Source organism: Aulonocara sp. 'chitande type north' Nkhata Bay, linkage group LG6, assembly GCF_057382095.1.
Source record: "Aulonocara sp. 'chitande type north' Nkhata Bay isolate Kocher_YH1m ecotype deep benthic linkage group LG6, A_spYH_male_GT1.1, whole genome shotgun sequence".
NCBI lineage: Eukaryota > Metazoa > Chordata > Actinopteri > Cichliformes > Cichlidae > Aulonocara > Aulonocara sp. 'chitande type north' Nkhata Bay.
This window is the reverse complement of record NC_141349.1, coordinates 13,822,601-13,884,079: the sequence shown is the minus strand read 5'-3', so window position 1 is coordinate 13,884,079 and position 61,479 is coordinate 13,822,601. Positions and strand designations below refer to the sequence as shown.

Here is a 61,479-nt window from a genome sequence, read left to right as displayed (position 1 = left end):
AAAACCTTTTAGTGCCTTAAAACGCCGCTCCTAAAAATATACACATGGTGTAATAATGTGATGAAAGCATTAAATAGTGAAAGAGTACAATCATTACAGTATGACAAGCTTTATTAGAACAAGACACGGTGGAAAACAAAAGGTTAGCTTGTCCATGTGTGGGTGTGAGTGGGCATACAGTTCTACATGGACATCAGCATTATGAGGTTCTTCATCAACTGGCATCATGACTACATTATCATCCTTGGCTTTATGGTCGTAATGCGCATCAATTGCACTAATAAGCATTTAGAGCCCTGAAGATTGTCTTCAGTGTTAACCCTGTAAGACCCAAGCAATCAAAAAACTGAGATGTTTATTAACCCTTATAACAAAATCCACTTTTTTTGCTGTATCATGTGGTGTATGATATATTTTTATTACATATTTATTATATATTTTTTGTATCACATTTGATACATTAGGCATTTTTGGCAACTTTTTGTTAACAACAATGTTAATTTTAGACAAAAAAAAGAGTTTTGTTCATAACATTTTGAAATTATGCCAAGTATTGATCATGTTGATGATATAGAGGTCTCAGAAACTCATGTATCAAAAATGATACAATGGGCATTATAGGGTTAATGTTAACAGTTTGAAATAGTTAACAGAGTTAACCCTGATTCCATGAGATTGATTCATTAAAACTGGGTGAACAGCAACAAATACATTGGACCGACATGTATTCTATGTATGGCAAAGCCTTAATATGGTAAGTTTGCTAACTGCAATGAACAAGGGCACTCTCATTCACTTTCCATTAACCACACATAAAATGTCCAAGTACAAAAAAAGTACAAAAAGCATTAAATTCGACTGAGTCCGCAAAAAAGACACTATTTAACCAAAAGATATTTTGAACAATCATTGTGGATGCTGACCAAAGATTTTCTCCTCAAAAAGAACTAGATCAGAAATTCAAGGTGAAACAATCCAGCATCACACAACAAGTAAGGCAACCTAAAGAAAAGCTATATTTGTCCCGTTAATCATTTTTCCGTCCTACAGAGTTACCTCGCGTGGTCTCATCTTCTGTGATGGAAACCACTACTCGAACTGTTTAATTCCAGTTAAACAAACTAATAACCCCTGTATAAACACATTTGACTTGTGCTATGTCACATTAATGAAAATGTCAGTGCTTTACTGTGACAAGTCAAATATTCTGCTGTGAAGCAACCCCAGAGTAAGAATAAAATCCGGGTATTCTGCTAGCATTACATAAAATACATACTGAATATTTATCTTGTTGTTTTTTGTTGTTCTTTGCATAATTTTCAAGCACATCTATTAAAAGTGGAGGGGAATGCACTGAGCTGACTAAAACTGACTGAAAGACGCTGAGTGTGGTATTTACTTCATAACAAATTAGAGCCAAAAAAATGAAATCAGAAATGACCACAGAGTTGGACGCACTTGTGCGATGGTGACAATAAGCAATTACAAGCCTCGCCAAGCTGGTATGTTTTTGTATAGTTGAAGCTTTTCTGCTATTTTATCCATACCCTCTAGCTATGTGCCAGTTTATAGCATTTCCAGATGCCTTCTCTTTTGTCACACATAGTTAATAGATGCACACACCGATGATTTATTTATTTATTTATATCTATTGTTACAACAATGGCAATATGTTTTGGAGGACATGTATTTCTCCCACAGATTGTGTGTGTGTGAATGTGTATTATACAAGTGTGGCAGGCGCTTATGTGAATGGGGGTTCAGTAATGAGAAATGCTTATCAACCCTCTACAGCCCGTCAGCTTGCTGCCATTAGCTGTTACCCCAACAATCTTACAGGTAGGCTAAGAGTCCTCATATTGATTCCAGACATTGCTGTTTGTCCCCTGCAGAAGGGCAGCAATCAGCAAATGGATTTAGTTGATTGGGATTACGGGAAGTAATTTGTGGAGGAAATAAGTGGGCATTTTTAAGGAGTCTAATAATGTGGTGGAATTAGTTCTCCTAATACCTGGAATGAAGTTGCTGTTTGAATGGAAATGGCTGTTTATGCGATTGGTTTGGGAAGGAGAAAGAGAATGCCTGGTCTTAGAGTTGGAAAGCTGAGAAACAGTTTGTTGAGTTGAATAGAGGGAAGTACAGGATGGAAAAAGGCGAAAGCCTGAGTGAACAACAGATTTCGTAGCAGTTATTCCTCTCCAAACACTCACGTTTGTTTGGTACTTCCAATCAGTGGTGTATAATCCTTTGCTAAGGATACTTTCCATATCACTGGGTGGCTTTCGCTGCAGAGAGGTGCATTTAAGCATAACGCTAACAAGAACCTTGACAATTAGTTGGGGGGGGGGGGGGGGGGGTGTAGAGAGTGGGGGCAGAGAAGCGGCAGGGCAGAGTAAAGATGTGAATGGAAACTGGGGGAAAGTAGAAGAACAGCAGACAGGCAAGGAGGCGGTAGCTGTGTGACTCTAAAGAGCTCCAATTACTTTTCATTCTTTTTTCCACTCAATGATCAGTGCTTGAGAGAAAGCTGATCCAGGTTCTGTTACACTGATGAGTCATGTTTGATTCGGCTCTTTGTCTATTACAGAAAATACCTCGGTAACTGAATGGGACTGTGGGACTGTTCATTGCTTTGATGGTCAGTTTTCGTTTTTCCATCAGAAAAACTGCATCAGAAAGACCGCAGTGATACAGCATGTTGTTTCAGTGATATTATACAGCGTGAGCCCAGGTTACTTCAACTGCATTGGCCTGAAGTAGGCCCGTTTAGCTAGTGAACAGCAGAGACAGCAGCCAATATAAATTATTAGGTATAATAATACAGCAGTTCAGTCAAAGATAGACTGTTAATAACATTTTTGATAGGGGGACACATTTATTTTACTGAAAAGCTTTTATTATGAAATTATTTGGATTGACAAAAATGTTAGTATTAAGCTAAAACTGTCTTGCTACATAGCTTTACTGTATTCGCTTAAAACTTTGCTTGGACAGGACTTTTTGACACAAGATTCAACAGTTAAAAAATGCTATTCTGCTGAAGTGTTGACTTTATGACTGAAAAAAGTGCAAAACATTAATTTTTAGTCTTGATGTAGAAAAACTGTATAACTAGCTTGGCTAAAAGCTAGCTAAGCCATTTTAGCAGTAACTAGAGTAGTTTATGTGATTCAGTTTGGTTAAATTAGGGTAAAATAATCAGCTTTTAAGAACGCATAAAGTAATTGTACTGCAGCCTTTCTGTCTTTTCCACTTTGAAAACTTTAAACTATTAATTGTTTCTTCTTGACTTTATTATCTTTATAATTACATTACTACTGCCGGCCTTTGCAGAGCAGTTTAATTGTAAATCCATTACACTGTATTTTAAATATATGTAGTAAAACGTTGGTTTGCTTCATTCTCTTTGCAGGTACATTGATGTTGGACAAATCTAATCCATTCAGTTGCTAATTCTGTGTGTTTTTTTAAGGGATGATCTTATTGGGTTTGATACCAGCTGCCACAGAGGATTGAGAGTGTGACAGTGAAACATGTATATGTGATTTTGGGGCCGATGACAGACAGACAGAAGGTCTCCTTGAGAGGACATAGAACTTTAACAGGATTGGAAATGGTACCGACCAGCTGTAAGAGGTAAGAGAGAAAGAGCAGGGGATGAGAGTCAAAGTGTGAAGAAGGAGGGGTGGCTACGCGAAGAGTAGTGTTGTCATTTAATCACAAAGTTGACCAAGAACACATTTGTGTTTTGTTGCAGCAGCTTGCAAAAACATATAAGAAGGGTGAAATGAACGTCTTAGAAAAGGAGCGAGCTTTGGGATCGAATTAAGCTAGACGCATCATCAAACGCTGCAAGCACAGCAGGGGGCCTTGGGATACACCCGTCTGAGAAATGGGTGGTGTGGGTGTGTGCTTATAGTTTTGTATCGGCCTAATAAACCACCCATCTGCAGTGAGAGAAGAGGAGTGGATGCTAGGAGCAGGGGGGGTTACAGCACTCTTTATGCTCCATATTTACACCCCGTCCTGCCCAGAGGTTCTTTGATGCTTGTCGATACCGCTGCGTGATGATGTCATACGGCAGACAGCAAGGGAGGGAGGCATGATCAAAGGAAAGAGGGAGGGATGAAGACGCAGGAGAGCATATCCAAGACAACAACGGGACAAAGATGGCGACTGCTTCTGCAATGGGACGTCCACTGGCGTCCAGACCTCGGAATCACTGCGATGAACTCGGGCAATGCAGCAGGTGTATTCACCTCCCTTATTCTAACAGGACGACCATCAGCATGACACACTGGAACCACCAAGCCAACCTCAGCCATCACTACCGCGGGGCTAGCACGGTAAGCCTTCCGTCTACCTTAGCCTTTCCTCCGCTGCCGTTAAATCATCAAACCCTCAAGACCCCGATGTCTGGTTACCATCACTTCATCCCAAGTATTCATCATGAGTTGCCATTCTTTCTAATAACACATTTTCTACCCATTTTGCTTCTTTTTCCTCAGCCCTTTCATCATGGTCTTTTTGGCCGTTAATATAGGCCTCTCTTTGCCATCAAAGGCAGCACATCAATTGCCTTGACTCCCAAGTGTATGTGTGAGGGTGAAAGAAAGGGAGAGAGGAGAAAAAAAAGAAGAACACCATGTATCAAAGATCAAGGCACGCTTTCATGCCTGTTTTTGGCCTAGTTGGGTTTTTGCTTTTCCATCATCTTTCCATCCCTTTTTCCCCCTGCCTGTTCTAGGGCTGCGGATGCTCTCCGAACCCTCAACAATTTCCCCCGACCCTCAGTGGTCCAGATCCCACATTCGCTGAAATCAGACGCTTTTGTAGGGAAATGGAAGCAAAGACATTTTTTTTGGGTTTCTTTGAAAATATTCTGTAGCTTGCAGGCTACTGGGCCAGAGCTCAGCCCCAATGATGACAATACGTGAAACAATATTTGAATAAGCAGCAGGAGGGCAGCGAGCTAATCCACTGTGGCTAATCCAGTATTGGTGCGGGCCATATTGGTTGCTGGAGTATTCAGCCCCATCACAATACACATCAGCGGGACGCCATGGCAGATATACTGACACTCTCACTACAGGCATGGCTGGGAAAGGCCAGCAGATGGATGGATAGGTGGATTGACGGATAGGTGGATAAATGATAGAGAGATAGATATAGATGGGAGAGTGTTGATATTGTGCTTTCTGTAGTTCACATATTGTTTTGGTTGGCTTGTGTAACTTTGAGGATTGAAAGAAAAAAATGAAAACAGAGGGAAGTGTTTAAGTAGGATGGTGATGACGCTAGCCGTCCTTCATAGCTCTGTGGCAATGTTTGTGACTAATGTAATCGCCAATTCTCAGTGCAAAGTTGCCTGAAACGTTGACGTTATCCTACTCACTACTACATATCAAACATAATAAAAGGGCTCACTGTACAAGCTCAGCCTTATACTTTGCTTTGGAGCTCTTATTTCACCCGAATAAAATACTTGTCTCCAATTAATTTTCCTAAAGAGCAGGGGTGTGTTTTTCTTTTAAGGGGTATATAATGAAGATTTCACTTTCTCTGAGCATCTAAATGGGTCTTTGTGCTGGGAGGCCCCCAAGAGATAAGCCTGTTTCTGACAGGCCTCCGTACAGACGCCCAAATCTGCTGTGGCAGCTGGAACAAAGGGACCCCTGAGCTGGACCGGCTCACTGACAAAAAGCTCCGTCTCAGTAGTCTAAGAGGGTTGCCTCAATTTAGGAATTAATGATCTACTCTCGTCTTCACTTCACTTCAGCTTATGAAAAGGTGACTGTGTTTTTACTGAAATTGAGAAGAGCTAGCAAGGGTGACCAGTCGATTATTGATCATCCATGTATCAATCGCGTTATTCATCTGAATTAGTCCAGTGGCAACAGGTGCAGCAGAACACATTATTTGATTCTTGTTAGCCAAAACATACGGTAGGTTTGTTTGAATTTTGGTGGATGAGTCTTCCTTAACCCAGTCTGGCATCTGACGACAGAGAGTGTAAAGGGCTGTGATCCGGGATATTGGACTTTATGAATAAAAATGACTTCACTTCAAACATGATCTACTGAAAGCTTTTCCCAGAAGATATTTTGACACATCAGAGGAGTAAAAGCACAGCACAGGTAATACGTTTAATAATTGTTGAATACCATTTACCTTCTTTGATTCCAGAGTTCAGGCGTTGTTGGTTCTGGCGCACTGAGTTGAAAGGCGTCTTTGTCAGTTTTATTAGTAACAGCTGCTCTGCTAATAATGCAATAAAAAAGTCAGTAAAGCCAATAAAACAAGATATATAACAGGAATAAATGAGGCACAATGTGCTTAATGTTTAACAAACATATATGTTGTCTATGAGTAAAAATGTGTTACATTGTCGTATTGCATAAATGTCAAATGATGTGGAGCATATAGGTGTGCAGGAATATTCATTCTCTGAATGTCACTTCCTACCATCCAAGTCTTTAAAATTCTAAAACTGAAACTGATAAGGAAAGCAATCAAGTACTATGGATCTGTATCTATAAATGCACTATTCCTTACACTGAACACTGTCTCAATCTGCATGTCTTTTCCTCTGTTTCCTGAATTCAGTTGCTTGACCTTCTTGAACAAACAAGTAGATTGGTTCTGATTTCCCTGTACACCTCATGGAGTTTTGGTGACGGTAGCCCATTGCTAGCTAAATCTTAACATACAATCACATAAACTCTGAAAACTACACTCCAAAGCCACAAAAACTCAAGTCTAAACACAACTAATGATCATATAACTATTAAATCCGTTCATTTTCGTAGCAGGTTATCCAACTGAGTGTTGCAGGGGTGCTGGAGCCAATCCTATCTGTCAAATACCAAGACGTGGTTATTGGTATATCCACGTCTTCACCCTAGGCAACTCAGCCGTCAGTCAATACAATACGATTTTGCTCTGATGAGTTATGATGAGTTAGTCAAGAAAAATGTATTAGGATGGAAAAGTATGTTTCATGTATGTCTCAAGCAATAGATAGATAGATAGATAGATAGATAGATAGATAGATAGATAGATAGATAGATAGATAGATAGATAGATAGATAGATAGATAGATAGATAGATAGATAGATAGATAGATAGATAGATAGATAGATAGATAGATAGATAGATAGATAGATAGATAGATAGCACCAGGTGTATTAGTGGTCCCCTTGTGTGATGACCTTTCTTCAGCTTAGAGTACAGACCAGCAATACTCACACACATACATAGTTCAGATTCATTATAGATTCATAAGTACCAACATGCCCCCAACCCCTCCTCACCAAGACATCGTAAAGGTCAAGTTCATCTTCGTCAGTATTCTCTCTTTGTCTTCTTCCCTCTCCCCTCATTGTCTCCGGGGGCACCACAGCAGCCCTGACAACACCAGCCTGTTACCACACAAGAACCTGTATCTGCAGGTGCAACGAGTGTATGTGTGTTGACTGTTGATGATATAGGCCAAAATAATGTGCATACATTTCCATAATGAAGTGTGTTTGCCTTGGCTGTAAAGTCTGCCAATCAAACACACTGCCATTCGCTAAACCTTGCCGCCCGTCTTCATTACTGTCCTCTGAAAGCCTTCTCTGACACTTTCACAGCGATTATCTGTTTAGAGACGATTACATGGTTTTAAATGGCGCATGCCAAATAGAGTTTTAAAGTTAAAGTGCTGGAAATTTCACCGTGCTTTTGTTGGATTCAACGGCACTCGTCGAAAGGGCGGACAAAATTAAACAATGCTAACAAAATAATAATAATAATATCTTTGAAATGTAAATATATTACAATGGTACAGTGAACATGTACAGAAATGAAAATCAAGATGAAGAAAATAATTTTGTTCTGGATATGTTGAAATAAACGGAGGCGTTTATTGTGTTGGGTTAGTCTAGAAATATGATTTTTTTTTTATTAGCCTTTGACCGCAACATGTAGGCTGTATCCAATATTAAGAGAGTTACATTTAAGAAGTATCAGCTCTTATGACATAAGTGGAGCATTTACACAGCAGGATTTTCACATGTAGTAGTAAGTTAACATGAAATTGAGGGATCTGTTGTTTTTAGTTGCACACGGTTAATTCATGTGACTGGTAAAAGCTTTTTACCAACAATGTCATGTCATAAGGGTTGAAAACTATACTGTTATATTGTTCTGCTCAAATATACACGATCAAATAAAAGAACCAGATATACAAGAGGGTTACAATTTATTTTTGAATCTCATATGAAATAATAAAAATAATAATTCAATTCACTTTATTTATACTGCATCAATCACAGCAACAGTCCCCTCGAGATGCTTTATATTGTAAGGTAAAGCCCCTACAATAATACAGAGAAAACCCCCAACAATCAGTAAACCACTTATTACCAAGAACTTGGCAATAGTGGGAAGGGCAAACTCCCTTTTAACAGGAAGGATGATGGTGATGATGATTATTGTTATTATTTCCCAGCTTCGAGTTGTTATGAAGAAGCAGTGCATCGAGGAGTGGGCAGAGATGAGGACAGGTGTCTGGACCTCACCTGAGCCACCGGACCCTGCTCTCCTTCACATGGGACAGCTGGCCTGACGACCCCTCAGGAGGCATAGTAAGCTCCATGCATCCTTGGTTTGGTTTTATTATCTCCAAAGAGAGTAAATGCTGCTTCTTCTGATTTTACTGGCATGGGCTATTTTCATTTTCTGATTCAAATTCATACCAAAAACAATTTGTTAATGGACATTTGCATTAGTGTATTTTCTCATGTTTTTGCTGTTGTCAAAGACGAGGAGTGCTGTGAATTGAAATCATTCTTGCTGATTATAGAAATTAAAAAATTTGGCAGTGTGTGCAGTAATTTCTTTAGTCTTGTTACTTACTAAGACACGTGACAGTTTAATCCACGTGTAAGGCACATTTACATCATGCAGTAACACATGGCTCATATCAGATATTTGCAACACATCTGTGAAATAACATTTAATAAGGCCACGTTCAGGTGTTCTTTTTTTCCCAGCCTGATAACTGTAGTCCCCCCCCCCCCCCCCCCCCCCCCCACACACACACACACCCCCACACACCCTTCTTTCTCTCTCTCTGTCTCCCTCTCTCTCTCTCCGTCCCTCCAGCAGCCGGTGGGAGCTCGGTGCTCCTGCATGACTGACAGCCCGGCGGAGAGGAGTGACATGCTCAGGTGGCGGCAGCAGCGTGCTCCCTCTGTCCTGTGAGTCACTGCGCCGGCAGAGATGGGCTCTTCGGACTGAGCACCTGTTCAGACGCAAAGACGCATTAGAGGTGAGTCGCCTTGTTTTGTCATCGCGCGTTGCTCAAAAACTGTCTCACCTTTAGACTCACAGATTGCCTGGAGCAAAGTGAGCCGTAGCCTACCTGATCTATTGTGGTGCCCTGGTGCTGTTTGGGGATTCTGGCTCATTTATTTATTTGTTTGTTTTTTCTTTTTCATCCACTTTTTTTTTTAAATGTGCGTGACAGTGTACGGTGCAGTCGGCTTATCGTGAATAACTTTTTTATTGGAGTCTATTATAAGGCTACCGTTTGAATTACACTTCCATTCATTTAGAGATATTGTGAAATTGCTCGTTCTTGCCAATGGGGGCGCCGTTGTGCACTTTTTTTGGTTACCTTGACATAGAACGGAGACATATAGAACCGACACGAAGTACAAACTCTTCTTCATAACTCATTTAATGTACCCACAGTGGTGAAAATTAACAAATAAACTAATGAATACATAAATAAATACTTCAAGCTTACTTTTTTAACATGTCTTTCTCATTGTGTTGAGAAGCAGTAGTATCAACTTTTTACTCCAGAAGAGTAAAAAGATTTTCACTATTTTTATAGCTACCTACATACAATCATTCTACACAAAGTCGCCATTGCAATAATAATATAATCATATAATCTGTAATAATACTACACTTATGGTTCCAGATGTATTTTTTTTCCTGTGATACTTTTGCATGTTTCTTGATGATATGTCTGCACTGTTACCTGCAACTAAGTAGGTTCATAAAATGGTAATAATAGCAGTTAAGGGCCTGCGCTAACATACATTTCATAGTAATAATACATAATTCAAAAAACATACATACACTAATGCATCAGAGAATGGTTGAGCATTGTCAGAAAAGCTCCAGTTGTAACTGGTTGCTGGCAACATTCAAAGTAAGCCTTTGAATAGTGTAGTTACACTACACTATTCTACACTACCATATGGCCTGCCTTCTAAGTGCAAAGCCATTAAAATATCAGAAGTAAGAAGAACCTAATTTCTCTTTGCTAAATTGCAGGATTTAGGTGCGTTTCTAAAATAGGTTAAATTTACTTGGATATTTAAACCTTGTGCAGTTTGCACATTTTCCTTTTTCCATAAATGCTGTTGGAGTCTAGTTGTACTTTACTACATTGACTTGGCGGTCATACTTTGGTTTTGAAACAAACACATTTTCAGTAAATATCCCATAAAACAATTTGAATTAGCTCTACATTGCTGCAGAATCAAAATGCTGCATCAGTCAGTTTTGCCTTGCATAGTAAATAATTTTACATTTCTTGTATTCTTGTAACTATTTGGAAATTATGCACGCTGGACACTTATAATAACGTTCACGTATCGCTGCATTTATCGTGGATAAGATTAAAGAATCTCGGGTATTTTTTCGTGTGTTTGGCGTTTCTATCCGGCGCATTTCTAGAAACGTACTACGCTCCGCTTACAGTCGGCGTGCACTCACGTACTCGCTCTGTATTATTGCTCTGAAAGCAGCCACCATGGGGAGTTAAGGGCAAGACGACGGGTTATTTTCGTTAATATTTAATCTCAAAAGCTATCCATATGCTGCGTTTTGGAGTACACTGTTCGCGCCAGTATCCCCAATGCAGCGGATTACGGGGAACGGGCTTTCAGAGACGGTAGGACGTAAACTTTTGTGGAAAACACGGACGTTAACGGACCTAGCTAAGCTAGCCAGCTAATCAAAACTAGCTAACACATCAAGCTAGCTGGCGCTGCAGCCAGCAGAGTCAGAAACGTGCCCTCGCTTTCTTGTTTTGTTTGATCTTATGCGACTAGATTTGTTGGGGTTAACCAACAAGAAAGTTTGCGTTGCTTCTGTACAAATGTGCTCTTTACGAGTACGTTTATAGTTTCCTCTAGTGCTGAAGTTTTTTTCCTTTTTTTGCACGGAGGCCCGTGTTGTGTGGAGTTTGTTTCGGTGCCCATCCCCCACAGTCTTTGCAGGCCAAGATGAATGAGATTCTCACTTCAAAGCCCTGGCATTGGTGGTGGCATTGCTACAAGGCTAGCTAGCCATTTTAGCTTGTTAGCATTAGTTGGTTATTTGCAAAACAGTGTCCAGCAATACCGAGCGTGTTATTTGACAGGAGTTAGCGCTAAAGCTAGCTGCTACACAGGCGAAATAAACTTGTTGGTGAACTTAAGCTTGGATACTCAAGTAAAGCATGTTGAGTTCGTCATCGTTAAACTGGAGATTGAGTTGGAGAAATACGAGATTATTTAAACTAAGGTGTATTTGCTAGTAAGTTTAGATGCCAAGTTAACAAACTAGCTGTATTTTCAGTTTCTATGACTATATTCTCATGAGTCTCATACTGTTAGTATCATACTTCGTGTGTCTGCTCATCATCTAACGTTATTACTCAGTGATCTCTCGCACTCTAAATATATACATACTGTGTGTGTATTAGTGGGGTGACACAGTTCAGTGATGAGGTGTGACTCAAGTCATCATTCTCACCTTAGCAATAATATTTGTATTTGAGTCATCACCTTCCACTGCTACATCTAACTGCTTTTCTTGTTTCCATTGCAGGGTGAATTGTTTGCCAGCCAAGTCATTGCTAAAGGGGAATATCTGACCTCTGCCTTGTGCAATCAGAGACATGAGCGTTGTCAGAGAATTGCATGGGATCGGGTACAGGGGCGGGGGTGGGGTTGTGGCCTCCATGAGTGCCCCTACCCACTTTACAGAGGATGCACCGCGGCCCCCGGTTCCTGGTGAGGAGGGCTCAGACGTGGACACCCCAGTCCAGTCAGTCAGCACCCGTCCAAACACCCTTTCCCAAACCGCAGGCTATCCCCTGTCGTCTAAAATGGGGGACCCGTCAAGTTATACACCCTCCTCCTCGTCTGCGACCCCACGTCGCCCTGACTTGGACTTGGGCTATGAACCTGAGGGCTCTGCTTCACCAACCCCTCCTTACCTGAAGTGGGCCGAGTCACTTCACTCCCTCCTGGACGACAGGGAAGGCACCCAGCTGTTCAGAACCTTCCTGTGCCAGGAAGGGTGTGCAGACCTTCTCGACTTCTGGTTTGCCTGCTCTGGGTTCAGGAAGACCAGCCAGGACAAGAGGGCAAAGCTGGCCAAGGCTATCTACAGAAAGTATATTGTAGATGGGAATGGGATCGTCTCCAGGCAGATCAAAGCTGCCACCAAGAGCTTCATCAGAGACTGCGTGGGAAAGCCGCATCCCGATGCAGCCATTTTTGAACAGGTTATTAGAATTTTATATTGTAATATTTAACAGAATGCCAGTCAGGTTGAAGAGAACAGTCTAGTAGATACTGTTATTCATTCCTGACAGCTATTATTTTGTTTGTTTAAATGGCCAGATTTGGCTAAGGAATGGAAACTGTAGCCATTAAGGTGCCAATGCTAAGCAGTGTTGCAGGCCGACAGGTTAGGAAACTGAAACTGAATTGTGGATGTTGGCAAGATGGTTCATGATGAAAAAAAAAATCAGACAATGGCTTTCATATGGCTGTGCTTTCAGTTGACTGGTGCTGGGAACTTATGTTTTTCGCTCTTCTCACTGCACTAGGTCTATTCCTGTCAAGTCGTTATAATTTTAGTGTCAATATTTACTCCCAGATTTAAGGAACTTAAAGCCATATCTATTTAACCAGCCCTTATACAGATCAGATTTTGTAGTGAGTATCTTTATTTAAAAACATGGAAAGTAGCATATTTATAATTCACAGAGTTTGTTCTTGCATGTATTCATTTCCATTGAATATTTAAAACAATCTCAGAACAAGGAGCTTTTGCTGTCTTGAAACGTGTTAGATTTGTCAGGGCCGTTCAGTTCTGCTTTATTGACTTTAGGGTTTTATTTAGGGGGAGGGAACAGTGACTCAAACTATAAGCTTACCCAGGTTCCCACGGTGTAAGTGCAGCTATACTTCCTGAGTACCTCAATCAGTTTCTGATCTTCTGACAGTGTTCCTGTGGTTGACAGGGGGCATTCATCCTGACAGGAAAAGTAAAAGAGCAAGAGAAGTCACACACTTGTCGCTGTTTTGTTAAACTACAGATTTGTGTTTCCTTGTGCTTTGTTTCTGCCTTAATGAGCAAACCACACCAAAGGATCATCTGCTCCTCTCTGCCCTCTTTAACCCTGAACACTTTCAGTTTTGCGTAGATGACTGCTCATTTTTATCTTCTTAATGTTGAGACCACATGTATACTCTATGAGACTTCTATCACCAGTCTTAAAGACTTGAGTCTCATAGAGTATACTTAATAATGTTATGTTGAGTAAGAATGCATGGGTATTACTGTGATGGACCAAATGAAGCTTGTTTCAATTAGCTTTCTTTATAGCTGTTCCACAGACTTGCGTTTGATTTTATTTCCGTTGCTGTTTCTCCGCAAGTCATCAAAGTAATAAAATCCAAAGCTGTGTACTGTTCAACTAGAATTCAAACCAACTTGACTTGTGCGAAGCCACATCGAGGGATGCACTTTGACCCTTTCAGGTTTATTGCTTGCATGTGGTTTGACACACATTGCTTTTTCAGTCTGGAATAGGTGTTAGCCTAGCTGTGTAGTCTCTGACATAAATGCTGGTATATCCTGTGTAATTGTGTTGGTCTGTAATGAGTATTCATTTGGCATGAAATATATAGTTTGAAAGGGCAAAGCCTTTCAGTCTGGGAGCACTGTGTCACAGTGAACTTAGTGAGAGGTGAGAAATAATGTCTTCATTTTTATTGTACCAACTTGGTCTTTGTGTGTTCCAGGCTCAGACAGAGATCCAGACCATAATCGAGGAGAACACCTACCCTTTGTTCCTTAAGTCAGATCTGTACCTGGAGTACACACGGACAGGGGGAGAAAGCCCAAAGCCAAACCCCAGTGATCAGAGCCCTTCATCAGGACCAGCCAAGCCTGTTTCTGGGTATTTGCCTACACTCGCTGAGGATGAGGAGTGGAGGTGAGAAGAGAAAGGAACCTGAGACTTTGTGTTATACCACATTTCAATTCTGATGCATTGCATAGGATTTAACTGTAAACTTCACTAATCTGTCTCAGCTGATCAGAACAGCTCTAACAAAGTTTTGAAGCTGAAATTCATTTGTCTAAATATTTAAAAGTAATATAATTCATCTGACTTTTTTTAATAACATAAATGTGGTCTTAGGTGTGGAGGAGGAGGAGTGAGGGAAGTGGAGGAAGAGAAAGATGAGGACGACTGTGGAGACACACCAGCTTGCAGGTTGACTCAGACCCTGCTGATGCAGACGGCACCACAGAGAGCCTCAGCCAGTAGGAGGAGGCAGGACAGCAGGGAGTACAGGTGTGTGTGTGTGTGTGTATACGCCTGCTGTTTTGCAGTCATAACATAAATAATATCTAAACATTTATTGAAACTTCCATGCGATGTCAATTTTTAAAAAAAACAACATAGTCTAGATCTGAATGTTCTGTGCTAACCAGTCAGCTTCGATCCTTTGCGTCTAGTGTTTCCCATGTCCTGCAGTTGGACAGACTTGGACTGCAGCTGGTTACGTTTGTATTTGGTTCTCTGGAGATCTGATGCAAGCCCTAGATTCAGCTCTAAGTAGAACCCACAGCAGGCGGAGAGCTGATGCTACTGGGCTGAGCTCTCTGAGACTTTCAGAACAGAACAGGGACCAGCTGCAGTCTAAGAGAGTGGACTCAGAATTGATCTGTTTGAGGAGGAACTTTGTGGAGAGGCTGTTGATTGTTTCTGTATATGTTCTTACTAAGTAGATGTCAGGTTATGTTTGTTTGGGTTGGGTTATGTTATGTTTATTCATTTTTAAAATGCTTGAGTGCCCCTCCTTTCACTTGCATACATGCATGTGCGCGTACATAATCACATGCCCTATCATGTCCCGTGGGAAACGGTGGGTGTTTCTTGTTTCGTGTATAGCGGTGTAGATGACCTAGTATTATGCAAGAGTAATATTTTGGTAATTAGAGTTTGTCATTTACAAACATTTCCAAAATACATCTATAATATTTTTCATTATAATAAGTAATAATATATAATACCTGTTGATATTCTTATAGTGGAAATATTCATGTGGCAAGGCTGAGACTTTTTTCTGTTAGCTTCTTTGTAACCCTTTCAAGATTGCAAATAGCTCTTTTCGGGGAATCTTTGCAGCACACCCACTTATATCAAGAGTAGGTGGCATTTTGTCTTATTGCGAAATCATGAACACAAGTCTTTCTTGAGAAGAGCAAATTTAGTGTGCAGCCAAACTTTCTGAGCCTTTTTTTCCATTTTGTGTATTTAATTGGGACGCTTCACACTTTTGAATTCACAATTTTGAAGCCTTTAACACATTTTTTTTTAGCACAATTCACAAGCATCATATCAGACATGACTAAGGCAAAAAAAAAAAAAAACTGGTGCGAATGTTTTGTAAGAACCCCTGAAAATTTAACATGGCTCCTTCGCATGAATCACGATGTCTCAATTCTTCTTCAGGCCATGGAGAGAGCCGATAAACCCATACTACGCAAACATGGGTTATGCGCGGGCTCCAGCAACCAGTGCCAATGACAGTGAGCAGCAGAGCATGTCGAGCGATGCAGACACAATGTCACTGACCGACAGCAGTGTGTAAGTACTCACAGACAGCCTGCTGCGCCTCGGACAATACTACACTTTTGAGTTTTGTAAAAATGTTACAGATCTGTAATTGATTTTTGTTCATCTTTTTTTTCCCTCTGTGTTTGTGTAGAGATGGTATTCCTCCATACAGATATTGGAAACAGCATCGTAAAGAGATGCATGAAAGTGCCAAAGCCAACGGACGTGTGCCCCTACCTCATATACCTGTGAGTACAAACAGCAATTCGCTGCAATATCAGTTCTTGTATTGCTGCATGCACAGTGAAATATGTGCAGAATTTGACACTGGAATGCAGTTTTAAAGTTTTTCTGCACACTATTAGGCTTTTATGTGACAATACAACTTTGTAATCTTTGCTAAATTCACACCTGTTCGTATTTTTCATACTTTTTTTTATGTTTAAGTGCTTTCAGTGTATCATTCATACACGGATCGATGCATTGGAGAGCAACTTGGGCTTGGCATCCTGCTCAGTGCAAAATATCATGACGATAATAAATAAGTGATGCACAAGTAAATAAATATGTTAAGTAAGGCCCTTCTTGTTGTTCTGGTTCAGCATTGTGATCGATGTGGGTTGAAAAGCTGGTGTGTGTGTGTGTGTGTGGTGGTGGGGGGGGGGTGTCCTTGAGCGAATGCTGCGACAGGCTGTGAGAAGGATGAGTGGGGACGTTGGCAATGCCCAGACTGCACTGGTTGTAAATGTCTGATGGGAGTTGCAGCATGTGGAGGAGGCGGAGGGTGCTGCTAGGCCTTTTTTGATTAAGGCTGTGGTGGTGTAGTAACTGGAAGTGATGTCATCAGTTTGGCATATCGGCAGAAATTACATGCTTTTGTTTCTACCACAGAACCAACAATCAGTGGAAGGTGAAACTGATTGTCGAGAAGTCAGCAATTATCTCATTGTTGATGTTTTTCCCTGTGTTGAGGTTAAGGTTGTCAGGCTGTCAACTCCTCTGTGTGCTGACTCATCTTGATTGGCAATGAGGCCTACCTTAGCAAACCTTTTGGTGTGGTTGTGTTAAAACTAGCAGAGCAGTCATGTATCCACATCTTGAACAATAATGGGCTGAATACACACCCTTTAAAGCGATCTTGTATTCAGCATATTGTGTTGTTTTCTTCCTTTTCTGGCCATCTGCCATCTCTGTGTAAGAAAGCCCAAGATCCAGTTCTAGGTACCAGGTCCCACACGGAGCAGGTTCAGCTTCTCCACAAGCTGCTGTGGCAAGATAGTGTAAAAAGTTGACTTGAATCAGTAGGATGTGTATGACTTTCTGTATTGCAGGTGAGTCAGACTGAGGTGGTGCAGGGTGGATATAATGGCATCTTTTGTAGGCTGGTTTTCTCTGCATGCAAATTCTAGGGGTTAAAAGGGAGATGTGACTTATTATGTTGCAAGACAAGCCTTTCAAAGCATTTCACATTTCTTGGGGTGAGGGCTAGAGGGTGGTAGTCATTCAAACAAGCTGGGTCAGATTTCTTGGGTACAAAATTATAGTGGTGCCGTTTAGACAAGTGGGAATGTTATTTTTGTCTGAGGAAGATGTTGAAAATGTCCTTGTGAAAACATCTTTCAGTTGTTCTACACATTCCTTCAGAACATGATCTGTTTGGCAGGTGACGACGGGAGCCCTTTGTTGTTGGTGTATTGAGGTTATCTGGCAGTGCGAGGTCATTACAGCATGTCTGATCGGTGGGCTTGTAGCCTGCTACTGTGTTGAATCGCTGCCAGAGGTGCTGTGTGTTTTTTGGTGTCAGTGAAGTGACTTGTGTGCACATTCCACAGTTTAAACTGGAAGTAAAGGTGCTGCATCCCATGCAAAGCTGAGGTCCTGGTGCACTACCAGCTTGTTGGTCAAAATGAGTACAGCTAAAGTTCAGCAACTTATTGGCACTGGATTTTTAAAAGTTCAGGATCAACTTGGACACTGATTGAAATCACCAGCCCCATTAAAAACTAAAAGCACTTGATGTACAGACACTCAGAAGTGACATCTGAGAGGCATCTGATTGATACCAGTTAAAACTTTGGAATAAAACATAGTTACATATTCCTAAATTCTGGGTTTGAAGAAGTAGGAGGAGTAGATGTAATGGTACTATACACAGCAGGCAGATTTAGCTCATAATGTGAGGTGGTCTTAAGGCAGTATTTATCTGCAAGTAGTTGAGAAGGAATTACCATAACTGTCACACATTGCTAACATTGATTGTTTGCACAAGTTAAGTTTTCCCATTTGAATGTGTTAAATGCATATTAGTTTATAAGTTTGCCATTTAAATTATGGCAGCAGACATATGCACCCGTGTGTAGTATGTAATAATTTCTACTTGTGTCAATACACAGCGCACGTATCGAATGCCAAAGGACATCCACGTAGAGCCTGAGAGGTTTGCAGCGGAGCTTATCAGCAGGCTGGAGACGGTGCTCAGAGAGCGAGAGGCTCAGGAAAGACTTGAAGAGAGGCTGAAGAGAGTACGGCTGGTGAGTACACGATCATATATATGCACCCTGCAATGTGATTTTAATTCTTCGAAATTAAAACTTTGTAAGTGAAAGAAAGAGTTGTTTCCATTTTAGTCAGCCTGCCTATGCAGCTCTGTCACTTCTATTCCAGACTCACAGCTAGCTTCTCATCTACAAGGAGATTTACACAGTAGAAATTTAGACAATGCATTATGCCATATATGCAGAAATGCCTGTGAACAGTTTAGCGATTGATTCTACTCTCTTGCAGTAGGGTAGAGTTGTATGAAGCAGTAGGGCTGCACAATTAATCGTTAGAAAATCGCGATCTCAATTCATACTTATGTGTGATCTCATTTCCAAATGACAACGATTTAAAAAAAAAAAAAAAAGATGACGATTGTACCGCATTTTGATCCGGGACATAATCTGCATGAAAACAAGCGCTCACTCTTCCTGCTCAACAAATGACAAGGGCGGAGGCTTATACCACGTGATACAGAAGTCAGCTGGCAGGGAAAAAACAACGGAGAGCACGTGAGAGATGACGAAGCTGTAAAGCCCAAGAAAGTGACAGGAGAAAATCCGTCCCGGTCAACCACCCAAACATCAATAACAGGAACCTTATACAGCGCCTCCCTATACCTGTCGAACTCCCGCAGGCACAAAGAAATTACGGAGGCTATCACTTATCACCTGACCAAAGATATGGCTCCCATCAACACTGTGCAAAACGAGGGATTTAGGAAAATGATCAACACCCTAGACAAACGCTACACGGTGCCGTCCCGCAACTATTTTTCAAATGTTGCACTACCTGCTGTATACACGCAGTGTCGAGCAACGGTGGAGACGTAATTGTTTTTATGTTTAGTCTCAACTGTTACGAAGTGGATGTGCAGTTAATAAGTGCAATAAATATTTATATTAGAAAAGAAAATTGTGAGCGAATTGTGATTCTCATTTTATGCAAAATCGTGCAGCCCTATTAAGCAGCAACACATTGTTATAACAAGTGACAAACAAGATTCTTGCCAGAAAAACTTGCCATTTCGGTTTCTTGTGACCAGCCACGGTGGGAATTTAATATTACACTCAGTTAATCTGGCTCTAGCATTCCACTTTAACAGTGATAGCTTCTGTATAGACTCATTGCTGCTGGTAAGAAGAGAGACTATGCCATCAAGAGAAGAGATAATCACTCTGGGATTATATATCGATAGTTTAATTATTGGTGATTCTAAGTGAGTTGATATCAGGTGAACTGGCACAACAGCATTTTTAGATAAAGTTTGCCCAATTCTTTTTTCTTTTTCTTTTTTAATTTACTTTTTTTCCCTTGGGTGTCAGGTTACTGCCACGAAGCCATCCGGCTTGTAATACACAGGCAGAAAGGCTAGGCAAAAAAAGAAACACATTTATTAGCCTCCATCACCTTAATCATTGTCTTCTGTATTGATGTACAACCCAGTTTTAAAATTGAAAAACGAAATGTATTTTCTGTTCTTAACAGGAAGAAGAGGGGGATGATGCTGACGTCTCCATGACAACCTCAATGTCTTCTCATAGCATGTCTCTACCCGTCCCCTCATCGTTTCCACCTCTTTATGGTGCCCGTTATTCCGAGACAACTGCTAACACGGCAACAGTCGCCACTTACGGAGGCCTGGTCCCCATAGATGATCCCCATGACGACGACCCAGAATCTATTTTGGATGAGCATGTACAGCGGGTGATGAGGACGCCAGGCTGCCAGTCGCCAGGGGCAAACAACAGCACCTTAGCAGGAGGGGGTCGGCACACTCCTCCCAAATCATCGCGTTCACCTGACGGGGGAATCGGGCCGCCTCACTACCCTGCACACAGAGGTGCAGGTCACAGTCTGCCTGCTGCTGGAGTCAAAGGTAAGAGGCTGTGAAGGGGAGGGAGAAATGGTCGAGCACGATTTCCACGATCTAAATGTGGGCCCAGGTTACTCTCTGTGTTAAGCTCTGCCCCCAATACCACATGTCGCTAAAGCAACTCTCCAACGGACACAGTTACATGTCCTCTCCAGTTCTACAAACACATTTAGAAAAAGTGCAGACTTTTTCTTACATTACACAACTTTGGGTAAATTATTTCTACAAACATTAAAAATTATTTTATTTATTTGCGGAACTGTGCATTAGAAGTTAATGCTGATACTTCAACATTATACCTGGTTCATATCCTGTGTCCCTGTCTTTTTAAGAGTGTTTTGTTTTGTTTTGGTTTTTTGGAGACCGTATTCCCCACACCTACTGTACACTGTAGTTTTTGGCAAATGTAACCTCAAGTAGCAAGAAATAGTTGTTATTCTGCTCAAGTGTTTGTGTTGCTGTGGAATAATGTGCTGTTGTTGCTCTGTTTAATATTGATGTTGGTATAACAGAGTAGGCTTAACTCGTGCTCATTATATTGAGTTAATGTGAAGATGGAGTCTTGAGATTTTTAATGTGCCTTTACAACACAGGAAGGAACTATAATATGCTTGGACTAACTAGTGCATCCTGTTACAAATTTTTTTAATGGCAAGCCATAACTGACTCTTCAGGTGAAATAGCACAGATGTCAGTGCTGTGAGTTTCCATTTACTTTACTGATTTCCATCTCAGGTATGCATCACCACAAGCCGTTGTACCACCACAGAGGAAGGGATGGGCCAGAGGAAACGGGTAGTAGGTCTCAGCCCAACTTCCTGTGGAATGGAGAGTCAGCCAATCAGTATGCCGGGAGAAGTCGAAACTATGCTGACGGAGCTGGAGCCAGCACACACGAGGGGATGGGTTATAGGTAAGCGTGTGCACTTGGTCTATAGGAAGTTGTATGGAAGGGGAACAGCTTTGCAGAGGCGTCACTAACTTCCACCTACCAGCTTTGAGTGACATCTTCATCTCTTTGCTGCTTGCATACAACTCAAAAACCCTTTCCATCCTGCCTAAAATGTTTTTGAACTTTTACCGTCTGCTAAGAGATACAGATTCATGAAAAATTCAAAACTAGACAATTCCTGAACAGTTTTTACCGTACAGCCATATTCCCACTGAGCACGATTGGCTCACAGCAAGAAGGTCCTGAGTTCAATTCCGTCATCAGGCCGGGATCTTTCTGTGTGGAGCTTGCATGTTCTCCCCATGTTTGCATGGGTTCTCTCCCACAACCCAAAGACTTGCAGTTAGTGGGATTAGGTTAATTGATGAACCTCAATTGCCCATAGGTGTGAAAGTGAGTGCCAATGGTTGTCTCTGTGTGTTTGTCCTGTGACAGGTGCACCCTGGGATAGGCTCCAGAACTTTGCATACATTTGTATTTCTTTAATGTATTATACTATTATTAATGACAAGTCCGTATCCTGGTAGTGCCCTAGTGGCAGTAAAGTATCTTATTGTTAAGTAATCGGATGACTCCAACTGTTTTTTTTTTTTTTTCTTTTGTTACCTGTTTGTTCTGCAGTAGTAAAGGCAGCACACTATCACGGCGAGGTTGTAAGAAGACATCAGAGGCATCGGGGAAAGGTGACGAGAGTGGGCGTGGCCTGGAGGCACAGGTACCAATGGAGGATTTGGAGAGAAACCAGAAGATCCTGCAATGGATGATGGATGGAGACAGACAGAGAAAGAGTTCCCATGGGTGAGTCGTTTTATATTTAAAGCTGACAGTAATTTATAGTTGTTGAAATTTTTAAAATTCTTAAGATCAAATAATGAAATAAAAATTAAATTAGGAATACAGGTGATGTGTTTTCTTTCTCATCAGATATAGTGTATTGAATTTTTTTTTTTTATTTGGCAGTGGTTTGGCATTGATATTTTACTTGGCAAAAAAGAAGAACACTTTGTGTTGTTGGTCGCCATTTAAAGCAGAGGATCAAAGTAAAAGCAGACTCTGCTCCTAGCAAAGTGAATGTCTCTGTGACCTTATAGATGACACTTTGATAACGGCAAATGGAATCTGCGATTGTGCCCACAGCTAAGCAATAACCTGGCTAATGATTACTCTTTATTATTAACCCATGACCACATAACTGTGTGTGCGGGCACTAGTCAGCTGGCATATATAACAGACCTGTGCCAACAAGATTAACAGCAAGGCCGCCCTCCAGCATTAGATGTGTTACAGATTGCCCGTGTTCTGCTCTAACATGGAAGGAACTTGTTGCACATGTTGTCAGTAACAACGCAAGTGAAGTATAACTTTATTTGTGAGAGTTTAATTCTCTTCCCCAGTGATGCTAAAAAATGAGTTTTTGTGTACAACACCATGTGGCAGATGCCCATTCCCCTCAAACAGGATCAGAGAGACATACATATCTTAGAAATATTTAACGTTTACTGCAAATGAATGGAATTTGGAGCCTACTAATAAATGAGAGTAAAGTGATATTTAGGCAGCATCGGAGAGGGAGAATCTCACAGGGGAGCACGTGGATACATCGAACAAATCATTTCTGCTTATGTTGGGGGTTATTCTTCTTCAGGTTTTAAATGTTTGTCCTGAGTAACGCGTACTTGCTATTAGGGCTGGGCCATATTATACCGTTCACGGTAATACCGGTATAATGTTAGGCAACGATAGGAAAATGAAATATCGCGATAGAATGGGAGTAAAACGCGCATGCGCAGTGCCTTTGTTTTCATACGCACATGGCCGATTGTTGAGTGAAACAGATGAACCAGAATTGGTTTGTAAAAATGGTGCAACTTCCGTGATGTGGAACTGGTTTGGTGTTTGTCCGTCAGATACACGACAAAGCACATTTTTTTGCAGAACATGCAAGCGGCCGTCGTTATTGTCGTATTTGTCGGACTAAGATGCTCTTAAATCTGGGAGTAATCTGGGTCCTAAACTCCGTATGCTTCAGGTCAAACAACACTGCAGCATCACTTAGAGTTAAAAACTGTCTAAATTCTTTCATCTTTAATAAAACGATCAGCATTGCTGCTTTACCAGGTGTAACTATGAAGTTTAACTTCCAGGCATCCATGAAAACTAAAGTTATTACATTTAACGGAGTTAGAAGTTAGCAGGAAGCTAGCGGAAGTTAGCTCGCTAGTTTCGCTAGTTACCTAAGCATGATATAGCATGTTCTGACTGAGAGATTTCTGAAAAAAATCAAACGTACAGCTCTGCTATCACTTCCAACATAAATGAAGACAGGAAACTAAACAGCAGTGATGTTTGTAGGGTTACTGAAGTTGGGCTAGCTGGTATATAATGATGTGCTACGTGATCGCTAGCGACACAGCTATGTTAGCATAACATAAACAGTGAAGCTGGAGGACGAACACTAACACTTTTCCACTTATAAAAGTTAACGTGAAGGTTCCTCATGGTTAGAGACAAATGCAATCGCATGGCAGGATGCTGTAAACGGACCAAACTTCAGTCAGGAGAACAACTGAGATAATCCATCCACAATATGAGGTTAGTCATTAATAGACTGCAACAACATGGGAATAGAGCAGCTGCCAGAGAATTCAACATTAATGAATCAATGGTACAGAAGTGGAGGAAGCAAGAAGAATGAGTTTAATAAAGTTTGATTTATCTGACTGCTTTGTTTCGCTTAATGTGCCTTATAATCCCGTGCACCTTATGGTCCGAAAAATACGTACTGCACACTGCAGTTTAATGTTGCAAAGCACCTCTTTTTAACTTCAGTGGATATTATACATGGTTATGCTCAGGATATGTCAGCCCATTTCTACTGGAAATGCCTTTTGGTTAAACGTTCAGCAAGGAATTTGCATTTGCACTGTTACATTTTTATAAAGCTTTAATGTACATAAAAACCAGCTTCTTGTTTAAGTGAAAATAAATGGAAGGTTGTCTTTTTGCGCTAGTAATGTTGTGGAGTTGTATTTTGTCTCGCATCAATTATATCGTCGGTTATATCGTTATTGCAAATTTTCAAATATATATCGTGATAAATATTTTTGGCCATATCGCCCTGCTCTACTTGCTATATCAAGAACCAGAATTTCAGTGGTTCTTGATATAGCGATCAATAAGACTATGCTTAGCATAGTCTCATATTGTGAGACTCTAGTTCCTGTGCCCATTTTAATGCAGGCAATTCTCTTGTTTTTTCAGAGGGAGCACCAGTAGCTCAAGGAGGACAGGAACCAGCAGCGAATCGCCACGTCCAGCTTCAGTGGAGCGGCCTGGAGCTGTGCACCCCTGGGTCTCTGCTCAACTACGTAACCCTTCTTCAGTGTCCACCGCTATCCCCGGCTCATCATCCACCCAAGTCCAGCCTTCTCATCCCTTCATCCAGGACCCAGCTATGCCCCCCAACCCAGCTCCCAACCCCCTCACCCAGCTGGAGGAGGCTAGACGGAGGCTGGAGGAGGAGAGGAGGAGGGCTGCACTACAACAGGTCAAGCCTAGGTAGGTGTCAGGCCAAATTCTGTGTACTCGGTTATTGTTATTATTATTAATGTTTATTCTTTATGTTGTGTGTTTACGTGTATTTTTTCTGTCTCAGGCACAAGTCTGGAAAGCGTCAAATGTGCGAGAACATGACAGTGGCTTACTACTTTTGTGGAGAACCAATTCCCTATCGAACATCTGTTAAAGGCCGTGTAGTGACTTTGGGCCAGTTCAAGGAGCTGCTTACCAAAAAGGGCCACTACAGGTAAATACATAGACAGGTTTTAAAAAGCCATAAGTGTGTGTGGGAATGTTAAAGATGTGCTCTTACACTTGTGCTTGTGTTTAGGTTCTATTTCAAGAAAGTGAGCGACGAGTTTGACTGTGGTGTGGTGTTCGAGGAGGTTCGTGACGATGACGCAATCTTGCCTATCTTCGAGGAGAAGATCGTTGGGAAGGTGGAGAAGGTTGACTGAAATTTTGGGAACATGAAAACAAATCAGATGGCATGAAAAAGAGGAAGAAAACATTCAGGTGGGATTGAAATTCACCTGCCAGAAAACGAACAACGGGAAGTAGAAAGGCGGAAGGAGTAACGTGCGACCGAATGGAGATTGCGCTGCATAGTCGAAGCTCAAGCGTTAAGGAGGCGGTTAATTTTACGGAGCATCAACGCCTGGATCCAAACCCACATAAAGCAAAAAAGCTCAGTCAGATGATACAGCGGGTAGTAGAAGAACATAAATTATTTCACCTGTCCTGTCTCCACTGTGGACGATCAAGGAGAGCTGTTCAGGTATGTCTGACCAGTCTTCCACTTCTACTGCAATGGATGGGAAAAGGGTGAGGGGACTGCTGAAGGAGAGAGGTTTAAAGTAGTCTTCCACTTCTGCTCTGGAGGAGCCCGTCCTCCGCAGACCATTACGATGCTGCTACATTACCACGGAAACTCTTCAATCGGTGCTCAGGACGGTAAAGGAAGCAGTTTTGTTCCTCTCGGGAGTCTAGCTGCCTTTTGCTGTCTCTGTTCCTCATCAGCTGGTGACAGAAGATTTTTGGGGAGTGGAACATTTAGCCTGCCTCTCGTTGACTTCATAGCCTCAGAACAGAGAAACCTGCTCACCCTCAATTCCAAGAAGTCACGTAGTGATCTCTCACATCACCTTGTTCAGATAACAGTTCTCTGCATAACTTGTTTACCGTATTTTTAATAAGACAAGTATTCTAGCTACTTGTTTTCATTTTATTTGAATCGTGTATGTACAAGGCAGGTACTATTACTTATTATTGCAGCTTAATTTCGTCATATCTCAGACTTAATGTTGTATTATTGTGTATGTTTTGAAGCTAGTTCATTAGTCATTTCAGGGCAACCGATTTGTTTGTTTCTTCCCAGTATACCACATCACTGCACCTCAGCTCTGTACTGTTTACCTTTGAGTGTGCAGTCGTGTTCTACTGCGGGAGGATTTTTAAATATAGGATTTTTTTTATTACCCTCAAAAAAGACCACAATATATCTTTTTTTTTTTTTTTTTAAACGGTCACACTGGCCCCTTGTGTAACTTTAGAAGTCTTCTGCTATATCACAAGCCTGCGCACAGAACTCCAAGCTCAGTCTAGGTGCCTGCCTGCCTGCCTGCCTGGCCAGTGCCATTACTATCTACAGTGCTTATTCTGAAGCGTTAAGTGTCCGTCGTGTACACCGGAACTCAGCCAAAGAGTGTAGTGTGAGCCCCCTTCGCCTACATACACATGTATGTGCAGTCCACTGCTATCTAATGTGTGTTATTTGACATAACTGTGAGGGAATGTAGTATTTCCTCCTACATCTTTAAACTTTGTAGAGGAACACTGAGTTTAAAAACTGCAGGGTTGTTTGTTTTGTTTGTTTTCCTTTCTCCAAATTAAATTAATAGTTTGACATTAGAAATTTTCACCAGGAATACTGTGATAAGTTAATACAGCTCATATATCTAAGCGGTAAATGCAAAGCTAAAGCCAGCAGTTGTTAGTTTATAGTTTACTAAAAAGATTGGACCTACCCTGGCTCTTACGTGAGTTAAACTACGTGAGTTTCAACTACAAGTTAAGTTAAGTTAATTTAATTTAATTATCAGTTATTTGTTGTTCATTGGTTTATAAGAAGGGTGGCACCAGTGGTGATGTTTAAAATAGTTTGCTTGATAGCTGATTGTTAGTTTTTGTTTATTTATTTATTTTGTTTTTGTCATTCTAAACTGTTTAAAGGTTTTTCAGATTTATATCACACTAGCTCAGCACAAAATTGGTGACACGGTAGATGATTCAAAATATGCCAGTATTGATATTTGGTTGATCTGTGGATTGCTAGATTATTACATATAAATTGATGATTCAGAGGACCTATCACGATTGCCTAGAGCCTGATGAGCTGTCTAATAACTACTCGCTTTTGCGGGTGGGGAAAAACAGATTTGAGGTCGGAGTAAGATTGTAAGATCGTAATGATTGTAAGGCCTTCAGCTCAGGTTATAGATGCATGCTGATTAGGAAACGCTGAAATGTGCTGGGAGGCAGACTGCGAAATGTAGACAGAGCCAGGCGAGATGTCTTCTATTCTAAGCTCAGCTAATTGCCTATAGCTTCATGTTTACTGTATAGACACGAGGAGTGTTACACATTTGGTCACTTTTTTGTTATGAAAACAGCAGAGTGAATTTTTCAACATGTCAAGCTAGTCTTTTAACCTGCTTGTGTTTGTACCATAACGCGGTAAAGCCTTGAGGTCAGAATATAAAGCGCAGTGCAAACGTTGCACTGAGGGCACACCAGCTACGTAAGCCGAATGTAACTTTATGAATTTTTTTTTTTTTTTTAAAGTTTGTTTTTGTTTTTTTTACTTTTGTCCACCATATCCTCGAAGGATCGATCATGTCAGCTACTTGAGGACAGGTTCACTATTGATCTGTTCACCTGATTGTTTTGTGTCCTCGATGCTGATTGTTAATTGAATGTGTTGCATTAATGTCAAATAGAAATCATCCTGGGTTTGCCCCAGCAAGAGGAGCATAGGATCAGAAAATGTGTTTGTCCTTACTCCAACCCATTATGCCTTCAGTATGAAATAAAAAATTTAGAAATGTATTTGTTTATAAGAAAAAAAAATGTAATTTTAATAATCAGCGAGCATGTTCTTTAAGGAATGTTTCCAGATGAATTGAACTGTCTATTTTGGTTTAATGTTTATGTGCAAACTGCTTTTGGCCCTCTGATATATTTTGCATCTGTTTTATTAGAAAGAGCACCCAGGGACAGTTGAATGACTACATTGAGTTGTTTCTTGTGATTTATGATTTGATGGACAAGAACAAATAACTGCATCTGTTGCGTTGTTGATTTGTGTGAAACACAGTGCCTTTAACCTTTCAAAAATGTGTTTATTGAAACCAATCCATGCTTTTTATTATTAGTTTTAATCATCACTCAGTCCCATTTGTATTTTTAGCTGCAGTCATGCTATTTCTATTTCTTCTGTTCTGATCAACCCTCTGCTGTAAATATGTACATTATCATTTCATACGTGTCTTCAGACCTGCACCACATGTCCATGGTGTTTTCTGTTTTGTTTTTTTCCAACGCCAAGATGTCACTGTGCTGGTTCCACTTGTACATTTCTTTTAAAAGGGTACTTCATAATAAAGATGTTGAATAAATTCATCAACTTTATTTTTGAGGTTAAATGTATTTTATATGGCTTTCTCTTTTTGCCTTAAACTAAAAGTCTTAACTTTCAGATGCATTGCACTTGTACACCACTGCAGTTTGGAGTTTGTTTGGCTTCTGCATTTATGTGATAGCTGTAGCTGGTGATGAAAAACACTAAAATATTCAGGCAGCCTTTAACAATCACACATACACTCATGAGCCACTTCATTAGATAAATTTATTGTGAAATGAAATCAGTATTTTGAGTATACATACAGCATATTTACACGTGTGTGTGCGCGTGTGTGTATAGACTCTGTATAAGGGCTGCATGTACGTACACTCGCTAGCTTCTGCAATAGGTATACCTTACTACTATTAGTGTGGACCCCTTTTAACTGTCTTAATACTTCATGGCACAGATTCAACAAGTTTCTGGAAGCATTGCTCAGAGATTTTGGTCCATATTTACATGATAGCATCACACAGTTGCTGCACATTCGTGATGTGATGTCCCAGAGGTTGGGCTGACATCTGGTGACTGTGGATATCATTTGAGTACAGTGAACTCACTGTCATGTTCATGAAACCAGTTTGAGATGATTTGAGCTTTGCGACATGGTGCGCTATCCATAAAGGGATTAACATGGTCATCAACAATACTCAGGTAAGCTGTGGCATTTCCCCACACTATTACTCCACCACTAGCAGCCTGCCTTACTGATACAAGGAAGTTTGGATCTGTGCTGTCATGTTGTTTATACCAAATTCTGACATCACTACCCAAATATTGCAGCTGAAAATGAGACTCATCAGACTAGACAACATTTTTCAAACTCCTTTGGTATTTCAAACGCCCCACTTTGGTGGGAATGGGCAAATTGTAAGCCTCAGCTGACAGGGCCAGTGTGGTCTTCTGCTGCTTTAACCCATCTGCTTCAAGGTTCGCTGTGTTCCACATTCAGAGATGCTTTTCTTCTGGATATTTTCTTCTTTTTCAGATCATTAAATCACCTTTCTTCCTTGTTCTGATGCTCAGTTTGAACTTCCGCAGGTTATCTTGACATGTCTGCATGCACTAAGTTTCTGCCATGTGATTGGCTAATTAGACACTGTATTTGTGTTAATGAGAAGTTAACCTCCTCGGACCTGGCGTCCACATATGTGGACATCACATTTTTGGTTATTTAGACCCAAATACTAAATTTTGCTCTACAAGGGCCTGATATCCACTTAGAAGGACATTATACTGCGACCGTTCTATCGAAATTTTAAACGAATACCCGCATTTGTGGCTCTTATTTTTCTTAGAAACAAAAATTGGGTAAAAAAAATAAAGCTGGTAATTCTTTGTTTTTACATTCACTGGGCCCCACCCAATATGCCCAAATATCAAAGAAAAATTAAAAATGCATGCTGTGGAAGAGTTCGGGTCTTGGCAGGTTAAACAGCTCTAATTAATAAAGTCGGGCCTGATTTATTTTAAGCCAAGAATTGAATGTCTTTATATCAGTTATAGCTTTGTTCACTAGTGTATGATATATAAAATGTCCTCCTAGAAGCAAATATTGATCCTTCGCTTGGCAATGTCTACAGGCACTTATTTAGCTTAACTAATTGAAACACTATCTAAGAAAATGTAATTTAGCATGATTTCAATAATCATACATGTCTCCAATATCAATACTTGTTCCATCAGGGGGTGTGGGTGTAAATGTATATAACTTTCTGTTGCATATAGTTAATGTACTCAGCATCTTACCAAATGTCATGTACCATCCACTTCGCTTTCATGTCCACAGGTGTCACATGTCACGCACTGTCTTCAGCAGCAGATGGAGTTAGGTCCCCATGACCTAAAAAGGAAAAGGAGAATTGCTGGACAAACTTAATTAGATTATGTCAGGTTTGAAAAAAAAAATTAAGTCAGATAAATTCAACAGATTTAAGTCACACAAAACAGCAGGATAGCAGCACGTTGGCACGGTGGTTAGCACTGTTGCCACACAGCAAGAAGGTCCTGAGTTCAATTCCACCATCAGGCCGGGGTCTTTCTGTGTGGAGTTTGCATGTTCTCCCCGTGTTTGCGTGGGGTACTCCGGCTTCCTCCCACAGTCCAAAGACATGCAGCTTGTGGGGATAGGTTAATTGGATAATCCAGATTGCCACTAGGTGTGAGTGTGAATGGTTGTCTGTCCCTGTGTGTTGGCCCTGCGACAGACTGGCGACCTGTCCAGGGTGTACCCCGCCTCTCGCCCTATGACAGCTGGGATAGGCTCCAGCGCCCCCCGCGACCCTGAAAAGGAGAAGCGAATGGATGGATGGATGGGAAGTCACACAAAACACTTAAATAAAAAATATTTATAAATATATTTAAAAACAGCAAGTTAAGGAAAAAGGTTGTAAGTTAAGTTGACAGAAACCCCCCAAATATACCACCGTCGTTTGTTGCGCTGTCTCAAATGAATAAACTCTTATGCTTGACTGGTACATATTTATTATTATTATTTTCGAGTAATCGGCTCAGAGTATTGTGTTGTAAAGAGATAACCTTTCCACTGAATAGAAGGTCAATTTATAGCAATTACAAAAAGTAATAAAACAATGGCCATTTAATATTGGTGTAACAAACTGCAGCGGTTACTCAGCAACTTAAAAACAAAGTGACTGCTGAAAGAGTGTATATTCAAAGAAAAGCATGATTAATATGCTGATTAATATGCAGACATCCGCTGGGAAGGGTTGTGAAGCAGGCAGAAATTTGTTTCAAGGCGTTCAAATCTGGAAACTGTCCAACTGGGTGAGAGGACAATATAGGTTCAATTATGGCTAATATACAATATACCTCAAAATTTACTAGCACCAGTACTTAAAAAGGCGGCGGGGGGAATATAATGCCAGGGCTCAACATAAAACCAGAATAATTTTTAAATGGGAACATAATTGTAAAATTTTCACTTTCCTGTAAAGCAAATATGTTTTCGAGTTATTCTATTTTAAAAAATTTTTTTCAAAATATGCCAGTGCGTCGATGAAGCTCATTCAGAAAGTGTACCTGTACGCCCCCTGGTGGATTTCATTTTCCCCCAACTAATCACGCAACGTGAGGTCAAAGTTTAAATATGACGCAGGAACGTACACGGACACAAAGTAGCTGGAAGACGTAGTAGAAGTAAGAAGTAATGCTTTCTAAATCAATCTTTTTATTTATTCTGCCACTAACACAGATATCTGAGCCCGCGAGCTCTCCGGTCACATCCCGTGACTTTACGAGTCTATAGCGCGCGCACAGACTGCAGGATAGTTGCCGGTGAGCTAGCATGTTAGCTAGCCAATAGCACGGAATGGATCTGCTGAGTATAGTTGTGGATGAAGTGGCTCTGGAAGGGCTGGACGGGATAACCATTCCGACTTTGTGGATACGACTGGAAGACAGGCAGCCCGGGTTTCCCCTCAAGCTCGACGACTGCACCAAGGAGCTCATCTGGAAGTCACTGGTCATCAACAGCGACCTGTTGTTTTACGAGCTCCCGGAGGAGAGAGACGATGTCGTGCTGACCGACAGGTGACGTTCTCATCCTCACAGATATCATAAGGAATCTCACAGTTTTAACACAGTTAAAACAAACGGCAGGCTTCCACACAACAAGTAAATCAATCCTCAGATTTGTCACGATGGTTCACAGACAGGCGGAACAATTATTTTCTGAGTGGGGCTGTTGTTTTCCTACACTTTAACACTCTTGCACTTTATGTACTCCATCTTAAACCCTGCAGTAAACCAGATTGTGATGCACTTAATAATCCTCTGTGTGCATCTGTGTTAGAAAATCTCCCAGTGTAAATTTCTCAAGCCTTTGTTGTCATCCTCCATTGATTTCTTTTGTTCGACCAAAAGAAAAAGATTAGTCATCTTAACCTCATCAGTGACTCCTGAGATTTTAGTGACCTGAAACATCAGCTGGATAGCACTGGTGGTAATGGACTGATCCTTTAAAAACAACATTTAGCTGTGCGCCCTTTACCTAAAAGCAAGTAGACCAGGAATGTCAAAGTCATTTTGCACCATTGATCGCATCCAATCCATGCTGATCTTAAGTGAGCCGAAGCAGTGAAATTCTTTTTTCTGTTGTTGTAAAGAAGTGTAATTACACATTTAATCCCTGAGATATCTTAATATAAGAACAAAAGTGCAATTTGAACAGTATAACTCAGTTTTCCTTCATTGTAAGAAATTAATTGCACAGGCTGTCCTGTAATTATAACATGGAAACTCTCCAAAAGTTGATTCTGTTCATCTGGACGTAGCGTTTTCTGGGAGAAACGTTTCGTCACTCATCCAGTGACTTCTTCAGTCTCAGCTGACTGCAGGTTTCCCCAATCTTATAAACAGTACATTTGCATAATGACTGAAACCAGCCCACTGAAGGAACGATGGGCTGGGAGGTCAGTTCCTTAATCACAATTATGCAAATTCTCATGACCATTGATCAACAACCACTGACCAAAACCCATTGATCAAAACCCACTGATCAAAGACCACTGATCAATGGCCATGAGTACCATTCACAGAGAGTTGGGGAATGGCTGCAATCACAGCATTGTAAGATGGCGAAAGATGTATAACATGGAAAATTGTTGTTAATTGACAGAATGTCTTTTCTTTCTTTCTTTCTTTCTTTCTTTCTTTCTTGAACTGTGAACCTACTGTAGAAATAATAAATTTCTGCATTAGTTTTAAAACAAGAACTTTCTGTTCTTCATTCATCTGTTTCTTATTTACCTCGGTGCTGTATGAATTTCCATGGTGAAGGTGATTATCAGTAGGAAAACCTGTAAAACTCAAAACATCCAAGGTTTATGCCTTCCCTGCTTTGAAGATGTCCAGTGGGCCAAATTTGAATCTTTTGTGGGCCTATTCTGGTCCTCGAGCCTTTTGTTTGACAACTCTGATGTAAACTCTTTTTGTGGACATCCTAACAAAAGTTTTGGACTTTCCTAATGCTCTTCTGGTTGAACAGAAGTGAATTCTTTTGTTTTTATTAGTGTAAATATTGATAGTTATTAATATTACACCCTAGTTTGTAGAGGTAGTAGTAGTTCTAAGAGCATTTTTCTTTCAGGGTCAAGTTTACCATTGAAATTTAATGCAATAAATGTGTTATTTTGCCATCTCCTTATGTTTGGAGTTGCTCTTGTTTCTTTCAGGTTTAAGGACATTGATGCAGAGACAGGCATCGAAGTGACTGACAGCTTTACGGACACTCCCAAAGACATCTACCCCATCGACGTTGTCGAAAACAAGGATGGGATTCAGGGCTCGTGTGCCTTCTTCAAAACGAGGAAAGACGTCACAAAGCAAGTCCGCTCCAAGTCCCCGCTGACCCCATTGGTCAGCTTGAGCGAGGCTTTGGAAAGGTTTGTAGAGATGCGCTGATACTGACAAAACCCTACCTGGAATTAAATCTGGTTAAATATGCTGCTTATTGAAGATTTCTCATACAATGTCACATGCACAGTGCTTCAGAGTTGCCTGCTATATTGGATGTGATTAATAATACCGGTTGCTAGTGGTTGGCGTTGTGTGACATCAGAGGTGCTGTTTCAAAAACCTCCTATTGATTGTTTTGGTTGCTATTAGATTTCCTAGTGACAAGTGGTTGCCATAGGGGCAACAACTGGTCTGCAGGCCTGCATGACTGGGACATTGGCAATGATTTTCCTGCAGCAACCACTCCCAACCTGTTGGAGAATACAAATTTTTCCAGATGACTGGTGGTTGCTAGATGGTTGCAGACAGGACCTAAGTGGCAGAAAAGTTAGCAACACATGGTTATGCCTACAAAACATCAATAAAATGCAATTTTTAAAATAGTGTTTATGAAAGCTGCTCGTGTTAACCATGAAACTATCTATGCAGGATGGTGAGATTTTTAGTGAGGGATGTTGGATGTTTCATACCCCCCCCCCCCCCCCCCCCCCGTGATGATTAACATGCTCTGTGGAATTAGCAGATGTATTTGTCCTTTATTGTGCTTTCAAAGTCTTTCAGTAACATATTCTCCTCTTCTCTCTCTCTTCCTTCTAAGATACGGGAGAAAGCTGGTTGTCGTGGCATCACAGTGTCTGCGATATCGTGCCCTGATTGGCAGCGAGAGCGATCCTGATGTAAAACTCGGCAGCGACTCTTACTGCGTGCTGGAGAGAGTGGGCCGAGCACGATGGCAAGGGGAGCTGCAGAGGGATCTACATGGAGGCTCTTTCAAGTAGGAGACACTTAAACCCACCTTTCGCACGGTTCCATCACTGTTCTGTGTTTCCTTTACAGACCGGCTTACACTCAGGTGTCCTCCTTCTAACAGTCAGTGTTGTGTTTGAGCAGGGTGGATGCCCGAAAGTTTCACTACTTCAGAAAGTCTCTTGTCCGATACCAGTTGGTCACCATGCAGTCCTACGTCAGGCGAATGAAGACCGGACAGCAGCAGCACTCCATCCTTCTGCTGCTCAAACGCTTCCATGTAAACAGGTATGTTTGTGCTCTGTGTTTCACATTTTATCTCATCAAAAGCAGAAACGGGAATGGTTGGTTTAGCATCATCAGTGAAAAAGAAAAGCATGAAATAAAACATGGTCTGTCCTTGGACCCTCAGTTGAGAGTCTGTCTTATGCACGTCACCTCTGCAATAAAGATACCACCTAAATCTGTGCACGGTTTTTGCAGCTTTAAAATTTAGGTGCATCCATCTGTGTGTTGGCTTTATCACATCTGCTTCCTGTTTTTGTCTTTCAGGAGGACCAAGTATGATATACTGATGGAAGTCACGTCCAACTTTCTCCAGCAGTGTCCGAATCAGTTTTCCACAGTCATCATGCTCAGAGAACAGCTTGTTGTGAGTATCCCTCTAAGTTTCTGTCGCCCCTGTCTGTCTAGCCTTCTGCTTGTGGTAGAAAGTTGTCTGTTTTTCTCGTAGAACGTGGACGACAGGACTTACTTGCGTCTATTCAAGTACATGCGAGCGTCCAAGTTGATCGAGTTTTGCCGATTCCCTTTGGAGGAGTTGGACCCCAGCGCTGGACCCCGCACCAACAAAAATGGTAATGCAACACTGAAAAACCACATAAGCCTCACAGTGCATGAGTGCACCACAACATATGCTTGATTTGGATATTAATGACCTATCAGAAAGACAAGAAATCAGACACAAATTGCTTATGACTCAACTGCTTCTTGATATAATCAACGTCTTATTTGTCCTTCATGTGCAGTTTACAGAGTTGCTGCTTCTGTGTGTTTAGTTTCTCAAATATTTTGATGAATATGCACACGTTTTTGCCTGGCCTTCAGTGCCTGGCAAAAGTCGTCATTCCATGTTTAGTGGTGAGGTAAAAAACAACTCTGTCACTGCTTGACTTTCTAAAGTAAAGAGCCATGAAGAAGTGATTTTGGAGTATTCGAAATTAGTTTTTGTTGGTGCGTTACTAAAATTTAAACATAAAAGAGTACACTGCTTTACTTATTTCTCAGGCTCCAAAGTGACTGTTCGCTGTGTGAGGCTGTTAAAGCCATACATAAAGAAGGGTGTGGCTGAGGAAGATGACGATGACGATGAAGACGAGGATGATGATGGTGGAGCAGGAAGAGGGGGTTTGCTTACAGAGGGCCGGATCATGGAGAAGGACCTGTTAACACAGGCCTATCACATCAGTATGTTTGATCTTTTCCTTAAGTTAAGAAACAAAAGAAAAATGAAGTCTTGATGCTTTTACTGGTGAAAGCTAACACTTCCATAAACACAGCGATATTTTTCTGTCTGTGCTCCAAACCGTTGCATGAAGGTGCAGATGTTTGAGCATGATCACAGCTGTACTGAGCCAACAGCAAAGGGCTTTTACCCCATTTAGCTCTTTTTAACTCGTTGATTTTACTACAACAGTTAAAATCTCATGCAATATTTAATATTGCCTTCCTTCTTTGCGAAGTTCTTTTTTTTCAATTTTTTCAATTTTTTTAAGGTTTCTGCGATAAAATAAGATTTAATTTTTACGGGGGATTGAAACCTCGGTTTCCATGGTGACATTCACCACATTGAACCATGCTTTCAGTGTCCAAAGCTGCAGAGGACTAATTCTCCTTCAGGCCTTTTTCCTTACATTATAAATTGTTACTACTTAATTTGTTATTAATAGTTTGATTTTGTGCTAAAGCGTAATCTTCTCGTGAAATGTACAATATCATTCTTATGTCATCTCTTTCCATGAAGACAGTGAGGTGTAAATAAGGCAACAAATATTGTTGTTTCTGAAGTTCATCACTAGTCCTCATAACTCAAGAAAGTGCAGCAGGACAGTTAATAACAGACTGCAGTTCTCTGCACTCTCTAATGAAGGCTGCATTTTACCTTCAAATCACTTTGTTTCTGTTCAGTCTCACAGGAAGTTGTTTGTCTTGCTTGTAATCAGCTGAACACTCGAGTGTTGTGTTAACTGTAGCCTTTTGTCTTTTTTCTCTTGTAATGCAGTACTATCCTCTGGCACTAAGGGCATCCCCCAGCGTGATATTGCATTCAGACTGAACGTCAGCAAATTGGAAGCTCGCATGCTCTGGCGAAGGCTAGAGAAAGATGGGTTGATCAAGGTGACGTCTGGGCACATGCTTTTATTCTTTCTTTCTTTTTGCCCTTCTCTTAAAAAAAGATCGAGGCTAAAAATAGAAAAAGCAGTACTGATGACCAGGATAGCTTATTTGGAGGTATACTCAATTGTCAGATGTGTTTCGGCTTCCCACCCACACGACCAGAGGTCAGCCGCCACAAACAACGTCCTTCCTAACGCTATTATTAATGGCACATGTGCTGACGATCAGATACCCACTTGAAAGTTTATTTGGTGTCAAATTGGAGGATTGCATATTTATTTAAATGGAATTTTTTTTTCCTTTTTATTGGTATTATTTTTTTATTTGTGGTGAGCTACAAACTGTAAATCCCCAAGTTTTCCCAAAATTCTGCACCTAATCTTGCAGCAGTTTCTAATTACCCTTATTATTATCTGCTTGATAGATTGATACAGTTTTTATTTATTTTTAAAAATGTATATATTTATGGTGCTAGAAATGTCCCTGCTTAACCTCTAATTCTTCTGCCGTTGTTTCTCTGACACGCGAAAGGTCGTCGGTTCACAAGTGAGAGGAAGCACAGGCATTAGGAACCCACCCTGGGCTGTAAAATCTGTGCCAAATTAAATATGCAGGTCCATGTTCTGAAGCAACTCCTTGGGAGCAGCCGAAATTATCGGTTACAACCTTTTTATATCAGCTCTTCTCGCCCTCATGAACGGCAAATGCCAAACCTGACATCACAACTGCCAGCCCAGGATCATTTCTGCTTGTCATCCAAAGAGTAGCAGCTGCTCTGAGCCCTTTTCGAATGATGCCCCACCCTGTCTCTGAGTCAGAGGACAGCCACCCACTGGAGAAAACTCTTTTCTGCCACTGGTATCCATGATCTCATTCTTGATTCAAACGAGGAACAAAAATTACAAACTGAATATCGCGTTGTTTTCAATAAAACTTGCAAGTACTGACTGCGATCATAAACTCATCAGGAAATTGTTTAATGAGGTCATAGATCTATAAGCCGGCACTTCAGCATTGTCTTGACTTTTCATACCAGGAAATGATATGCCGCAGCAATCTACCAAAGCAGTGGGTCGTTTAGTGTTGCTTAGTTTTGTTTTACATTGTAAATTTCTGTTTTTCACTTGTGTGTGTGTGTGTGTGTGCCTCGCTCTGTAGGGATTCATGGAAGATGAGGGTCGGCAGAGGACTACAAAATTCATCAGCCATACGTTTGTAACCCTAAATGCATAAATTATACCTTTAAATTCTTATTTTCGCGCCACTTTGCACTAAATCCTGCCGTTAAAAATATCTTTTGCTCACATCTTTTGGCAGGTGTGTCGGCAGTAGCAATCAACTCCAGCTGTTCGCTAAAGAGCAGGAGCGGCAGATGCTGCTCTTTTCTTCCGCACCTCAAACGTCAAGTGCAGAACCGACCTCCCCTAAAACGCCGTCATCGTCAAAGGCGCCAGTGAGAGGAAGCTCCAGAACTCCTGAAGCCAAGAAGAATAAAAAAGAAGTTAAGGGAAGAAGCAAAGAGGCAGAGGAAGGGGGGCAGACATCTGAAGACGGGAAAGGAAATTCAAGAGAGGAAGGGCTGGATGGAAATGAAAGTAAAGTGAGGGAAAACTCAGGAGCCAGGAGAAAGACAACAGGGGAAAATGGCAGCATGACAGCAGAGCACACTCAGCCTGACGTTCCTGTCATGCAGAGTGCACCAGCTGAGTGTGAGCAGTCATTACACCTTTGCTGATTTCAGAATAGATACTAAATCTCTATAAGGTAAAATCCACATCATAACCTCTTAATGTTGATGAGTTGTTTTTTTTTGTTTTTTTTGGAACCTCTCAGGTGAAACTTCAGTGTGCAGCAAACCTGCGACTCACGGGACACCCGACTCGGTGTCTGGTGCTGTGACAGGTAATTCCCACATTTTAACCTGAAGAGCTCTGGCTGTAGATTAAAATAAAGTAAAAAATGTTTTTGTATATTTTCTAGTTGGAGAAAGATCAAACTAATACTTATTTACAAACGCGTGCATTTGAATTAAAACTTAAAACACCGAGTAAATATTCATTTCGATTTAGATTTGCTTTGCTGTCTGCGTATAGTTACTGGCAACCACTGGTCACACCTCCTTGCGATCACTTTGATTGTTAGCAGGTTTCTCCACTAGTTTCCGTGGAAGACGCTGACTTGTCTGCAAACACAAACTCAACAAGCATCTGTAATTGGAAATTATAGCAAACATGGTGATCTGCTAACAAGCAGACTGAAGACTAAAGTGGATTTTACCAGGGTTTTTTGTTTGATTGTTTTTGTTACCCAAATCCAGGTAAAGCGGTCTGAGATTGTTCCAAATGAGCCACAGGGTGGCAATGAAATCAATAAAGAATAACAGTATAGATGAAAAAAGTTTGTAGACGTTAAAGCAGAAGCAGAATTTCACTATAAAGCTGAAAGAAGGTGACAGAAGGTGCAGTCAGGTGATCCAGTTTTAAGAAATTGTTTGGGCTCTTCTGTGCTCCTGCTATTATAATGCATTTATTTTCAATGTGCTTATGTATGCATAATTACAACATTCCTTATAGAGAAATGTAGTCACAGTTATGAAAGTGTAAAAATATGCATCTGATGGCGTAGTGTCAAAAGCAGGAGAAACACATTCTCTGAGTGCAGACGTGGATTAATGTTCAACACACATGGAGACAGCTGGGGTCACCAACTGTTAGTTCAGGACATTTTTCAAGTATTTTCTATTTACATGTGAGGTTGGGCTTTAAAACCAGCCTAAGGAATTTTTTTGTTGGGTGATTCAGAAAGTCCTGCTCAGGTGCGCTTTGGACAATTGGTGCAGAAACCTAGCTAACAAAGAAAAGTGCCACCAGTTTATTTATAGCCCTAAAAAACCAAACATCTGCCAAATTGTAATTTCTCCTTTTATGGCTTTTCTTTGTTTGTTACTGAAATAACTTTGATAGTTTTCTTTGGGATGATGATGTCATGTCGGGCATTATGTGCCCGTGAAATTTCCTTTCTCTCCTACAAAGCTCCGGTTGAGGAAAAGGAAGAAACCAGTTCAACTGATGCCAGCTCTTTGCATCAAAGTGAGACACCAAATGCAGCTGATAATGCGGCACCCATCACAGTGGTCGTTAAAAGTATTCCCTCTCCAAAAAAAGCCAGCGTAACTCGGGAGAGGTCTCACGAGACGTACCGCCTGCTAAGGAGGAAGAACTTGATAGTTGAGGCTGTCTGCAACTTAAGAATCATAGAAGGTCTTTTCCAGTAAGTTTGTCTGAAATGGCAATAGTTCAGGTTCAAAGTGTTTTTGATGCACGGTAAGAGCGTGCTGTGCTTTCCACAGGCTGCAGAAGATGATCAATGATGATGAGAAACAGGACGGTGTCAGTTCAAAGTGCTGCAAGAAGACTATCGTACGTCTCGTCCACTGTCTCGCTAGAGAAGGCTTGCTTAAAATATACACGACCACTGTTGTACAGGATGGGATGACAAGGAAGGTACGTGAACACATCACATCTGCTCTGCCTTTCTATACAGGCAAGATGGGAGTTTTATGGAGTCATATATAAAGTCTCCTCTGTCTGCCTGATGTGTGTGTCTGTTGTTGCACCTGTAGGTTGAAATGATTGTTCATCCGTCCATTCAGCCCAACAATGACCGAGTCAAACAGGTTATTGAGCAGGTCCGATTCAGAATTTCCAGCTCTTCAGCAGTGTTACGGTGAGCACATAATCAAAGATAAGTCACATTTTTAAAAAAACAAAAACAACAGGATGTTTGAGCTGTCCTAATGTCTTACGTGACCCCTCCATTTAAAAAAATATTTTACTAGGAAAATGGAAAGTAGTGGCAGTGCTTTATTAAAACAGGTGTCAGTGTGTTTCTGAACAATGATGAGATTGGATGATCACTGATCATTAGTCCAGCAATTTTGAAGAGATCCCCATCACCACAGGCTCAAATGCTGCCTCAAAAAATGTTAAATTTAGATCCATCACTCCATCAGACCTGTTGCCACTGATTCTCAGTCCAGTTCGTGTGTAATTTGGCATATCTTAGTCTTCCCGCCTTTTCCCTTTGACCTTTTCCCCCTTAAACGTCTACTTGGGGTAACCCTCATTTTTCTTTTGTCCTCCACTTGTCCATTTTTTAAAAATTATTTTAGGACATGCTGCACACCAAGCCGAGGTATTTTCAGCTAACACTCTACAAGGTGACTCTCAAAAACACCATTTAATGGCTGTGAAACTGAGGAAAGTGGTGTTTCCCATAGATACAACTAAAAAAGAAATTGTGTTTTTTGTCTAAATATAACTTAAAATTGGTTCTTTGCTAATTTATCTGTTATGTGTAGACACAACACAGGTTCATCCCTTGAGTTTGATGCCTTGTTTATCCTTGAGTGTTAAGAGTAAATGAGCAAAAAGGCAGCCAATGTCTAAAGGAAAACTTTAAAAGATCCATTTTACCATATTCAGAAAGTCTGGAGAACAATGGAAGCAAAATGCAAAGAAATATCGTCTCACTTAAGACTTTTGCACAGTACTCAGTGCCTTTACTGTTACCTGGTGTTTGTTGACATGTGAAGAGATTTAAATGGACTTCTGATCTTGGTAATGATCACTCGGCCTGCCTGATTGCTGTGTTTATGTATTCAGATCTTTCTATACCAGAATGTGAACTTCTGTGTTGTCTTCTGTGTTTCACTGGCTTATGCCTGTTGTGCCCCCGGTATTCTTCTTCTGTCCCTCAGCCATGCTGAAGACAGAGCCAGAGAACAAGAGAAGGAGGCTGACAAAAAGAAAGCAATTATCGATGATGACCCGGACTTCAAGCCCACAAGAGGTTGTTTTTTGATTTTATACCACAACAAAAAGACAACTTTAATTTCCCACAGATTTCTATTCCCAAGAACAGAAATGAGCAAAAACGAATAGTTTCTCCCAGTGGGTCAATCATGTGATTCAAGCTCTATATCAAACTGGCAGAATAAACATTATTTTCATGATTTCCTTAATACTCTTCTAACAAGTGAATGATGGTCATCAGATGGTCAAAAATAAGAAGAGACTAAAAACATTTTTAAATTCAGTAAATTGAGCAGGCGTGCTAAGATCATGCTGTTGTGTATACTAAATCAGATCTGTCTCCAGTAAATGTTTGACTCACTTTTTTATTATTATTATTATTTTTAAATAGTTCCAGGGTTGAGTAAGACTTATGGCTTCCAGCCTAAAATGCATCGTCTACGCATGATGCATACCTTCCTCTGGTACCTGATCTATGGGCATCCGCTCCGACACAACTGTAGCAGCTCTGATTCAACCAGTCAATCATCAAGCGGCGCAGACGGCTCCGATCCTGCTGCCAAACCCGCAGACAGCAAAGCACAACAGGATCTGAAAGAAGCAGAAAGCTCTACACCTGCAGACAGACCAACACCGTTGTCTGACAGTGTTGGCACCGGATGTGACGGCCGGAAAAGTGCAGACTCCAGCTTATCTAACATGGAAGTGGCATCTGGTGATGAAGGAGAGGAGCAAAAAGATAGTTACTCTCAGTCTGACATGAAAGGTGAGACAGCCTCATGTATACTTGCATTTCTAATGAAAATGTAATTTGGATTGCTTGTTTCTGTCTACAGGGGTGTGGAAGTTTTGCATTTTCCCAGCTAATGTTCTTGGTTCCCCTTTTTTATTTCCTGTGTGACACTGATAGTCTATCTCGATGAAGACTCCTGGAAGAGATTCATCCCTCCTGTCCGTGTTCACGAGGAGTACAGCAGCGGCTGGGCGATGGTGGGCGACCTGCTCCTCTGTTTGCCTCTTTCTGTTTTTGTGCAAATTATTCAAGTTACTTATAAGGTGAGTGTGAAGCTTTGTTTTTGGGGGAAAAAAGGCCATGCAGTTCATTGGCTAGTGTGGAGTGGAAAATATGTTTTCTCTGAAAAGATGAACGGGTCAACTTTGTGGCAGATATGTGCAGATTTTCTCAGTTTGAACTCATTTTGTAGCAGATGTAGTGCAATGTTTAGGTATTTGTGGATCAGTTACCTTAATACTGTGTAAATACTAAAAAATGTGCTCACATATTTTAAAAGCATCCGTCTTTCAGTTTTCTCTGAGTTTCAAGTGGCAAACATCAGCCCTGTTATTGTTTTTTGAGATGCACTATATGGACTGTAGTATAGTTCTTGTGCTGATGTTAATGCCAGAGGAGGGTTGGAGCTCTGCGCTTACTGAGTCTGCAGAGTGCTGGTGATGTTTACACACTGTGCATCTCAGCACTTGGCTAAACTCCAGTTTGGGACTTTATGTGGTCTGCTGCTTCATGGCTGAGATGCTGTGCTCCTAAATACACTTGTACCACTACAGTGCCATGCATAAATTCAGTGAGCTCTTTAGAACGACCCATTCTTTTGAGTTAACACTGCTAACTTGTGCCCACAGGTGGAAGGACTGGAGGAATATCTCAATGATCCTGTAAAGCAACATCATCTGGTGAGAGCGCTGCCTGCACGAATGAGAAGACGGCTGCTTTATAAACGGTGATTTTCATTCTGTCCTCTCGGTAACACGCCACATCTGGGACCTGAAAGTGAGCATTTATGGACTATTTTTTTTATTTTTTATTTTTTTATTTTAGGAAGTACATCTTTGTATTTCATGAAAACCTGCTAAAGTTGGTCTACATGGGTCTTCTGCAGTTTGGTCCAATTGAGAAGTTCATGGAGAAAGACCAGGTACACAAAACCTTAAAACAGTAAAGTACGTGTAAGCGTACGAGGACTATTAAAAGGAATACAAGCACATGTTTTTGATTTTTAAGGTTTTTTCTAAGGTTGTAAAAATTGCTTGATCTTCACAAAAATCTTACTTACTGTAAATGTAGCTGCTCAGGAGCATTTTTATGCACTAATATGTCTTTATCCATTCAATCATCCAGGTGTTTGTGTATCTTAAACGTAATGCTACTATTGTTGACACCACCAACACCGAGCCTCACTACTGGCTGGTCACAGAGTGCCTTGAAAAACCGTTTGAAAGGCGCCCTTACGTCTTCAACACTGCTGATGACCTGGAAAAGTACTGGTTTGACCTGATGTGCGTCTGCCTCAACACACCACTGGGTACGTACATACATGACCATAAAACGCACGCACTGCTCTGGCAATTATTCAAATAATAATATGTCCCTGTTTGAAAATGTTCTTTTTAGGGGTAGTTCGTTGTAAGAGGAACACCACTGATGAGGAAACGACTCCTTCTTTTGTGCAAGAACGCCACGTTTTCGCAGGAATGGCGTACCTGCTAAAGTACGTGTGTAATGATTTCTCTCCCTCTGGCTGCAAGGGAGGAAAAAAACGATATGAAGGTTCCTGGCTGTCGCCGAGTGAAATCGGTTTTAAAGAGGGTGCTGCATCATAAATCGCATTGTGACTTATTAAAGTAAAAGTTGTGCCTTACCACAGCAGCCAACTTTGAAGGCAAAAGAAATGTAGTTTTACTTCACTACTTGGTGAGTAGTTTGCGAGTGTTTGCAGACAAGTTGGCAGCTTCCATGCAAACTATTGAGCTGCTAACAACCGTATACCACTTTACAACCAGCTTCACACTAGCGACTCCCGGCAGCCACTTGTCAGCCAGTCAGAGAGCACCCATTTTTCTGTGTGGCTGGGTTCTTATTCACTGTGCTTCTTTTCTTCCATTTCTCATTTTCAATTAAAGCTGACTAACTCGAGCAGTTACAGTACTACAGTAGCACAGAAACCTTTCATACACAGTGTTTTAAAGTCACGCTGATGAATGTGCATCTGTCAAACACACACAGGGGCAGTACTGAAGTGTGTGATGACGGATTGATACCAGGAGACGGTAAAGGAGCAGGAGGACTGGACTCTGAATTTTTTGGTCATCTTAAACGCAACTGGTTTTGGACCAATCAGCTGCTTTCTGTTAACATGGTACAAACACAGTATGCAATACAGACAGTCATGTGCATGTTGAATGCATGCTGGCATTTTTGACATATTGGGGTTTTTTTGTTTTTAAGAGGCAATCTGGTTTAGAGGCACAGGACAACAAAACCAGACTAAAGAGCCTCCTGAGTAAAGATGCTCTCAGATTTGCGCTTAAAGCTGGTGAGTTTTTTTTTTTTTTTCTTTTGTCCACTTCATGTGATCAGCTATGTCACATCTGCTCCTGGAGCTTTTAACATTTATATTAACCACAAATCTCTACAACAGGAGGTACAGCGACACCGCGTTATGTCACATCCAAGCGGCCAGCGAGGGCAGAAAAAGTTCAGGTATGGGATTTTCTATCTAACTCTAACATATGCTCATCTTCCAGTTTGTTATGTCTATTAAATAAGTTCAAAGCTACTCAACAGCCCTGCATTAAATCCTGCCTGCAGAAAATGAACAATGTTCAGAGGTTTTCTTTTCCGACATACAATTTGAGGAAACTGTTGAACAGTGGGGGTGTTTCTGGTCTTCAGCCACGTCTTAATAGTAATGGGATGTGCAGAAGAATAGAAACGCTGTTGCAGCAGTGCAACATTTGGTCTAATAATCTAGTACGTCACAACGCTAACAGAAACTAATAATTCTAACTTTGTGGAAGAAGCTTTTAAGCAGGTATGTTTAATTAAGCTCAAATTGAGAGTACAATCATAATGTGGGCCTTTATTATATAATAAACAACATAATTATTTACCTGCTCATTCTTTGTCCAGTATTGTAACTATCCAAAGGCAGTAATGGTGTTGTTTCTTTTTATTTAATTACTGGTCAGTGCTCAAAGACATCTATTTAGACTGTCTAGAGGTTATTGTTTGTATTCTTATTCACTGATAACCAGGTGGGAATAGAACCAGCATCCAGAAACCAGCGGGTGGTTGGAGGAAAGGGGCAGAAGAGGAAGAGAACCAAGAAAGATGTTGTCAAAGTTCCACGCAAGAAGAAAAAAGGTACAAAGTGTCCATCTTAACCCAAAAATGAATGCATGTGTCTGCTGGATGTGAGGAAAAACACGTGTTTTCATAATCAAAGAGCCTAAGAAACGCACTCCTGCACACGATGAGACGGACCACCAGGCTTTGAAACGGATGACCAGACAAAGAGTCAACTGGACTGTACAGGAAGACTCACTGGTGATGCTCTGCTGTGTGGCTGCAGACCTGCTCAACAGCAAGGTACGCACAGAAATTCAATCATCTTTTTAAATTTTACAGCTTCTCGCACGTACTTCCTCCAAAACGTGCTGCACGTTACGTCATGTGTTGCAGTTAAAAAGGCAGTTTGTACCTCACTGCGTGGTGAGAGACCTGCTCCACGCAGAGTTTGAGATATCATCGGATAAAACGTCAGTTGCCGTTGGACGTCGCTCAAGATACATCCTGAAAAATCCTCAGACACTTCTGAACTACAGGTGAGTGCAGATAGCAAAGAAACACATACTTTTAAATCCAGTCATTCGTGAAACTCGTGGAATTTTGCTGCAGGATCTGCCTGGCTGAAGTGTACCAGGACAAGTCGCTGATGAGTCTTTTGGAGAAGGAGAAACCTGCTGATCCCGAAAAACCAGAGGTATGTGTTTGCCGTTCTTTTTATTTCCATTTTCTGTATTTTTATTTATTTAAGTGAATTGAAAGTGTAATATTTCTGTCTGTGCTTTTTTAGGATTGTGCCAAAGTGTTCTCAGAGTATATCCGGCTGCTCAGACAGAAGTTCAGCACAATTGTCAATGCTCATGATTTGATCATCCCTGACACCAAACAGCAGCTCTTCTCGAGGTAAAAAGCTGGAAGATTGATGTGCTGACATACAATATGTAGCTAAGTGTAAAGCTAACAAGTGTTTGTTTGTTTTTTTTAAACAGGTTTAAGGTTTCTGCAATAGACAGCGGGAAAAAGCTCCCATACAAAGACACTTTGAACAGGTAAGGTTATCTAAGATTTTTACATTAGAATATGAATGTTTATGGCAGTAAGTGATTGTTTGTTTGTGTGTCTCCACTGCAGCACAGATGACATTCATTCTGTAGTGTTACATAACTTGATCCAGAGCACTCTGGCCATGACCAACAATCAAATGAAAACCTCCAGATCCTTTCAGGTACAGCCAACCTTCAGTTTTAGTCCTTTTTTCCATAAAATCTCCCTTTAACCTCCTAGGACCTGGCGTCCACATATGTGGACATCACATTTTGGGTTATTTAGACCAAAATACTCAATTTTACTCTACAAGGGCCTGATATCCACTTAGAAGGACATTATACTGCCACTGTTCTATCGAAATTTTAAACGAAAATCCTCATATGTGGCTCTCATTTTTCTTAGAAACAAAAAAAAGGTAAAAAAAAAATCTGGTAATTCTTTGTTTTTTACATTCATCAAGTGCCAATCAGCCCAAATATCAAAGAGAAATTAAAAATGCATACTTTGGAAGAGTTCGGGTCTTAGGAGGTTAACTAAGTTTATCTGTAAAGAATGTTTTTTTTTATTCATGTCTTCAAACAAAAAAATCATTAAAAAGTGTAATCAAGCTTTATATAGGATTAAATTCCCTTAATAAGTAGATCTGTGTCATGTTTTAAGGCTCAGTCCTTTGATTATTTGTCTCACTTCTGTCGTAGATCTTCCACTTGTACAGTCAGTATGACCAGGAGCTTCTGTGCAAAGTCTTCATACAGTGCAGGAAGAGGGGTCTGGTCAACCGCCGGCGTATCAGCCAGCAGTTTGGGCCGAAGAAGAACCGAGCGCTGCCCATCCTGCCCATGTCCTACCAGCTGTCCCAGTCCTACTTCAGGTACGCGACCAATTGAGAAATGATACGCTCGCACGCATCACTGAAACAACACTTGATCCTGGTAGCTGGTCGGGAGTGAACGTCCTGCACTACAGAGAACGGAGTGGGAATGTTTTACTAACTGTTTCATTACCATGGTAACCCACGGCTCCTCCTCTGTCTTCCACATGTTATTTGCTCCACTGTTTGCTCATCAAAAGTGGCGAGGTATTCAAAACAAAGAAGAAAAAAAACCTACATTATAACTAATGGACACTTTCCAAATGTACTGTATGTCTGAATGAATGAGTTGATTAATTAGCTGGAATAGAGCTGTAGCCACTTTCACCTAAGTAGCACTCATAAGTAGGACTTATAGGTGATTTTTGTAACTGCTAGAACTCGTCTAGAAACCTGGACGTCTTTGGTTTTTTTAAATTTCTCACACAAAAGCTGCTTTCATGACAAATAGTTATGTGCACTCTGTTATGGTAAGTACCCTTTAGGAAGGGGTGCTCCTGGGATCAGCGTAGCTTCCAGCCCTTTGTTTCTGTTTGCATTTGACTGCTTACAGGAAATCCAGAGTGATTCATTACCCAGTTGTGTCCGGTGTCAGGCCCTTTTTATCATATGGTGGATTCCTAGAAACAAGTGAAGATGGTAAAGCTTCAAGATATTCACCTAAAGCTAGCAAGCGTGGTTGATAAGCTGCATCCATAAACTGTACAGGTGGATACAGAATAATAAAAATAAAATAAAAATCCAGTAGTCCAGTATGTGAATTCTTCCTGCACTACTTACTGCCCCCTGAAGTTTTTCACCACCCCTCTCCCTCTCCTTCCTTATAGGTGTTTTTCATGGCGTTTTCCTCATTCCCTGTGCACCGATTCCTTCCGCTTCTTAAGGAGTCTAATTGACAATGGCACGCATGATGACAGGCCCATCATCACACTCTACAACGAAACTGAGTACAGGTCACAGAATGGAGAGGAAGTGCTGGAGACAAAAACAGGCTCCAAAAGTAAAGAACATGGAGGAAAAGAAGCTGACAGACCAGCGAGTGAGCCGGAAAGGGCAAAAGATGTCACCACAAAGGAAGGAGATGACAACCAAGGTGAAATTAAAGGAGACGAGAGTATAAAGGACGCTGACACGAACAACGAGAAAACTGATGTTTCGAGCAAGCCGGACGAGCAGAAAAAGCCTGACGACAGCTCCACATCTGGATCTGGTGAAGAGGCTCCAGGAGTGTCGGCCACGTCAAACACGGTACCTCCAGCTTCAGACGAGCCTCCAGATGTGTCGGACATGCTCAAGTTCTCTCTCCAGTCCCCGGGTGGAGCCTGCCTAGTCTCGCTCAGCCTGATGTCTCTAGGACTGCTGAATGTGTACGCCTCCATACCTAAACAGATGGTGGTGGTGGACAGCAACCTGGTGGACAAGGATGTAGTGAAGAGGTGAGGCATAAGGATTCAGCACCGTAATGACTTTTATACAGTTTCAAAGCATCTCAGGCGAAGATATGTACATCATCTTTCACACATGAAATGTTGCTTGAAGTGTTAATAAACAACAGCAGGTTGAAAGTGTAGTAGTGACAACACATTGAAGTAAAAGCAAAATCAGAAAGTAGTTTTTATTATTAAGTTGTACAGATATATCCCGTTTTTAGCTAGAAGGAACTGTACAGTGGGCTCTCATGAAGCTTACAAACAGAAAACATAAAAAAATTATTTGTAGCCCGATTTACAAAAGTCACAATCTTTTCTTTTCAGTATGGCAGAACTAGTAGAAGAAGAAGAGGAGGATGACGATGATGGTGACGATTACGATGGGAAAAAAAGGCAACAAGTGAAGGCACAAAAAGCTTCGCACACCAAGTACTTAATGATGCGAGGATATTGCACCCCGGGCATCGGTAAAGCTTTAGAAACCTTTTACTGTGTAATAATACCTGGTGGATGATTGAACGGAAAGTTTGTTGGATTGATTGAACAATTTGTCAGCAAACTTCCAAAACAGTTTTGTAGCAAGTGGCAAGCAGTTTATGTCAGTGCATTTTGTTCTAAAACAGTTTACACACTCTTCAGTGAAGTTCCTGCCATATTTGGAGAAACTGTTTTATTTATATAGCACCAAATCAGAGCAACAGTCGCTGTGCTTTATTGTAAAGACCCGACAGTAATAGAAATAGAAAGCTTAATATTCAAATGACCATTTATGAGCAAGCACTTAGCGACAGTGGGAGGGAAAAACTTCCTTATACAGGAAGAAGCCTCCAGCACAACAGCTGTCTGTTGGAGGGACAGCCGTCTGCTGTGACTGGTTGGGGGTGAGGGAACAAAGACATGACAAAAAGACACACACCAGAGATTAATAATAACAAATGATTAAATACAGAGTGGTGTCTAAACACATAGTGAGTGAAGAAGACAGTATAACTAAAGGAGGGTTCAGGGTCACATGATCTATGCCTAACTGTAAGTCTTAAGAGAGGTGATGTAGGTAGGTGGCTTATAATTTATGCACAAAGGTGGAAAAGTTTTGTGATCGTTGAGCCGTTTCATTGTTTTGTAAACAATTATAACTCGATCAAGAATCTTCTTAGAAAATCTTCGGAGAAACAACCTCCAGCCAAAGCTGGTCCCGTCTGTCTTTCACACACTCATGGACAGCAGTCGCTAGCATTGTGTTTATTAGCAGCAGTCCTGCAGTAGCATCAGTTGATTGCTAGTAATATAATTTGTAGGTGTTTTCTGTGTTAAGAAGATTAAAGGATGTTGCATTTCTATTTATGTTTGTTCTTCTCTTTTTCTAGTAAAAGTGCGCAACCTAAACACCAATGATAGCATTGTGATGGAGTCGTGTATTATGAGGTTGCAGCTGCGCAACACGCCCGCTCACAGCCTGTTCAGTGAAGAGAGTAAGAGCCACCGCATTTTAGACTTTTATTTTTGAACACCAGACTCCGTTTGTATAAAATCCTTTATTTTCTGTTTCCTTCATTTTTAGACTTTGCACCTCTGGACTTGACAAAATGTGGTCCATCCCTTCTGCCCTCCAACCTCACCTCCTTCGTCCGTTCAGCCTCCTTTTCTCCACCCAGTGTGGAGGAGTGTTACAGGCGCTTTGTAAATCAAAAGGGATACACCCCGCGGGACATTGAAGCGTGCACTCAGATCATGAGGAGCTTAGATGAAGCTGGTGAAAGAGGTTGGGATGCTTATGACTTTCTCGAGGCTCACGCGAACCTGCTGGAGCGGCAGTCTGGACGCAGCAGGAAGCTGCAGCAGTACATGGAGGTAAAAATCAAAATCTAAACGCAACATCCTTATGTGAAGGGTGAAGAAAACAGATTTGGTGTCTAAGTTATGTTACGATGTGTTTTCTGCATCGTTTTAATTTATTTCCTGCTACAGGATCTTCGTCATCGTTCTTATGACTCTTTAAGGATTTCTCCCTTTGTTTGCGTGTCTGCACTGCAGGAACTGAAAAATGACAAGTCCTCAGGATGTTTTAAAATTCTAGGCATTACTGCTTTCATTGTGCTTCAATGGGAAATCGACACTGTAGCGATGTCATAAATGCAAACCCCATGGAACTACATGTCGTTCAGCACCATCAGTTCATTCTGTGCACTACTTTTTCACCAGTTTTTGAATTTATTAGTGAGAGAATAACAATCATTCTCTCAGTATAAGGAATAGTAGTCATAGTATAATATAAAGATTCCCAAATGCCAGCAAATTCCTCGAGTTGAAACTATCTGAATAGAAGCAAATATGTTTTTCCTGAAAAAAAAAATGACCGGAACAAAAAGTGGAGACCCAGGAGGGGAAAAAGTTTTTTTTTTCCCCTTCTATAAACTGGCACCGGGACACGGTTATTACACATAATGCACCAGCATAAATGTGGGCAATAACATCAGACACTAGGTAGGTAGGGAATAGGTTATGTTGTATGTCTCTACTAGGATTCCCCACAGGAGCCTAAACCAGGCTTTACATCACGCACCTCTTTCCAATGATGAAAGCCACAGCAGCTCATTCAGTTTCTTTAGTCTGTTCTAATTTTCTTGATATGTAGTTGAAATGTTATACAACACTGAAGCTGCAATAATTACAGAGGAATCACCTTGTAAAAAGTATTAAAAATGGCAGTGACTCATAGCAACATGTTTGTGTTCTAGGAGTTGGAAGAAGAAGGCCAGGTGGTAAAAGTTGGGAGTCTCAGTGTCCGCTGGGTGCTCATGAAGCTCGCTGGACCATGGCTTCTTACTGTCAGCTCCAAGCACTGGTCTCAGTCATCCACTGCGTCACACCCGTTTTTGGAGAAGAAGCAAACCATCCCCTTTATACGGAAGCGGTGCAGCCGCGAATTCCAAGTGGAGAAGGAAGAACCACCGGCGAAAAGATTGGCTGTGGATAGAGAGGACGTCGCTGACAAAGAGGATGTGGACGGAGTGCCGAGTAACCAAGAAACAAATGAGGAGAAACGGCTGGAACAACTGGAACGGCCGATGGAGAGGGCAGATGAATCGAGGGGAGACCAGTTGTTGTTATTGGAGGAGGAGGGAGGAAAGCAGATACAGGAGGAGGAAAAACAGGCTGCAGAAAGGAAGAAGACGACGGACGCAGAGAGAAGACAAGATAACAGGAAAGAGCAGAGGTTGAGAAGAGGAAGGAAAGAGGATGAGAACAACGATGAGGCGTGCTCTTCCTCCACAGGCCCCGATACTGATGCGTGAGTACCAAATTTAATCATACCAAGGTTTTCGTTTTTCCCTTCATCAATATTCCAAGTTTCATCTCTCTCCTTTTTGCATCCAGTGAAACCAGCTTCATCAGCCGGCCCTGGCGCTTGGTTGATGGTAAGGTGAACCGGCAGGTGTGTAAGGGCATGCTGGAAGCTGTTCTCTACCACATCATGTCTCAGCCCGGCCTGACACACCAGGCGCTGGTAGAGCATTACAAAGATTTGCTGCAGCCAGTGGCAGTTCAGGATCTTGTGCAGGTATTCCAGTCTAGTAGTTGTTACTTCATCTATTAGTTTTTTATTTTTTCGTTTAAGTGTATCAACATTTCATACACACAAACACTAGAAATCTAAATCTAAAGGATCTAAAGATAAAATAGACTTTCCATTATTTGAGCACTTGGGTCATACACGTCCAATATTCAGTCTCCCTTCTGACCTCTATCAGCTCCTTTAGCAGGTAAATGCTTTCTATAGTGACAGTTTGTTGCTGGGCTGAGCAAGTGCACTGATGAGAGTAGTGAAAATGAACCAGTCAGCCTTATAGCGGCACTAAATCCATGCTTAAATGTTAAAAATATGCCTGTATCTTTGAATAGCAGACGCAACACGATTGCTGTGTAAAACGTGATTTTAAAAATAGGAAGCAATGATTTGCAAATCTCATAAACCCAGATTTTATTCACACAATAAAAGGTATCAAATGTTTAAAGTTGTGAAATAGATCAAGTCTCAGAAAAGTTGTTTGCTGCCGTTTAGCGTCTGAGGAGACCGACTGCTGGACTTTTGGGAGAGGATGTTTTCCCATTCTTGTCCGATGGAGGATTCTAGCCGCTCAGCAGTCCTGGCTTTTTTTATTGCATTTTTGGTTCCATGCTCTAAATGTTTTCAGTTGTTGAGAAGGCTGGGTTGTAGGCAGGACAGTTCAGCACTTGGACTCTTCTGCTATGAAGCCATACTGGTCTGCAGTGTAGTGTCTTACTGAAATATGCAAGATCTTCCCTGAAAAAGACGTGATGCTGAACATTCTCAATTGTTCCACAATTTGTAGACACCGTTATTTTTGCAGATTGTGAACCTCTTCCTGTCCTTACTTCTGAGAAACTCTGAGCGTCTCTAAGATGTTCTTCTTTTATCCAGTCATGTTACTGACTTGTTGCCCATTAACCTAATTAGCTGGAAGTAGTTTATGAGATTTGTAAATTGCAGCATCCCAACTTTTGGGGGGCAGTATACACAACATGAAAAATGACAACTATAAAAGTTACCACAAGTTTGATGAGGGCAAAGGAAGAAATTCTTAAAACGTGGTACATCCCAGGATAACTAGTTTTTACACATTAGCACTCTTTAGCTTGTCACAGTTTTAGCATTGCTATAAAAGAGCTGTCTTTCCTTATTTTTTGTCCTATAGATAATGTGCCCATATTAAACATGTTCAAAGTTTGAGATGACAAGTTCCGCAACTTTGTTAAGAATACCCGTGAGCCAAAATGCATCAAAGACAAAAATTGACCCTTTTTATGGTTGTGTTTTTACTCTTTTTGTCTCTTCCACAGGCACTTATCGAACTGGGCTGTGTGACGAAGAAAACTCTGGCTAAAAGTCCTAAACCCTCACTGTTCACTCGTCCTGCACAGCAAAGAAAAAGCGAGAGAGAACCAGACATAGTGATGTATGAGCCCACCATCAGCTGCTGCCTGCGACTCTGTCGAGTGTTGCCCAACGAGCGAACCTGGAACTGTTGTATACCCTGAGAAGTGTTTGCTAAACTTCTTTTAGATCTCCAAGGACTGAGAAAATATTGACACAATGATCAAGCCTTTGAGAGCTAAGTGAGGATATTTAAAAAATTTGATCAGGTTGTTTGTATTTCTTTTGGGAAAGTTTTTTTTTGTGTTCAGCTTTTGTGTACTCTAACTTATAATTCTTAATAAAAACCCATAAGTCTTCTTAAAACTTGTATTTATTAGTTAATCACGTTTTTGTCATTTTCTCTGAAACATGCAAAAGCTGTGTTTACACTTATGTATACAGTATGCAGGTCTTAAAGGTTAAAATCAGCTTTGTAAAGTCTTATGAGAGAAACGCACTCGGTGTACTCTATTTTTTACTTTATTTAGTAATAAATTTAGATTCTTTACATTACAAGTTTTTTTTTCTACATGATGAAGGTGTGAAATCACAGAAAATGTTCGCGCTCACTGCCCACACTGTCCCATATTTCCCATATTTTTTTATAGTACAATGGAAAACAAGAGATTTTCTGTCATTTAATTGTTTATCAATTACTTAGATTCTTTGGTGTTGCGTGAATGACTCTGGGGGAAGTCTTTCATGCAAAAAAATGGTATGTCTGATATCTGTTTGCTGAGGAGTCATCTTTTTGTCAGGTTTTCATGGCTCCTGTTGTTGGACCCATTCGTTCACTCATGTTCTCTCTATAGCCTGATTGGGTACCTTCAAAGTGTATCAAGAGATTGGTGTAGTGGAGCGAGGTTGTTTCTAGCTGCAGAAGACTAGTAATGCGAGTAGTGTTTACAGAACGGGCAGATATCTGGAAAAGGGCGAAAACACCAGCACACTCTAATGAAAAGCACTTTAATAACTGTTTTATTACAGGATAAGAAGGTGGAGATGTTTTAGCAATAAGCTGTCATTAGGATATTTTAAGACAATCACAATATATAAAAGCCAGGTGAGAGTGCAATATGAAAACCAGAGCTCTAAGTACTTAATGAAAAGCATCTGTATCTTTGATTGGCAGTGGAAGCTCGCCTAACCTTTATTACATTTATTGTCATTTGGCATCAACAGGACATTTTGCACAGAACTTGCTCTATATTTTCTCTTTTTGAGACTTGTTTGTAAACCCTAGAGATGCTAGTGTGAGAAAATGTGAAATGCTCAGACCAGCCTGTCTGTGACCAGTGCTATAATTTTATTTGTTCAGGTGGTTTTGTAATTACTGGCGTACGCTGTGCTTTCACTTCCTAGATGGTTGTAAAGGTGCTGAAAGTCGGACTAGGCAGGACTGCTCTGTTTTTTTGTTTTTTTTTAAAGACTCACAGTTTAAGTCTAGTTATGATGTTCTGCCGTCATCTGTTGATACACTTGAGATAGGTACAGTCATATAGAGAACTGGGGTTACAACAGAAAGTGCAGGAATAATACCGTTGTTATTGGGTGAATAAATACAAGACTGATACAGAATGGGGGGAGTCTCAGGAAACCGTGATAACGATCACCGGGGAAACAAAGAGGAAAGGAATGTACCACAGTCACATTCATTTCAATGTGACTTATGAGCACAAAACTTCCTCTTTTCTTTCAGCCAAAGTACCAAATCTTCAACATTGTTGACTGTAAGTGTGGACCTCCGATCAGCCTACAGATATTATGTACAGATAAATATGTTTGAGTGCACTGTGCAGGTGTGTGTGAATTCCTTGAGTTCTCCATAGCCTACAATACAGGACTGAAATGGGACACTCAGAACATGTTAAAATGGATAATCTTCACTTTAATCAGAGCCACTGTCTAATGCTGGCTCACGACTAAAGCTCTCAATTGCACAACTGATGTTTCTCCCATATTACAGTTTAGAAAAGTTACGATGCATATACAGAGTACTCTATAAGCTAATGCATGGTATACTGTAATGGCATTAAAAGCAACAAGCAAAAAATACAAAACAGTAACTGCACAATAAGTATAAACTGGATATAAAGCAAACGTTTGGAAGCATCCACTAAATGTTTAAACCTCAAGACTGATAAAAAAAAAAAACAGTGCATGGTGTGTTAAGGTCATACTGATTGACATAGAATCAGTATGTACTAACATAGAAGAGCCACCTCCACGGGACAAGACTCGGCAGTCCATCTGCATCTAAAGGTCAAAGGTCACTCTTTCGAGGATGCCAATGTTCACCTTTTGGACAGAGAGGACAGATGGTTTGAAAGAGGGGTAAAAGAAGCCATTTATGCCCACTGTAAGCGACCATCTTTGAACAGAGGCGGTGGTTTACGACACTGTCTGCCATCTATGATCCAGTTTTGAGATCCCTTCCCAGACGCCTTAACGCCCACTCACATCCTGGGCCATCTGACCTCAGGAAATCACATGATAGGGTGGGGCTAGGTTTCACAAAGAGCTCACCCGAAACCCTGGCTGGTTGTGACCCACACCCATTTTCACACCTTGGCTCATGTGATTAGGTAGAGGATCATTAGGGGGTCCATTGTCCCTCTCGGGGGGACACTCCCACAGGGGTTAAATCTGGGTCTCTCCAACATTTGACCCTAGACCTGAAGAAGCTTCTCGGATCAGAGGTGAAACGTCTTCAAGCAACTTAAAGAAGTCCAGACGCTTTTCTTTCCAAGCTCCTTAGTCATACTGATTGATTTTTTAATTATTATGAGGATATTACTACTTTAAAGTCAGTATATAAAAAGATTGCAGTACGGTATGTATAATGGTGACAATGCTACACTTTCGTTTTCACAATTTGCCAACGTTGATAACTTGATGGCTGTAAAACAGGAAAGGAAAAAACCAGCGGATGTGTGCTGTGAAAACAGGCTACACTGCCAACATTGTTCTCTTACAATAGAAAACCAAAATGAGGAGCTCGTAGAGCACATTCCCCTCTGCGAACGCCTTCGGACTAAATGTTTGATCATCTTCTCGACAACATTTGATTTCTAAAAATCTAGCTGGGAATAATGTTTTCCTATTTTATTTTTCTGGTCGCCTCCTCAGTTACTTTTCTGCGTACCCACCAAGTGTCCAGTCAAGGTAAGTGAAGGGTTTTCCAAGAGGCTGTGTTCACGATGTGCATGGTACAACTAATTTACAGCTCACGCTGCTGAATGTCTTAGAAACTTAGAGCCATCGTTACAGGTGGAAGCATACTGTAATACCCCATTAATTTAATGGTTCTCACTTTTTATTTTAGATGTTGTAAAGTGATAGATTAATTACTCTAACTGTGGCTCTTAGATTAGTGCTTGATCAGTTTGTAATGTGATCATTGAATTTGATCAGTCAATCTTAAAATTTTTAATAACTCAAGCGAAAAACAAACACACATATATAACAAGACCATCGTGTACAGTTGTGTGGTGAAGGATTATTATTTGTGGATATTTTGTATTTAAAGAATATAAAGCTTTGTGGGATCTAGTCCAAATGTGACAGACATCCATAAAAAACAAATGTTCATTTTATTTGTGGATTTGTTTAAACTTTTACTGCCAAATCACCCGACAGTATCCAAATACTGTGAGAATTAAGTATTGTTGTAACTACTGTTTTATTGATTTTCTCAAACATGTACTGTGTTTCTTACAGATTCTATCTGCACAGAGTATCCTGTGTTCACTCCATCTGCGCTGGTAGTGAAGTACGGTGACCCAGCCAATGTTACATGTGTTGTATGTCAGAAGGACTGCAGTGGAGATGTTCCAGGTTTAGAGCACGCTGTGGGAAAAATTTCACAAAATGGAACCACGATGTTCTGGACAGTTGACAGACTGACTGAATGGGGCATATCTCTACAGTGCTATTATACCAATGATGCTGGTGATCAGTGTACTACCGTTCTGAATCCAACTCTTTATCGTAAGTATGCTTACTTTATAACAGGAGACTGAATTTTGCATCATTTTGCATCATTTATTATCAGAATTTGATTTCTTTGTGTTAATACACGGTTAGATGGATTCATGCTCTCAGCAGTTACTGACTAATATCTACCTGTGCTACTCTTTCTTTCCTTGTCTTCTCAGAGCCTCCAGAAAGTGCCTCCATCAGCTTTGTAAACCACACTGAGATGATGTTTGAGAATCAGCAGTACACCCTGCAGTGTAGCGTACAGAACGTAGCTCCTGTTCAAAGCCTCACTATGACCTTCTACAGAGGAAACACAGCACTGGGTCACCTACAGTCCGACAGTGAACATAAGAAACCAGTGAATAAGACCTTCACCCTGAACATCACTCCCAGAAGAGAAGATGATGGAGCCCAGTACTGGTGTGAAGCCAAGCTGGAGCTGGGACCAGCTGGACCACAGCCCCCTCCAGTGGTGACATCAGAAAAACTCAATGCTACAGTCTGTAAGTCACTGTGGGAAAATTAAAAGAATCAAACCTCAGTTTTATATTCACACCAAACCGACACAGTTTTTTCTTTGTTTGGTATCGCTTCCATATCTGTGCATAATCTTAAACCTTTTGCTGGGAGCAGCTTAGCTTATCTTAGAATACAGACTGAAAATATTAACAGACCGACCAAAACACGTGATTTATACATGTTTATTTGCTCAAATTACCTGTTTGTCTTTTCCTAGATTTTACTACCACAACCAGAAAGCCAGAACCTACAACCATTAAATCAACAAGGTCAACCACAAGAGCCACAACACCCCAAACTACAAAGTCCACAACTACAACCACCAAATCAACTACAAGCTCAGCCACAACAACAACAGTGACCAAGACAGCAGTAATTGCACAAGCAATCACTACACCACAGAGCAGCTCCAACAGAATATTAACTCACAGCTTCATGTGTTTAACGCTTCTGCTCTCTGCTCTCATCTGATTTCATATCAAAAGATTCCATAAGCCTATTATAACAATGAATGTAATTAGATCATAGCAAATACTTCATTCATTTTCTGTATAGCTTCTTAGCTTTAAAGGCAGTGAGTGAGCAGTATTTAAATGAGTTGTTGTTCTATATATGCACACACATAACGAACTAAGGTGAGTAGTTAGAGTTGCTTTCTTTTATTTAGACCATTAGAGTTGTTTACAGCTGTGCTAGAAACACCAACAAGCTGATGTTTCTCAGCTTGTAGTGTCGCTCTGGGATGTCGTCCTCATTTTAATTCATTAGAAATTAAACACCTTCATTTTCCTATAAATAAGAACACGTCCATTCTGACAGTGTTCACATTTATAATCTATTTGTTTATGAGGAGCAGCAGAAATATAAGTTCAATCTCATAATATTGTCTTTATTTTTCCCTTTGTGCACATTCTCTCAGTCGACTTTAATCTCCGGCATGATCGCAGGAGGAAAAGTAATACTTTACTCTAAGAACTTAGTACATTTAGATATTTAATCATAAATAACACTGCAGGGAAATGTTTTCATTTGAGCTGTCGATGGTCTTTGATGAGGTCACAGCATTACCAAAGTTGCAACAAATCATTTCTGCCAGAGAAAAGTCGGGATCAGTCTGTGCATTAGTCCTGCGAGGATCATGAATGCCAAACTGGTGACCAAACAGTCTGACATTGGACCCATGTACCACAGTGCTGATTTGTATATAAATGCACATTATACATTTTGTTTTGCGTTAATGCTTTATTCACTGACAGCCACTATAACAGATCTTCCTGTAGTTACAATAACACCAGTTTTAGCTTCCTTCTATATAATGAAACATATGATCTGAGAATGGCTTTAATCACAGAATTCTGTTTTATGTGTGTATAATGATTTTTCTATGTATGTACACCAAATATGAACCAAAATAAAGTTGTTGATTTTTTAATGTAAACAACTTCTTCCTCTTGGTCACAACATTTAATGTGTACATGAGAAGTTTCTGTCTTTCTGTTCATTTAGCCTGTTTGAAAAGACAAGTGGCACAAGCTGATTAAACGATTTTTAGACGAAAGAGAGGAAGCTGGAGAACCGCGATAAACCCAAAAGGCAAAGAGAAGCCATGACTTGGTATTATTAGGATACACATTTGTGCATAATATTTAAAGTTGAATATATATGAATTATGAAGAGTTATGACGTATGAAAAATCAAAAGACTTTGAAATATATATGTACAAAATACTGCTGTTTCAACTACACCTGCTTACAGAAATTTAAGATGTGAGTGAAGTTGGACCCCCAACCTTCTTCAAATCCAACAAAAGTGGTATCAAACATTTGTGCTGCAAAAATTTTAGTTTGTGCCACTATTATTTTAAAGATATTAATAAGAATTTCTAGAGGTCATCAGAGGTCAACCAGTCCCCACATTAAGGAAATCAAACAAAATTGGTGTCAATCAACTGTGCTACGTTTGTGCTACTAAAATTGTTGTTTGTGCTGCTTCTGTTTTAAAGTATTAATGAAAATGTAAAGGTCAAAAGGTCAACCAGCCCCCCACATTACCCAAATCAAGCAAAAGTGGTGTCAAACTTTTGTGCTACGTTTGTGCTGCAATCATTTTAGAGATATTAATAAAATAATGTCTTGATGCATGTTCAATCATCCAGGATTACCTTTTGTAAATCCCAAATTGATTCTTGATTCTGTTCATCTGGATGTTGTGTTTTCAGTGGGAGAATGTTTTGTCATCCAAGTGACTTTTTCAGTCTCAGCTGACTGCAGATTTCCCCAATCTTAGTACATGTACAGTCAGTGAAGAGAGATGTTACATCTCCCTTCACTTGCATTCCAGTCACTGAAGGTAGTTTGCAAGAGATTAGAGGATGACCCCAAATTCAGCAACAGAACCAGCCTCAGCACTGATCAGTTGTGTTTGCTTTTGGAATTGTGTGTTAATTCTACCTTTTTCTGTCATGGTCTGGGTGAGTCTGAGTAACTTTCCACAGCATCGGCTCTCCTCCTCTGGGTGGAGCCCTTCTTTGCCTTGAGAATCTAAGTTAGGAATTCTTGTAAATAAAAGTTTTGTTTTTGCAAATCACTTCAAGCCTCTGATCTCTTGGTTCTGCGCTTGAGTCCATTCCACTCCATGGGCCTCTGAGCCATGA

The 61,479-nt window shown here is 40.8% G+C and overlaps 3 protein-coding genes across 5 annotated transcripts; all 3 read left to right on the top strand.

Annotated features, from left to right (window-relative positions):
• The first annotated feature begins 4,163 nt into the window (after positions 1-4,163).
• On the top strand, positions 4,164-28,598 carry LOC147327447 (axin-1-like). Of its 3 annotated transcripts, XM_086295091.1 has the most exons (15): positions 4,164-4,346; positions 8,495-8,630; positions 9,151-9,316; positions 11,878-12,559; positions 14,088-14,281; positions 14,489-14,644; positions 15,809-15,943; positions 16,065-16,161; positions 18,307-18,444; positions 19,940-20,330; positions 21,063-21,240; positions 21,901-22,077; positions 24,541-24,837; positions 24,935-25,084; positions 25,169-28,597. In XM_086295091.1, exons 4-15 carry the CDS (start codon positions 11,948-11,950, stop codon positions 25,293-25,295), a joined length of 2,652 nt encoding a protein of 883 aa, XP_086151217.1. In that variant the 5' UTR covers positions 4,164-4,346; positions 8,495-8,630; positions 9,151-9,316; positions 11,878-11,947; the 3' UTR covers positions 25,296-28,597. The 3 variants fall into 3 exon arrangements, with proteins under 3 accessions (XP_086151217.1, XP_086151216.1, XP_086151218.1); XM_086295090.1 differs by lacking the exons at positions 4,164-4,346; positions 8,495-8,630; positions 9,151-9,316 and adding an exon at positions 10,773-10,957; XM_086295092.1 differs by lacking the exons at positions 4,164-4,346; positions 8,495-8,630; positions 9,151-9,316 and having other exon boundaries at positions 11,997-12,559; positions 21,904-22,077; positions 25,169-28,598.
• A 2,986-nt stretch (positions 28,599-31,584) lies between these two features.
• gtf3c1 (general transcription factor IIIC subunit 1) lies at positions 31,585-54,832 on the top strand. Its single transcript, XM_086295089.1, has 39 exons — positions 31,585-32,071; positions 33,715-33,924; positions 34,596-34,772; positions 34,889-35,032; positions 35,297-35,396; positions 35,478-35,601; positions 36,032-36,211; positions 37,026-37,141; positions 38,300-38,352; positions 38,459-38,850; positions 38,975-39,043; positions 40,174-40,411; positions 40,491-40,644; positions 40,764-40,867; positions 41,901-41,992; positions 42,347-42,721; positions 42,866-43,011; positions 43,597-43,694; positions 43,793-43,889; positions 44,093-44,276; positions 44,366-44,462; positions 44,978-45,110; positions 45,200-45,287; positions 45,393-45,454; positions 46,009-46,117; positions 46,200-46,342; positions 46,436-46,578; positions 46,652-46,736; positions 46,830-46,942; positions 47,029-47,088; positions 47,171-47,264; positions 47,785-47,957; positions 48,785-49,393; positions 49,712-49,854; positions 50,755-50,859; positions 50,949-51,238; positions 52,126-52,679; positions 52,766-52,949; positions 54,251-54,832. Exons 1-39 carry the CDS (start codon positions 31,851-31,853, stop codon positions 54,446-54,448), a joined length of 6,657 nt encoding a protein of 2,218 aa, XP_086151215.1. The 5' UTR covers positions 31,585-31,850; the 3' UTR covers positions 54,449-54,832.
• Positions 54,833-56,985: 2,153 nt separating this feature from the next.
• On the top strand, positions 56,986-60,267 carry LOC147327445 (intercellular adhesion molecule 2-like). The gene is made up of 4 exons (XM_086295087.1): positions 56,986-57,491; positions 58,047-58,316; positions 58,484-58,810; positions 59,044-60,267. Exons 1-4 carry the CDS (start codon positions 57,419-57,421, stop codon positions 59,295-59,297), a joined length of 924 nt encoding a protein of 307 aa, XP_086151213.1. The 5' UTR covers positions 56,986-57,418; the 3' UTR covers positions 59,298-60,267.
• The last annotated feature ends 1,212 nt before the right edge of the window (positions 60,268-61,479 follow it).

Excerpts from the sequence above, each read along its gene's own strand:
- LOC147327447 (XM_086295091.1), top strand. The coding sequence starts at position 11,948 with ATGAGCGTTGTCAGAGAATTGCATGGGATCGGGTACAGGGGCGGGGGT. Across the intron at positions 21,241-21,900 it reads CACGAGGGGATGGGTTATAG|TAGTAAAGGCAGCACACTAT; the intron begins GTAAGCGTGTGC and ends TTTGTTCTGCAG. Across the intron at positions 24,838-24,934 it reads CTACAACAGGTCAAGCCTAG|GCACAAGTCTGGAAAGCGTC; the intron begins GTAGGTGTCAGG and ends TTTCTGTCTCAG.
- gtf3c1 (XM_086295089.1), top strand. The coding sequence starts at position 31,851 with ATGGATCTGCTGAGTATAGTTGTGGATGAAGTGGCTCTGGAAGGGCTG. Across the intron at positions 38,851-38,974 it reads GCAGAGTGCACCAGCTGAGT|GTGAAACTTCAGTGTGCAGC; the intron begins GTGAGCAGTCAT and ends GGAACCTCTCAG. Across the intron at positions 40,645-40,763 it reads AGGATGGGATGACAAGGAAG|GTTGAAATGATTGTTCATCC; the intron begins GTACGTGAACAC and ends TTGCACCTGTAG.
- LOC147327445 (XM_086295087.1), top strand. The coding sequence starts at position 57,419 with ATGTTTTCCTATTTTATTTTTCTGGTCGCCTCCTCAGTTACTTTTCTG. Across the intron at positions 57,492-58,046 it reads CCACCAAGTGTCCAGTCAAG|ATTCTATCTGCACAGAGTAT; the intron begins GTAAGTGAAGGG and ends TGTTTCTTACAG. Across the intron at positions 58,317-58,483 it reads TCTGAATCCAACTCTTTATC|AGCCTCCAGAAAGTGCCTCC; the intron begins GTAAGTATGCTT and ends TTGTCTTCTCAG.